Here is a 69,424-nt window from a genome sequence, read left to right on the forward strand (position 1 = left end):
TTTTACTCTAAGTCCCTCAGGGGCATATGGTGCTATACTATGATGGTCAGATCACCTCCAGGCCCCAGGGGAGTGCTTTTCTAGGGGCAAACAGTGCACTGATGATGGGGGATTATTTCATTTGGCTCATTTTGGTGTTTTTTCACATTTTAACCCATTTTCACCCCTTTTGCTCACAACTTCATACTACGGCCCGGAAAAACGACAGAGTCGCTCGGGTATAGTGTACTATTGCCGAAAAATGACAGAGTCTTTTCAGGTATAGTGTACTATTTCGGTTTTTACTCTAAGTCCCTCAGGGGCATATGGTGCTATACTATGATGGTCAGATCACCTCCAGGCCCCAGGGGAGTGCTTTTCTGGGGGCAAACAGTGCACTGATGATGGGGGATTATTTCATTTTGCTCATTTTGGTGTTTTTTCACATTTTAACCCATTTTCACCCCTTTTGCTCACAACTTCATACTACGGCCCGGAAAAACGACAGAGTCGCTCGGGTATAGTGTACTATTGCCAAAAAATGACAGAGTCCCTCGGGTATAGTGTACTATTGCCGAAAAACGACAGAGTCCCTCGGGTATAGTGTACTATTGCCGAAAAACGACAGAGTCCCTCGGGTATAGTGTACTATTGCCGAAAAACGACAGAGTCCCTCGGGTATAGTGTACTATTGGCTGGAAGCTCGTTTTTTTTTCTAAGTCCATCAGGGGTATATGGTACTATATTCTGGTGGTCAGATCACCTCCAGGCCCCAGGGGAGTGCTTTTCTGGGGGCAAACAGTGCACTGATGATGGGGGATTATTTCATTTTGCTCATTTTGGTGTTTTTTCACATTTTAACCCATTTTCACCCCTTTTGCTCACATCTTCAAACTCGGGCCCTGATTACAAGTTCTGACCAAATGATGACAAACACGGTATTTATTATGTATTTTTTTCATTTTTTTTATTTTTCCAACTTATACATCCATCATTGGTGCCAGGCAGGTTGTGGAGAAAGCAGTGAAGAAAGGAGAGAGCCATCACAGAAAAGATGTCCATCCAGGGTCAAGGTACCCTGCACTTTTACATATCCAAATGACAGCATTTAAAGTTTTTTAGCGTATGGTATCTCTCGTTGCATGGAACCGCACAAACGCCACACTGACGGCACCTGTACTTTGTTTGCCGCCTGCCTTTGGTACGAGAGCGGTCAGAGCACACGGCGCAGTCTGGACGTCCCTCTGCTTGACAAAGCCAATGACGCTCTGTGAGTCTCTGTGGCATTTCACCCTCCGGTCTTGAGCGCCTCTCTTGTTTTTTGGAGTGATCAGCCAGTAATGCATCAATAATGTTCTGAATGTAAACCTTTAAAGGTTTGTGTGGGCCTGGAGTGGATTTGGTGTATATGATGTGTGAGTTGACAATACTTATGCTTATAATGGCATTGAATATGCGATGATACCATTTCCGGGACCTGTGTGGAAAGAGGTATGTCTTCATCCTCTGGTCAGCAGTGTCCACTCCACCCATGTAGGCGTTGTACTGGTCGACACATACAGGTCTTTTGATGTCACGGAAGCCAGTGTCATCTGTCTTGGATCGGATCCTCCTCTGAACACAATCATTTCCATAGACTGTGGACAACATGGTGAGACGTTTAGTATCGTGCCAAGCACAAGCCAGGAGTTTTCCCTTTCTGCAAAAAACTGGGTCATCTCCTTTTTTCAGCTGTAAGACACTTTTACCAAGGCATTTTGGCATCCCCAACCTGGTAATCCTTACCGTCCCACACAGTCCAGTTTCCAAATCTGCTAATTCATTTGCAATTACAGGCGAGGTATAGTAACTGTCCATGTAAATCTCGTGTCCTTTGCCCGTAAAGGGAGAAACCAACTCACGGACAACTGCGTGTGTTGCACTGATGTTGCTTGCATTATTTTTGTACTGTCCAGTGTGCATTGACCAGCGCAAAACATACCCTGAACAGCTTTCACTCAGGGCATACACTCTATAGCCATATTTGTCAGGTTTATTCGGAGAGTAACATTTTAGTGAAGATCTCCCCTTGAAAGCTATTGTCATTTCATCTAAAGAAAGCTCCTTGATTGGACTGTAAACTGCTGCAAATTTGGGAATAATCAAATCTATTATTGGGCGGACTTTGAACAGTTTATCGTGCCCGGGCTCGCCTGTTCTCACATAATCATTATTGTTGACAAAATGAAAGAACGAAAGAATGATTTCAAATCTGTTTCTTGACATTACATTTCCAAATCCAGGCGTTTGTGTAAGCCAAAATGTTCCCCAGTAATCCTCGATTTCAGGTTTCTCAACAAGGCCCATGGAGAGATGCAAAGCGAAGAAAGCTTTCATTTCGGTGACTGATACATGATACCACTCAAGAAATCTTGAATGTGGCTTCAGAATCATAGGTGCCATACACGGATGTGCATATCTATTTGTCTCATCAGTAATGAAAGTCCAAAACTGATCGGTCAGAAAGAGTGACAGAATATCAAATGGATTAGCATCCGTCAGATCCATCTCTCCTGTGTAGCCAACTGGGTCTTCAAAAGGTTTGATCCATGCCTCAAATACCTCGACCTCTCTCAGCATGTCCCAGCTCTCATCCACCGGGCAAGTTTTACTGCAGCCACTGGTTCCACTGGTTCCTCGCCTCCGTCTGTCCTTTGCACCTGTCCGTTGTTTCGAAGTCCCTTCATCTCCACTTGGAAATCCATCGTCACTCTCGGGGAGATAATTTCCTTCAGAGTCAGAATCTGCTGTAAATTGCATGCCACGTGTACTTCCTCCGGCCATTTTTTTCCTTACCGGATCTGCCCTAGATCATACCTGGCTAATAAGAGGAAGTTGCACCGAACCGACCAATGACTGAAGTGATTCATTTTCTACTATTATTTCATAAATTTCCTTGTACGGTAAAGTCGCATTTCTGCGACTTTGGCGCTTAAAGGGTTTTAATTAAACCAACTTTTAATAACTCCTGCCGACTTGTTGACAGAATTTGGGGTGGAATGACGCAACAATCTTCACATTGTCCCCCTATGTAAAAAACACCCTTGAACGTGTGTTTTAAATCATATCAGATTGATAACCAACCCACAGCAAAGTTACCTAGAGAGATTGTGCACACGCATTTCCATTGGCATCCAGCAAATATCAAATGCTTGGGGTGTATAAGTAGGTTCCTGTTTAAGACATGAACCCACCAGCTGTCCTTACCAAAATAACTCATTTGGCAGAGCGATAGACTGAAGATCTAGAAGTCCCTGGTTCATCCCCAGATTTCTGCATGAGAACATAGAAAGCGCATTTCTTTAAACCTTGTTGAAAGAATTAGAGGACTGAATGAAAGATACAAGATGATAGGTACGCTGTAGCTATTGAACACAATATGAGCTCAACAGATGAAGCTTTTATTTCAGTATGCAAGAGGGGCACAGTAAAGTCATGGAGCTTTAAAGCACCAACAGCATGCTCAAAGTCAATGAGAGTTTGCATGAAACACACAGCTGGTTTCACTGGGGATCGAACCCAGGACCTTCTGCGTGTAAAGCAGATGTGATGACCTCTACACAATGAAACCACAGAGCATGTGCCTGCATCCTACATGGCTGCTCTCTTTGATTTGCCCTGTTGAGTAAATCTACTATTTGTTTTGCAAGTCTTTTGTGTAACTGTCTTTCACATAGCTCAAATTGGAGCTACATTATAAAGGTGCAGAACTACACGAACATTGATCAAGACTAGGTAATCAGGATCTACTTTTATTTATTAGCCAAAATATGAAAATCATAAGCCATTTTACAAATAATTGCACTATTAAATGCACACAGACATAGCACATGAGGGCAAGGGTAGACACGACTTGGATCAAAATGTTACCTTAGCAAAAAGTAGCTGTATAGAAATGAACTCTGGCAAAAATGATCAGAATGAAAAATACTCACACACAAAGAAAGTACCCATACAAAAATATTCAATTCAAGTGGGGGCGAAGCTAAAACTACAATCCAACTATGAAGCACTTTCTGTGAATTGCAGACAGACAGTGGCTCTGGTTGAGGTCTAATTGGAAATAAAACTTGGAACAAGAGTCATGATTGCTGCAGTACAATTCCTATTTTTGACAAGACAAACCAAATGAGGAACATGAAGAAGCACAAGTGGTGACAATAAAATGGTTCATTTATTTGCCTGCACTGACAACGCAATGGATCCTCTTCACGTGTCTTCATGGCTGCCTCTGGGCTGTTGTGCTGGCTAAGGTGAGTGAATGGCCAATGTATGTACTGTATGCCATTGCCATATGATGCGTCCATCAGTCGGTAGAGCATCAGACTTTTAATCTGAGGGTCCAGGGTTCAAGTCCCTGTTCAGGTGACTCTTCATGTGTGGTTGAAGAACTGTAAAATTTGATGTGGAAAAAAGGTCTTTCCAAGTTTCTTTACAAATGCTTATCTTGTATATCTCCCAAGATTTTTAGTCTCTTTACAGTTATTAAACCAACTTTTAATAACTCCTGCCGAATATTAACCCGCTTTGTCATTAGCAGGTCCAGAGTGTGCCCTTTGCCCTCTGTGGGGCCACTCAGGTGCTGAGTAAGACCAAAGCTTCTGAGGACAGCGCCAAACTCTTTAGAAGAAGACGAGGTTGAGCGGGGCGTGAAGGAAGGAAGGAACAGTCACACACGTACGGGAAACTCCTACCAAGCAGTGGCCAGCCTATAGCACACTGGGATTCTGTGGTAATTGAACCAAGTTTAGCAGTTCCTTTCATCAGTTAATAACACAAGCAGGCTTTCCTATTTACCAATGTAGATAACAGGGGTTAGAACAGTGACTCTGGTGGGTCTTGAACTCACAGCCTTTGAATGCCTTTGCAACTTTTGTCTGATTCCCCTTTTTCACGAAAGCAGAACAGTCATCCGAAAACGGTCTACATCAATCAATCAATCAATCAATCAATCATTCAATCAATCCTTACCATCAAACTGAGAAACAAGGAGTGAAAAGAATGCATTTACTCTGTTTATTCAGGGATACTTTTCAATCTCTAATTGCAAAATGTAAGAGCTCTTTCGGGTGATAAGGTTTTCTGTACATGTAAACAACTGATTTGCTTGAAAGGCTATCATTAACGCACTGCTGGGATTTGAACCCTGGATCTCCTGTTTACCAGACAGGCACTTTGACCATCTAAGCCACAGATCCTCTTAAATGCTACTTTAACCTGTTTCACCAAGATATTCAGTGACCAATGTTACCTCATAGATTTTGCCTGCGATAGCTCTTTCAATCTTCTCTGGGTGGGCTCGAACCACCAACCTCCAGGTTAACAGCAGAGCGCGCTGGCCAATTGCGCCACAGAGACAAACAGCCCGCCCAATTAAATATTTGCGACTCGACAAGCCGCAATATCTTTTTTTTTAAAGCGAGCCAGCAACATTCGAAAGTTCAGCCCCTGTCCAATCAACTGTGTTTAATGGAGAGCGAGGGCATCAATCTTTCTACCTTTGAGCTAAATCCCCTGTACCAATGTAGCTATAAAAAAACTGGAAGTCTTTCAATCAATCGACTCTCGCCAATTTATTGCGCACTCAATATACTGCAGTTGATCTGGATATTGAGGAAAAATTGCAAGATAATGTTATTTGACATAATGCCGATGTATTTGCTTACTTTTTCAAGCACCCTTGGCAATTGAACCTCGTTCAGCAGTGCCTTTCATCAGATAGTAAAGCGAGCAGATTTTCCATTGTAAAAAACTAATATGTTCTCTCACCATTAGCGACTCTGGTGGGACTCAAACCCACAACCTTTGAATGCCCTTGCAAATTATGCCTGGAAGTCCAATGCGCTATCCATTGCGCCACAGAGTCCATACTTCCTTCCATGGTGCGTTTCCACAAACGCAAAACACGTTTTTCATCCAAAATGAGTCCACATCAGTCATTCCTTGCCAACAAACTGAGAATCAAAAAGTGAAAAGAGTGCAGTTAATCTGTGTGTGCAGGGATACTTTTCCATCTTATTCCAATTTGTAACAGCAGCGCATTTTCTGTCGTTGTAAATAATTTGCATACTTGAATGGACAACTGAGTAGTAGTAGGTTTGAGATGGGCCGGTAATTATTTAGCACTGTGGCATCAAGACTGCTCTTCTTTAAGAGAGGCTTAATGACTGCAGTTTTAAGGATCTTGGGAAAATTCCAGATCCAAGCAACATGTTGACTTTTTGATTGATTGGAGCCAACAGACTGCTCACCATAGACTCTAAAAATCTAGTCGGCAATGCATAAAGACAGCATGTAGTGGAATTCAGACTTGTGGTGATCTCTTGGACACTTTTGTCAGCCACAAATGCAAAATGGGTTAACTCCAGTTGTCTAGCTGGCTGCGTGCTTGTTATCTGCAAATAATGGTATTTTCAATGTTCTGAACTGAGTCTTGCAAAGAAGACTGCAAACTCATTGCACCTGGAGAAATACAGAAACCATCAGACAAAGTAACATTTACCACACTGGAATTTGAAATATTAACCCGCTTTGTCATTAGCAGGTCCAGAGTGTGCCCTTTGCCCTTGGTGGGGCCACTCAGGTGCTGAGTAAGACCAAAGCTTCTGAGGACAGTGCCAAACTCTTTAGAAGGAGACGAGGTTGAGCGGGGCGTGAAGGAAGGAAGGAACAGTCACTCACGTACGGGAAACTCCTACCAAGCAGTGGCCAGCCTATAGCACACTGGGATTCTGTGGTAATTGAACCAAGTTTAGCAGTTCCTTTCATCAGTTAATAACACAAGCAGGCTTTCCTATTTACCAATGTAGATAACAGGGGTTACAACAGTAACTTTGGTGGGTCTCGAACTCACAGCCTTTGAATGCCTTTGCAACTTTTGTCTGATTCCCCTTTTTCACAAAAGCAAAACAGTCATCCGAAAACGGTCTACATCAATCAATCAATCAATCAATCAATCAATCATTCAATCAACCCTTACCATCAAACTGAGAAACAAGGAGTGAAAAGAGTGCATTTACTCTGTTTATTCAGGGATACTTTTCAATCTCTAATTGCAAAATGTAAGAGCTCTTTCGGGTGATAAGGTTTTCTGTACATGTAAACAACTGATTTGCTTGAAAGGCTATCATTAAGGCACTGCTGGGATTTGAACCCTGGATCTCCTGTTTACTAGACAGGCACTTTGACCATCTAAGCCACAGAGCCTCTTAAATGCTACTTTAACCTGTTTCACCAAGATATTCAGTGACCAATGTTACCTCATAGATTTTGCCTGCGATAGCTCTTTCAATCTTCCCTGGGTGGGCTCGAACCACCAACCTCCAGGTTAACAGCAGAGCGCGCTGGCCAATTGCGCCACAGAGACAAACAGCCCGCCCAATTAAATATTTGTGACTCGACAAGCCGCAATATCTTTTTTTTTAAAGCGAGCCAGCAACATTCGAAAGTTCAGCCCCTGTCCAATCAACTGTGTTTAATGGAGAACGAGGGCATCAATCTTTCTACCTTTGAGCTAAATCCCCTGTACCAATGTAGCTATAAAAAAACTGGAAGTCTTTCAATCAATCGACTCTCGCCAATTTATTGCGCACTCAATATACTGCAGTTAATCTGGATATTGAGGAAAAATTGCAAGATAATGTTATTTGACATAATGCCGATGTATTTGCTTACTTTTTCAAGCACCCTTGGCAATTGAACCTCGTTCAGCAGTGCCTTTCATCAGATAGTAAAGCGAGCAGATTTTCCATTGTAAAAAACTAATATGTTCTCTCACCATTAGCAACTCTGGTGGGACTCAAACCCACAACCTTTGAATGCCCTTGCAAATTATGCCTAGAAGTCCAATGCGCTATCCATTGCGCCACAGAGTCCATACATCCTTCCATGGTGCGTTTCCACAAACGCAAAACACGTTTTTCATCCAAAATGAGTCCACATCAGTCATTCCTTGCCAACAAACTGAGAATCAAAAAGTGAAAAGAGTGCAGTTAATCTGTGTGTGCAGGGATACTTTTCCATCTTATTCCAATTTGTAACAGCAGCGCATTTTCTGTCGTTGTAAATAATTTGCATACTTGAATGGACAACTGAGTAGTAGTAGGTTTGAGATGGGCCGGTAATTATTTAGCACTGTGGCATCAAGACTGCTCTTCTTTAAGAGAGGCTTAATGACTGCAGTTTTAAGGATCTTGGGAAAATTCCAGATCCAAGCAACATGTTGACTTTTTGATTGATTGGAGCCAACAGACTGCTCACCATAGACTCTAAAAATCTAGTCGGCAATGCATAAAGACAGCATGTAGTGGAATTCAGACTTGTGGTGATCTCTTGGACACTTTTGTCAGCCACAAATGCAAAATGGGTTAACTCCAGTTGTCTAGCTGGCTGCGTGCTTGTTTTCTGCAAATAATGGTATTTTCAATGTTCTGAACTGAGTCTTGCAAAGAAGACTGCAAACTCATTGCACCTGGAGAAATACAGAAACCATCAGAAAAAGTAACATTTACCACACTGGAATTTGAAATATTAACCCGCTTTGTCATTAGCAGGTCCAGAGTGTGTCCTTTGCCCTTGGTGGGGCCACTCAGGTGCTGAGTAAGACCAAAGCTTCTGAGGAAAGTGCCAAACTCTTTAGAAGAAGACGAGGTTGAGCGGGGCGTGAAGGAAGGAAGGAACAGTCACTCACGTACGGGAAACTCCTACCAAGCAGTGGCCAGCCTATAGCACACTGGGATTCTGTGGTAATTGAACCAAGTTTAGCAGTTCCTTTCATCAGTTAATAACACAAGCAGGCTTTCCTATTTACCAATGTAGATAACAGGGGTTACAACAGTAACTTTGGTGGGTCTCGAACTCACAGCCTTTGAATGCCTTTGCAACTTTTGTCTGATTCCCCTTTTTCACAAAAGCAAAACAGTCATCCGAAAACGGTCTACATCAATCAATCAATCAATCAATCAATCAATCATTCAATCAACCCTTACCATCAAACTGAGAAACAAGGAGTGAAAAGAGTGCATTTACTCTGTTTATTCAGGGATACTTTTCAATCTCTAATTGCAAAATGTAAGAGCTCTTTCGGGTGATAAGGTTTTCTGTACATGTAAACAACTGATTTGCTTGAAAGGCTATCATTAAGGCACTGCTGGGATTTGAACCCTGGATCTCCTGTTTACTAGACAGGCACTTTGACTATCTAAGCCACAGAGCCTCTTAAATGCTACTTTAACCTGTTTCACCAAGATATTCAGTGACCAATGTTACCTCATAGATTTTGCCTGCAATAGCTCTTTCAATCTTCCCTGGGTGGGCTCGAACCACCAACCTCCAGGTTAACAGCAGAGCGCGCTGGCCAATTGCGCCACAGAGACAAACAGCCCGCCCAATTAAATATTTGTGACTCGACAAGCCGCAATATCTTTTTTTTTAAAGCGAGCCAGCAACATTCGAAAGTTCAGCCCCTGTCCAATCAACTGTGTTTAATGGAGAACGAGGGCATCAATCTTTCTACCTTTGAGCTAAATCCCCTGTACCAATGTAGCTATAAAAAAACTGGAAGTCTTTCAATCAATCGACTCTCGCCAATTTATTGCGCACTCAATATACTGCAGTTAATCTGGATATTGAGGAAAAATTGCAAGATAATGTTATTTGACATAATGCCGATGTATTTGCTTACTTTTTCAAGCACCCTTGGCAATTGAACCTCGTTCAGCAGTGCCTTTCATCAGATAGTAAAGCGAGCAGATTTTCCATTGTAAAAAACTAATATGTTCTCTCACCATTAGCGACTCTGGTGGGACTCAAACCCACAACCTTTAAATGCCCTTGCAAATTATGCCTAGAAGTCCAATGCGCTATCCATTGCGCCACAGAGTCCATACATCCTTCCATGGTGCGTTTCCACAAACGCAAAACACGTTTTTCATCCAAAATGAGTCCACATCAGTCATTCCTTGCCAACAAACTGAGAATCAAAAAGTGAAAAGAGTGCAGTTAATCTGTGTGTGCAGGGATACTTTTCCATCTTATTCCAATTTGTAACAGCAGCGCATTTTCTGTCATTGTAAATAATTTGCATACTTGAATGGACAACTGAGTAGTAGTAGGTTTGAGATGGGCCGGTAATTATTTAGCACTGTGGCATCAAGACTGCTCTTCTTTAAGAGAGGCTTAATGACTGCAGTTTTAAGGATCTTGGGAAAATTCCAGATCCAAGCAACATGTTGACTTTTTGATTGATTGGAGCCAACAGACTGCTCACCATAGACTTTAAAAATCTAGTCGGCAATGCATAAAGACAGCATGTAGTGGAATTCAGACTTGTGGTGATCTCTTGGAAAGTTTTGTCAGCCACAAATGCAAAATGGGTTAACTCCAGTTGTCTAGCTGGCTGCGTGCTTGTTATCTGCAAATAATGGTATTTTTAATGTTCTGAACTGAGTCTTGCAAAGAAGACTGCAAACTCATTGCACCTGGAGAAATACAGAAACCATCAGACAAAGTAACATTTACCACACTGTAATTTGAAATATTAACCCGCTTTGTCATTAGCAGGTCCAGAGTGTGCCCTTTGCTCTTGGTGGGGCCACTCAGGTGCTGAGTAAGACCAAAGCTTCTGAGGACAGCGCCAAACTCTTTAGAAGAAGACGAGGTTGAGCGGGGCGTGAAGGAAGCAAGGAACAGTCACTCACGTACGGGAAACTCCTACCAAGCAGTGGCCAGCCTATAGCACACTGGGATTCTGTGGTAATTGAACCAAGTTTAGCAGTTCCTTTCATCAGTTAGGCGCCAGAGATTATGGATGAAATAAATGTATAAATAAAAAACTTCCTGAGATACAGAGAACTGAAGCCGGGGCACAGCTCTGGGTCGGCAGTGCCCCTGGAGGCCCGTAGAAGCTCCACACTCCAGTTGATTCTTGGATAAAAGGGCACCCAGCCGGTCTCGAACTCGCGTGAGGCGGAGCAGGGATCATCCACCCCGCACACGGCCAGACTTTGCCCGGCCAGGGAGCACCTTCTGCGGGTCGGAGGCTCCGGGTCGGAGCCCCTGGAGCCTGGAGCCCTCACCGGGCCCCGAACTCGGCTGCCGGAGGCAGTGCAGTGCCTCATGGATAAAAGGGCACCCAGCCGGTCTCGAACTCGCGTGAGGCGGAGCAGGGATCATCCACCCCGCACACGGCCAGACTTTGCCCGGCCAGGGAGCACCTTCTGCGGGTCGGAGGCTCCGGGTCGGAGCCCCTGGAGCCTGGAGCCCTCACCGGGCCCCGAACTCGGCTGCCGGAGGCAGTGCAGTGCCTCATGGATAAAAGGGCACCCAGCCGGTCTCGAACTCGCGTGAGGCGGAGCAGGGATCATCCACCCCGCACACGGCCAGACTTTGCCCGGCCAGGGAGCACCTTCTGCGGGTCGGAGGCTCCGGGTCGGAGCCCCTGGAGCCTGGAGCCCTCACCGGGCCCCGAACTCGGCTGCCGGAGGCAGTGCAGTGCCTCATGGATAAAAGGGCACCCAGCCGGTCTCGAACTCGCGTGAGGCGGAGCAGGGATCATCCACCCCGCACACGGCCAGACTTTGCCCGGCCAGGGAGCACCTTCTGCGGGTCGGAGGCTCCGGGTCGGAGCCCCTGGAGCCTGGAGCCCTCACCGGGCCCCGAACTCGGCTGCTGGAGGCAGTGCAGTGCCTAATGGATAAAAGGGCACCCAGCCGGTCTCGAACTCGCGTGAGGCGGAGCAGGGATCATCCACCCCGCACACGGCCAGACTTTGCCCGGCCAGGGAGCACCTTCTGCGGGTCGGAGGCTCCGGGTCGGAGCACCTGGAGCCTGGAGCCCTCACCGGGCCCCGAACTCGGCTGCCGGAGGCAGTGCAGTGCCTCATGGATAAAAGGGCACCCAGCCGGTCTCGAACTCGCGTGAGGCGGAGCAGGGATCATCCACCCCGCACACGGCCAGACTTTGCCCGGCCAGAGAGCACCTTCTGCGGGTCGGAGGCTCCGGGTCGGAGCCCCTGGAGCCTGGAGCCCTCACCGGGCCCCGAACTCGGCTGCCGGAGGCAGTGCAGTGCCTCATGGATAAAAGGGCACCCAGCCGGTCTCGAACTCGCGTGAGGCGGAGCAGGGATCATCCACCCCGCACACGGCCAGACTTTGCCCGGCCAGGGAGCACCTTCTGCGGGTCGGAGGCTCCGGGTCGGAGCCCCTGGAGTCTGGAGCCCTCACCGGGCCCCGAACTCGGCTGCCGGAGGCAGTGCAGTGCCTCATGGATAAAAGGGCACCCAGCCGGTCTCGAACTCGCGTGAGGCGGAGCAGGGATCATCCACCCCGCACACGGCCAGACTTTGCCCGGGGAAGGGCCACTCTGGCTGGGCATGGCCCCCACTGAGCACCCCCTGGAACCCTTGGAGCCCCCGGAGCACCTCCAGAGCCACCCCCCACTCCTCCAGACTCTGCCCGGGGAAGGGCCACTCTGGCTGGGCATGGCCTCCACTGAGCACCCCCTGGAGCCCCCGGAGCACCTCCAGAGCCACCCCCCACTCTCCCCAGACTATGCCCGGGGAAGGGCCACTCTGGCTGGGCATGGCCTCCGCCGAGCACCCCCTGGAACCCCTGGAGCTCCTCCAGAGCCACCCCCCACTCCTCCAGACTCACCCCGGGGAAGGGCCACTCTGGCTGGGCATGGCCTCCACTGAGCACCCCCTGGAGCCCCCGGAGCACCTCCAGAGCCACCCCCCACTCTCCCCAGATTCTGCCCGGGGAAGGGCCACTCTGGCTGGGCATGGCCTCCGCTGAGCACCCCCTGGAGCCCCCGGAGCACCTCCAGAGCCACCCCCCACTCTCCCCAGACTCACCCCGGGGAAGGGCCACTCTGGCTGGGCATGGCCTCCGCTGAGCACCCCCTGGAACCCCTGGAGCCCCCGGAGCACCTCCAGAGCCACCCCCCACTCCTCCAGACTCTGCCCGGGGAAGGGACACTCTGGCTGGGCATGGCCTCCACTGAGCACCCCCTGGAGCCCCCGGAGCACCTCCAGAGCCACCCCCCACTCTCCCCAGACTATGCCCGGGGAAGGGCCACTCTGGCTGGGCATGGCCTCCGCTGAGCACCCCCTGGAACCCCTGGAGCCCCCGGAGCACCTCCAGAGCCACCCCCCACTCCTCCAGACTCTGCCCGGGGAAGGGACACTCTGGCTGGGCATGGCCTCCACTGAGCACCCCCTGGAGCCCCCGGAGCACCTCCAGAGCCACCCCCCACTCTCCCCAGACTATGCCCGGGGAAGGGCCACTCTGGCTGGGCATGGCCTCCGCCGCGCACCCCCTGGAGCCCCCGGAGCACCTCCAGAGCCACCCCCCACTCCTCCAGACTCTGCCCGGGGAAGGGACACTCTGGCTGGGCATGGCCTCCACTGAGCACCCCCTGGAGCCCCCGGAACACCTCCAGAGCCACCCCCCACTCTCCCCAGACTATGCCCGGGGAAGGGCCACTCTGGCTGGGCATGGCCTCCGCCGAGCACCCCCTGGAACCCCTCCAGAGCCACCCCCCACTCCTCCAGACTCTGCCCGGGGAAGGGACACTCTGGCTGGGCATGGCCTCCACTGAGCACCCCCTGGAGCCCCCGGAGCACCTCCAGAGCCACCCCCCACTCTCCCCAGACTATGCCCGGGGAAGGGCCACTCTGGCTGGGCATGGCCTCCGCCGCGCACCCCCTGGAGCCCCCGGAGCACCTCCAGAGCCACCCCCCACTCCTCCAGACTCTGCCCGGGGAAGGGACACTCTGGCTGGGCATGGCCTCCACTGAGCACCCCCTGGAGCCCCCGGAGCACCTCCAGAGCCACCCCCCACTCTCCCCAGACTATGCCCGGGGAAGGGCCACTCTGGCTGGGCATGGCCTCCGCCGAGCACCCCCTGGAACCCCTCCAGAGCCACCCCCCACTCCTCCAGACTTTGCCCGGGGAAGGGCCACTCTGGCTGGGCATGGCCCCCACTGAGCACCCCCTGGAACCCCTGGAGCCCCCGGAGCACCTCCAGAGCCACCCCCCACTCCTCCAGACTCTGCCCGGGGAAGGGCCACTCTGGCTGGGCATGGCCTCCACTGAGCACCCCCTGGAGCCCCCGGAGCACCTCCAGAGCCACCCCCCACTCTCCCCAGACTATGCCCGGGGAAGGGCCACTCTGGCTGGGCATGGCCTCCACTGAGCACCCCCTGGAGCCCCCGGAGCACCTCCAGAGCCACCCCCCACTCTCCCCAGACTATGCCCGGGGAAGGGCCACTCTGGCTGTGCATGGCCTCCGCCGAGCACCCCCTGGAACCCCTGGAGCCCCTCCAGAGCCACCCCCCACTCCTCCAGACTCACCCCGGGGAAGGGCCACTCTGGCTGGGCATGGCCTCCGCCGAGCACCCCCTGGAACCCCTGGAGCTCCTCCAGAGCCACCCCCCACTCTCCCCAGACTCACCCCGGGGAAGGGCCACTCTGGCTGGGCATGGTCTCCACCAAGCACCCCCTGGAGCCCCCGGAGCACCTCCAGAGCCACCCCCCACTCCTCCAGACTCACCCCGGGGAAGGGACACTCTGGCTGGGCATGGCCTCCGCCGAGCACCCCCTGGAGCCCCCGGAGCACCCCCAGAGCCACCCCCCACTCTCCCCAGACTCACCCCGGGGAAGGGACACTCTGGCTGGGCATGGCCTCCACTGAGCACCCCCTGGAACCCCTGGAGCCCCGGGAGCACCTCCAGAGCCACCCCCCACTCTCCCCAGACTCTGCCCGGGGAAGGGCCACTCTGGCTGGGCATGGCCTCCGCCGAGCACCCCCTGGAACCCCCGGAGCACCTCCAGAGCCACCCCCCACTCCTCCAGACTCACCCCGGGGAAGGGCAACTCTGGCTGGGCATGGCCCCCACTGAGCACCCCCTGGAGCCCCCTGAGCACCTCCAGAGCCACCCCCCACTCTCCCCAGACTATGCCCGGGGAAGGGCCACTCTGGCTGGGCATGGCCTCCGCCGAGCACCCCCTGGAACCCCTGGAGCTCCTCCAGAGCCACCCCCCACTCCTCCAAACTCACCCCGGGGAAGGGCCACTCTGGCTGGGCATGGCCTCCACTGAGCACCCCCTGGAGCCCCCGGAGCACCTCCAGAGCCACCCCCCACTCTCCCCAGACTCACCCCGGGGAAGGGCCACTCTGGCTGGGCATGGCCTCCGCTGAGCACCCCCTGGAGCCCCTGGAGCCCCCGGAGACCCTCCAGAGCCACCCCCCACTCCTCCAGACTCACCCCGGGGAAGGGACACTCTGGCTGGGCATGGCCTCCGCCGAGCAGCCCCTGGAGCCCCCGGAGACCCTCCAGAGCCACCCCCCACTCTCCCCAGACTCACCCCGGGGAAGGTCCACTCTGGCTGGGCATGGCCTCCGCCGAGCACCCCCTGGAGCCCCCGGAGCACCCCCAGAGCCACCCCCCCACTCTCCCCAGACTCTGCCCGGGGAAGGGCCACTCTGGCTGGGCATGGCCTCCACCAAGCACCCCCTGGAGCCCCCCGGAGCACCTCCAGAGCCACCCCCCACTCCTCCAGACTCACCCCGGGGAAGGGACACTCTGGCTGGGCATGGCCTCCACTGAGCACCCCCTGGAGCCCCCGGAGCACCTCCAGAGCCACCCCCCACTCTCCCCAGACTATGCCCGGGGAAGGGCCACTCTGGCTGGGCATGGCCTCCGCCGAGCACCCCCTGGAGCCCCCGGAGCACCTCCACAGCCACCCCCCACTCCTCCAGACTCTGCCCGGGGAAGGGACACTCTGGCTGGGCATGGCCTCCACTGAGCACCCCCTGGAGCCCCCGGAGCACCTCCAAAGCCACCCCCCACTCTCCCCAGACTATGCCCGGGGAAGGGCCACTCTGGCTGGGCATGGCCTCCACTGAGCACCCCCTGGAGCCCCCGGAGCACCTCCAGAGCCACCCCCCACTCTCCCCAGACTATGCCCGGGGAAGGGCCACTCTGGCTGGGCATGGCCTCCGCCGAGCACCCCCTGGAACCCCTGGAGCTCCTCCAGAGCCACCCCCCACTCCTCCAGACTCACCCCGGGGAAGGGCCACTCTGGCTGGGCATGGCCTCCACTGAGCACCCCCTGGAGCCCCCGGAGCACCTCCAGAGCCACCCCCTTCACTCTCCCCAGACTATGCCCGGGGAAGGGCCACTCTGGCTGGGCATGGCCTCCGCCGAGCACCCCCTGGAACCCCTCCAGAGCCACCCCCAACTCCTCCAGACTTTGCCCGGGGAAGGGCCACTCTGGCTGGGCATGGCCCCCACTGAGCACCCCCTGGAACCCCTGGAGCCCCCGGAGCACCTCCAGAGCCACCCCCCACTCCTCCAGACTCTGCCCGGGGAAGGGCAACTCTGGCTGGGCATGGCCTCCACTGAGCACCCCCTGGAGCCCCCGGAGCACCTCCAGATTCACCCCCCACTCTCCCCAGACTATGCCCGGGGAAGGGCCACTCTGGCTGGGCATGGCCTCCACTGAGCACCCCCTGGAGCCCCCGGAGCACCTCCAGAGCCACCCCCCACTCTCCCCAGACTATGCCCGGGGAAGGGCCACTCTGGCTGGGCATGGCCTCCGCCGAGCACCCCCTGGAACCCCTGGAGCCCCTCCAAAGCCACCCCCCACTCCTCCAGACTCACCCCGGGGAAGGGCCACTCTGGCTGGGCATGGCCTCCACTGAGCACCCCCTGGAGCCCCCGGAGCACCTCCAGAGCCACCCCCCACTCTCCCCAGACTATGCCCGGGGAAGGGCCACTCTGGCTGTGCATGGCCTCCGCCGAGCACCCCCTGGAACCCCTGGAGCTCCTCCAGAGCCACCCCCCACTCTCCCCAGACTCACCCCGGGGAAGGGCCACTCTGGCTGGGCATGGTCTCCACCAAGCACCCCCTGGAGCCCCCGGAGCACCTCCAGAGCCACCCCCCACTCCTCCAGACTCACCGCGGGGAAGGGACACTCTGGCTGGGCATGGCCTCCGCCGAGCACCCCCTGGAGCCCCCGGAGCACCCCCAGAGCCACCCCCCACTCTCCCCAGACTCACCCCGGGGAAGGGACACTCTGGCTGGGCATGGCCTCCACTGAGCACCCCCTGGAACCCCTGGAGCCCCGGGAGCACCTCCAGAGCCACCCCCCACTCTCCCCAGACTCTGCCCGGGGAAGGGCCACTCTGGCTGGGCATGGCCTCCGCCGAGCACCCCCTGGAACCCCCGGAGCACCTCCAGAGCCACCCCCCACTCCTCCAGACTCACCCCGGGGAAGGGCAACTCTGGCTGGGCATGGCCCCCACTGAGCACCCCCTGGAACCCCTGGAGCCCCTGGAGCACCTCCAGGGCCACCCCCCCACTCCACCAGACTCAGCCCCGACCCGGGCACACTCTTCCCCGGGTCCTGGGCTCCGGGACTCCGGGGATGACCACCGGGGACCAGGCTCTCCCTCCGAACCCGGGGACCCACCCTTAAGCACCCCCTCGCGGGCTAAACCCCTTAGGGGCAGCCGCCTGGAAGCCCGTGCCCTTGGTACTCTGACATGGAAGCCCGTGCCCTTGGTACTCTTAACCACACTTTGAAATTTTTCGAGTATAGTGTACTATTTCGGTTTTTACTCTAAGTCCCTCAGGGGCATATGGTGCTATACTCTGAAGGTCAGATCACCTCCAGGCCCCAGGGGAGTGCTTTTCTGGGGTCAAACAGTGCACTGATGATGGGGGATTATTTCATTTAGCTCATTTTGGTGTTTTTTCACATTTTAACCCATTTTCACCCCTTTTGCTCACAACTTCGTACTACGGCCCGGAAAAACGACAGAGTCGATGGGTATAGTGTACTATTGCCGAAAAACGACAGAGTCCCTCGGGTATAGTGTACTATTGCCGAAAAACGACAGAGTCCCTCGGGTATAGTGTACTATTGCCGAAAAACGACAGAGTCCCTCGGGTATAGTGTACTATTGCCGAAAAACGACAGAGTCCCTCGGGTATAGTGTACTATTGGCTGGAAGCTCGGTTTTTTTTCTAAGTCCAGCAGGGGTATATGGTACTATATTCTGGTGGTCAGATCACCTCCAGGCCCCAGGGGAGTGCTTTTCTGGGGTCAAACAGTGCACTGATGATGGGGGATTATTTCATTTAGCTCATTTTGGTGTTTTTTCACATTTTAACCCATTTTCACCCCTTTTGCTCACAACTTCGTACTACGGCCCGGAAAAACGACAGAGTCGATGGGTATAGTGTACTATTGCCGAAAAACGACAGAGTCCCTCGGGTATAGTGTACTATTGCCGAAAAACGACAGAGTCCCTCGGGTATAGTGTACTATTGCCGAAAAACGACAGAGTCCCTCGGGTATAGTGTACTATTGGCTGGAAGCTCGGTTTTTTTTCTAAGTCCAGCAGGGGTATATGGTACTATATTCTGGTGGTCAGATCACCTCCAGGCCCCAGGGGAGTGCTTTTCTGGGGGCAAACTGTGCACTGATGATGGGGGATTATTTCATTTTGCTCATTTTGGTGTTTTTTCACATTTTAACCCATTTTCACCCCTTTTGCTCACATCTTCAAACTCGGGCCCTGATTACAAGTTCTGACCAAATGATGACAAACACGGTATTTATTATGTATTTTTTTCATTTTTTTTATTTTTCCAACTTATACATCCATCATTGGTGCCAGGCAGGTTGTGGAGAAAGCAGTGAAGAAAGGAGAGAGCCATCACAGAAAAGATGTCCATCCAGGGTCAAGGTACCCTGCACTTTTACATATCCAAATGACAGCATTTAAAGTTTTTTAGCGTATGGTATCTCTCGTTGCATGGAACCGCACAGAGGCCAACGCCACACTGACGGCACCTGTACTTTGTTTGCCGCCTGCCTTTGGTACGAGAGCGGTCAGAGCACACGGCGCAGTCTGGACGTCCCTCTGCTTGACAAAGCCAATGACGCTCTGTGAGTCTCTGTGGCATTTCACCCTCCGGTCTTGAGCGCCTTTCTTGTTTTTTGGAGTGATCAGCCAGTAATGCATCAATAATGTTCTGAATGTAAACCTTTAAAGGTTTGTGTGGGCCTGGAGTGGATTTGGTGTATATGATGTGTGAGTTGACAATACTTATGCTTATAATGGCATTGAATATGCGATGATACCATTTCCGGGACCTGTGTGGAAAGAGGTATGTCTTCATCCTCTGGTCAGCAGTGTCCACTCCACCCATGTAGGCGTTGTACTGGTCGACACATACAGGTCTTTTGATGTCACGGAAGCCAGTGTCATCTGTCTTGGATCGGATCCTCCTCTGAACACAATCATTTCCATGGACTGTGGACAACATGGTGAGACGTTTAGTATCGTGCCAAGCACAAGCCAGGAGTTTTCCCTTTCTGCAAAAAACTGGGTCATCTCCTTTTTTCAGCTGTAAGACACTTTTACCAAGGCATTTTGGCATCCCCAACCTGGTAATCCTTACCGTCCCACACAGTCCAGTTTCCAAATCTGCTAATTCATTTGCAATTACAGGCGAGGTATAGTAACTGTCCATGTAAATCTCGTGTCCTTTGCCCGTAAAGGGAGAAACCAACTCACGGACAACTGCGTGTGTTGCACTGATGTTGCTTGCATTATTTTTGTACTGTCCAGTGTGCATTGACCAGCGCAAAACATACCCTGAACAGCTTTCACTCAGGGCATACACTCTATAGCCATATTTGTCAGGTTTATTCGGAGAGTAACATTTTAGTGAAGATCTCCCCTTGAAAGCTATTGTCATTTCATCTAAAGAAAGCTCCTTGATTGGACTGTAAACTGCTGCAAATTTGGGAATAATCAAATCTATTATTGGGCGGACTTTGAACAGTTTATCGTGCCCGGGCTCGCCTGTTCTCACATAATCATTATTGTTGACAAAATGAAAGAACGAAAGAATGATTTCAAATCTGTTTCTTGACATTACATTTCCAAATCCAGGCGTTTGTGTAAGCCAAAATGTTCCCCAGTAATCCTCGATTTCAGGTTTCTCAACAAGGCCCATGGAGAGATGCAAAGCGAAGAAAGCTTTCATTTCGGTGACTGATACATCATACCACTCAAGAAATCTTGAATGTGGCTTCAGAATCATAGGTGCCATACACTGATGTGCATATCTATTTGTCTCATCAGTAATGAAAGTCCAAAACTGATCGGTCAGAAAGAGTGACAGAATATCAAATGGATTAGCATCCGTCAGATCCATCTCTCCTGTGTAGCCAACTGGGTCTTCAAAAGGTTTGATCCATGCCTCAAATACCTCGACCTCTCTCAGCATGTCCCAGCTCTCATCCACCGGGCAAGTTTTACTACAGCCACTGGTTCCACTGGTTCCTTGCCTCCGTCTGTCCTTTGCACCTGTCCGTTGTTTCGAAGTCCCTTCATCTCCACTTGGAAATCCATCGTCACTCTCGGGGAGATAATACCCTTCAGAGTCAGAATCTGCTGTAAATTGCATGCCACGTGTACTTCCTCCAGCCATTTTTTCCTTACCGGATCTGCCCTGGATCATACCTGGCTAATAAGAGGAAGTTGCACCGAACCGACCAATGACTGAAGTTATTCATTTTCTACTATTATTTCATAAATTTCCTTGTACGGTAAAGTCGCATTTCTGCGACTTTGGCGCTTAAAGGGTTAGTTTGTGTGAACTGTGAGTATACAGAATCAGATCCGTTATTACAGTAGCACAAATGACCGTACCTATACTTTGGTAAAAAAACACATCAAACTGCTGTCTCTTTTTAAAGGAGTTTGATGTGGTTGTTGTTACATCAAACTACTGCGTCCTTTAAAAGTCCACATCAAGCTAATGCTTTTTTTTAAAGTCTATTGCAATTGAGATGTCAGTCGAGAGCCGTAACAGCAGTAGTGCATCCAAGAAAGCTGTGTATTGAATGGATATAGAACCTTTAGTGAAGCAGGAGCCAACAGGCTATTCACATCCTTGTGTAGGGTCTCAAACTACAGGTATTCAGTTTACGATTAAGGAAGATTTCTTAGCAGAAACGAGACAAGACGGGGCACCAGGGTAAAACCCAAAAAGCTAAGATACGGTCCTTAATCACGCTCGTTAAAAGGTTTGAAGGGTGTTTCACGATTCAGGGACTTACGCATAGTCTAATCAAACAAACAATAGTCAATAACTCTTTCGTGTAGTTTATTTATCAAAAGGGCAATCAAAAAGGGCACCAGAGCAGAAATGCGCACAGGTAAATCACAGGTGATGTTATATCAGATTTAACAGCAGATTTCATGCAGATAATGTTAAACCAGGGTTTTGCCTTTGATAATCAAACGTGTCTATGCTAATCTATATCAAAAAGAGGGAAAGTGAGAAGCTAAGGGAGGAGGAACAGCTGAGTTCTACCCAAATCACGCCACAAAAGAACCGCACACTGAAGTCGGCTTACGATTTTGTAGAACTCGGTCCGGCTGGTCCTTGTCCGCGGACGAGATCCGTGGCGAGGCAGCGGCGTGGAGCGGTGTGGCGGGCGAAGGCAGTGGCGTGCCGCGATGTCCGTGACGCGGGGCGGCAGCGGTGGCGCGAGGTGGCGCGTGGCGATGTCCGGGAGTTCCTTAGCGGTAGAACGCTTTAGCTGCGTGTTAGCTCCTCACGCGGCCTTTACTCAGATGAGAACGTAGCGCTGATCCACGTAAACGGCGTAGATTACTTCAAAAATAGTAGAAGCGAAGTAGAAAAGAAAGTCTCTGTCCGGTTTAGCGCTTAAGCTTAGTTCCAGGTGTTTCCAGGTGTTTTCAGAGTTCAGGGGGGCGATGAGGCTGGCCTAGTCTTGTCGACCCACGTGGCGGACGCTTTGTTGAGACAAAGGAAAAATAAACAGGCTCGTCCGTGGAGACGGCTTCAAAGAGATAGACAAAGGCTTGAACAAAAAAAAAGGAAGAAGAGAGCAAGAAGAGAAGAGAGGAGAAGAGAGCGTTCCAAGCTCGGAGCGTCTTTTTGTCACCTAGCGCCGCAGGGCACGCTGGGAGCGAAAGGGGCGGGCGCTACTGCGACGACACGTTAAACACTTTTGGCAGTTTGTGCACATTATTCCTTGAGGTAGATACATTTTACATCTTCTTTCACCTGTGATGGGCACTCGAGTTAAAGCATTGGGAATATAAAACCTTAAACAGTGGAAAAATACGTAACACAAGGTGAAACATGAGGTGTACGGAGTTGATTCGGACAAACATTCATGGCATAATCACATAAAACATAGTTTTCATCAGGGCGTCCTCCTGTAAGACTGTGGGGGAGAAGGTCTGTTATCGCCAAAGTCACAGCGGCTCCCTGCGGTGAGGGAGAGAGGGAGAAAGAAAACCCCCCAATGTTCAAAGAGAGTTTTTCTGTTATCTGGCCGTGGAATGTCCATCTCCATTCCCCTACACTTGCAATGAGGTCAAATATAGGACAAACCCATTGTCAGGAGTGGGATTAGAACCCATTCCTCCACTTGTAGACCAAATTTGCTTACGCTTAGGTAGGAGTTTACCTTGACCCTGACACCTTGGACATTTCAGCGATGCTGACATTGAGCTCCCTTATCTCGAAGATAACGTTCCAAAAATCAGTACAAAGTAAATGCTTTGGCAACCTTACACTAGATGAAGTCTTTCCAATTATGTACAGTCCATATAAAGAGATGACTTTAACAGGTGATGAGAATTGAGTGAAATAGTTCAAATCTCATTGTTACAGAGGGTTTAATTCTTCTTCTTTCGGTTCCAACAGAAGAAAATTTATGACCAAGATTTCACGGGTTGTAATGGCAAGCAGTCCATAAAGCTTAAAATCAACTCCGCCCAACGTGGGGCTCGAACCCACGACCCTGAGATTAAGAGTCTCATGCTCTACCGACTGAGCTAGCCAGGCTGGCTGCCCAAAAGGCAAAAAAGGTCATAATGAAAACCCAGAATTTTTCAGTACTAAGTCTGGTAAATTAATCTGTCACTTTAATTTCTCAGTGAGTGGTCACAATTACAGTATAAGACATATGATACAGTTCACTCTGAATGTACTCAATGTTTTGACAGTACAGCATCTACGTAGTAGATTGGCCATCACATCACAATTCATCATTGGAAGTAACACTTCATTTGAAATCTTAAGCCAATACGACAATTTTTCATCCATTGTCACACATGTGCTTGTAAATTAGGGTGTAAAAATGGCTTCCTTTCCAAAGGAAATATTTTTTTTTTGTCAGGAGTGGGATTTGAACCCACACCTCCATTCAGAGACCAGAATCCCCTGTGGCGAGGAAGGAGTTTACCTTGAGTCTGGCGCCTTAGACCGCTCGGCCATCCTGACACTTTATTTATGTGAACTGTGAGTATACAGAATCAGATCCGTTATTACAGTAGCACAAATGACCGTACCTATACTTTGGTAAAAAAACACATCAAACTGCTGTCTCTTTTTAAAGGAGTTTGATGTGGTTGTTGTCACATCAAACTACTGCGTCCTTTAAAAGTCCACATCAAGCTAATGCTTCGTTTTAAAGTCTATTGCAATTGAGATGTCAGTCGAGAGCCGTAACAGCAGTAGTGCATCCAAGAAAGCTGTGTATTGAATGGATATAGAACCTTTAGTGAAGCAGGAGCCAACAGGCTATTCACATCCTTGTGTAGGGTCTCAAACTACAGGTATTCAGTTTACGATTAAGGAAGATTTCTTAGCAGAAACGAGACAAGACGGGGCACCAGGGTAAAACCCAAAAAGCTAAGATACGGTCCTTAATCGCGCTCGTTAAAAGGTCTGAAGGGTGTTTCACGATTCAGGGACTTACGCATAGTCTAATCAAACAAACAATAGTCAATAACTCTTTCGTGTAGTTTATTTATCAAAAGGGCAATCAAAAAGGGCACCGGAGCAGAAATGCGCACAGGTAAATCACAGGTGATGTTATATCAGATTTAACAGCAGATTTCATGCAGATAATGTTAAACCAGGGTTTTGCCTTTGATAATCAAACGTGTCTATGCTAATCTATATCAAAAAGAGGGAAAGTGAGAAGCTAAGGGAGGAGGAACAGCTGAGTTCTACCCAAATCACGCCACAAAAGAACCGCACACTGAAGTCGGCTTACGATTTTGTAGAACTCGGTCCGGCTGGTCCTTGTCCGCGGACGAGATCCGTGGCGAGGCAGCGGCGTGGAGCGGTGTGGCGGGCGAAGGCAGTGGCGTGCCGCGATATCCGTGACGCGGGGCGGCAGCGGTGGCGCGAGGCGGCGCGTGGAGCGGTGTGGCGGGCGAAGGCAGTGGCGTGCCGCGATGTCCGTGACGCGGGGCGGCAGCGGTGGCGCGAGGTGGCGCGTGGCGATGTCCGGGAGTTCCTTAGCGGTAGAACGCTTTAGCTGCGTGTTAGCTCCTCACGCGGCCTTTACTCAGATGAGAACGTAGCGCTGATCCACGTAAACGGCGTAGATTACTTCAAAAATAGTAGAAGCGAAGTAGAAAAGAAAGTCTCTGTCCGGTTTAGCGCTTAAGCTTAGTTCCAGGTGTTTCCAGGTGTTTTCAGAGTTCAGGGGGGCGATGAGGCTGGCCTAGTCTTGTCGACCCACGTGGCGGACGCTTTGTTGAGACAAAGGAAAAGTAAACAGGCTCGTCCGTGGAGACGGCTTCAAAGAGATAGACAAAGGCTTGAACAAAAAAAAAGGAAGAAGAGAGCAAGAAGAGAAGAGAGGAGAAGAGAGCGTTCCAAGCTCGGAGCGTCTTTTTGTCACCTAGCGCCGCAGGGCACGCTGGGAGCGAAAGGGGCGGGCGCTACTGCGACGACACGTTAAACACTTTTGGCAGTTTGTGCACATTATTCCTTGAGGTAGATACATTTTACATCTTCTTTCACCTGTGATGGGCACTCGAGTTAAAGCATTGGGAATATAAAACCTTAAACAGTGGAAAAATACGTAACACAAGGTGAAACATGAGGTGTACGGAGTTGATTCGGACAAACATTCATGGCATAATCACATAAAACATAGTTTTCATCGGGGCGTCCTCCTGTAAGACTGTGGGGGAGAAGGTCTGTTATCGCCAAAGTCACAGCGGCTCCCTGCGGTGAGGGAGAGAGGGAGAAAGAAAACCCCCCAATGTTCAAAGAGAGATTTTCTGTTATCTGGCCGTGGAATGTCCATCTCCATTCCCCTACACTTGCAATGAGGTCAAATATAGGACAAACCCATTGTCAGGAGTGGGATTAGAACCCATTCCTCCACTTGTAGACCAAATTTGCTTACGCTTAGGTAGGAGTTTACCTTGACCCTGACACCTTGGACATTTCAGCGATGCTGACATTGAGCTCCCTTATCTCGAAGATAACGTTCCAAAAATCAGTACAAAGTAAATGCTTTGGCAACCTTACACTAGATGAAGTCTTTCCATTTATGTAGAGTACATATAAAGAGATGACTTTAACAGGTGATGAGAATTGAGTGAAATAGTTGCAATCTCATTGTTACAGAGGGTTTAATTCTTCTTCTTTCGGTTCAAACAGAAGAAAATTTATGACCAAGATTTCAAGGGTTGTAATGGCAAGCAGTCCACTTTTTGATTCTCAGTTTGTTGGCAAGGAATGACTGATGTGGACCCATTTTGGATGAAAACCGTGTTTTGCGTTTGTGGAAATGAGCATCATGGAAGGATGTATGGGCTCTGTGGCGCAATGAGTCGCTAATGGTGAGAGAACATATTTGTTTTTTACAATGGAAAGTCTGCTCGCTTTACTATCTGATGAAAGGCACTGCTGAACGAGGTTCAATTGCCAAGTGTGCTTGAAAAAGTAAGCAAATACATCGGCATTATGTCAAATAACATTATCTTGCAATTTTTCCTCAATATCCAGATTAACTGCAGTATATTGAGTGCGCAATAAATTGGCGAGAGTCGATTGATTGAAAAACTTCCAGTTTTTTTATAGCTACATTGGTACAGGGGATTTAGCTTAAAGGTAGAAAGATTGATGCCCTCGCTCTCCATTAAACACAGTTGATTGGACAGGGGCTGAACTTTCGAATGTTGCTGGCTCGCTTTAAAAAAAAAAAAAGATATTGCGGCTTGTAGAGTCGCAATTATTATACCATGTGGGCTGTATGACTCTGTGGCGCAATTGGGCAGCGCGCTCTGCTGTTAACCGGGAGGTTGGTGGTTCGAGCCCACCCAGGGACGATTGGAAGAGCAATTGCAGGCAAAGTCTACGAGGTAAAATTGGTCAATGAATATCGACTAACAGGTTCGAGTAGCATTTTTGAAACGCAGGGTAAACTCCCAATGGATATGGAGTCCGTCGCCTTAACCGCTCGGCCACAACGATACGCTGATACACCGCCCCCTGTAAGTATTATCATTAGTAAGCCATGCCACCTCCCCGGCTTGACCTGCAGGTGTCGCAATTGCGCACGCGCCCGTTTTACTCTCTCTCTCTTTCTCTCTCTCTTTCTCTCTCTCTCTTTCTCTCTCTCTCTCTCTCTCTCTCTTTCTCTTTCTCTCTCTTTCACTCTACTTCTTCATCGTAAGGACATAATTTTTTTTTTTTTTTTTCATCCTTATTATTTAAAATAAAATAAAAATTGACACAATAGCATTTAAAAAAATATCTATATATTATTTTTCTCTTTTCGGCGTTGTCGCATTCTTTATTCAAAATAGTAGCGTGGCGGCGGCGGCGACCGACCGACCGACCGACACCCCTTTTACAAGCGAGCAACGCCATTATAGGCTTTCACCAGGATGGCCGAGCGGTTAAGGCTTCGGACTCAAGATCCGACGGGCGGTGGCCCTCGTGGGTTCGGATCCCATTCCTGGTATAAGCTTCTTGGACAAATATAAAAAATAAAAAAAACACAACACAGGAAATTTTTGGCGGCGGCAAGGCAACGGCGGCAACGGCAGCGATCGTAAGGTCGACAGATACTTAGGTCCGAGCGCAGCGCGGGCAGTAGCTGGGGGCGCACTCGCCACACACGTGTACGAGGCACCCTCGGTACACGTTCGTCGTTTTAGTGTCCTTGCTCCTGGGGCATATTCGGCACCACTTCCTCTTCGCGGGTACAGCAGCGGGTTCTCTTCCTCCTCCTCCTCCCCCGCTCTCTCCCCTCTCCTCTCCCCTCTCTTCTCCCCTCTCCCGAGATGTCCCCGATGACGCCAGGTCATCCCCCCCCCTCCCCCTCCCCCTCCCTTCCTCCTCCCTCCCGCGTATACGAGGCGCGACGAGCGCGCTCCCCAGCTGCTCCATGAACAGCCTGCGTCTGTGGCGTTTGCCGACCATCCACATCAGGTTCAGCTCCCGCCACAGGACGAAAGCATTGTACGCGGACACGTCGATCATGTTGTGGAACAGGACGAGGGCCCACCGGCAGGTTTTCCTCCTGCAGCTGTAGGTACCTGTCACCTTGTCCAGGTTGTCCACGCCTCCCTTGGTGCGATTGTAATGCAGCGCGGCCGCCGGTTTGCTCGGAGGAGGAGGCTCGCCGCCGCCGCGATTGCCGTCTCCGTAGGTGGCGCCGCACCGTGGTGAGGATCTGCAAGTTCTTGCTCTTCTTCGCCAGGTAGGAGACCAAGGCGACCGAGGGGACTCCGTTCGTTGCCGTAGCCGTTGGAAGAGGTCCCCGGCGCGGTCTCGCCCAACGTGAACACGAGACGGAAGACGCGATCGCCCTGCGCTTCGTGTCGACCAGTTCCCGCGGGAACTCGCTCCTGTTGGCGCGCAGCGTCCCCAGCAGGGTGAGGCCGTCCCTCTCGAAGAATAGCCTGCGGGCGAGCTCGTACGAGGTGAAGAAGTTGTCGCACGTGACGTTGCGCCCCCCCCGGCCCCCCTTCCCAGTCCCTCGGTGAGATCGAGCACGACCCGCGTGGCCAGGTTCTTCTCCGGAGGCGCGCGCTTATCGGATTTCCCGGTGTAGACCTGCATCTTCCAGGCGTAACTGGACAGCGAGTCGCACGCGACCCACAGCTTGATTCCGTACTTCGCCGGCTTTGAGGGAAGGGGCAGCGACCTGTCAAAGAAGAAAGAAGAACGAAGAAAGAAGAAGAAAGAAGAAGGAAGAAGAAGAAGAAGAAGAAGAAGAAGAAGAAGAAGAAGAAGAAGAAGAAGAAGAAGAAGAAGAAGAAGAAGAAGAAGAAGAAGAAGAAGAAGAAGAAGAAGAAGAAGAAGAAGAAGGGAAAAAAAATAAAAAAAAATAATGAAGGAAAAACAAGAACACAAGAACAACAAATATTATTTAATTTGAATTTACTTTTCATGATTTATTGATTTATTAATTTATTAATTTATTAATTTATTGATTTATTGATTTATTGATTTATTGATTATTATTATTTTCTCTTTTTTTTTCTCCATTTGTTTAAATAAAAAAAATCACCTCTAAACGAAACCAGCCTCTCGTCTACGGTGACCTTGGATCCCGGATTGTACATGAGCGGCAGTCGCTTGCACCACAAGTCCCACAGCTCCCTGATGGGCGCCAACTTGTCTACTCCTACTTCTCCTCCTCCTCGCCTTGCCTCTCAAGCGACGGCTTGGAGGTCCACGAGATTTCCCCGCGTTTAGAGAGCATAAGGTGTTCGTCGTCGCCGCCGCCGCCGCCGCCTTCTTCTTCTTCTTCTTCTTCTTCTTCTTCTTCTTCTTCTTCTTCTTCCCCTCGCAAGTTCTGATTGATTGGCTTCAACAAAGATTACTGTCAGAGGATTATAGTGGTCATTTCTTTGTTTCATTTCTTGCTTATAATAAGTCCTATAAAAGTCCTGTCTCTCCAAGTCAAAGGATTCCTTCAACACATCAATGCTTTTCATTTGAGTTTCTTTTGCAATGCGGTGAAACGTTTACGCCTTTTGTAATCCAGGCGTTGAATCATAAGCTTGGTCATAAGAAAACCAGCTCCAGATTTTAACAGCTTTGTTTAGTTTGTATGCTTTGGTTGGCTCCTTTCAGGGGGTAAGCACAGATTTTACCCAAAGATTCTTCATGTTTCTGCACTTTTTCAAAAGAGTAACGCTACTCTCGGGGCACTCAAGGTTCCACTGAGATTTGAACTCGGATCGCTGGATTCAAAGTGTGCTAACCATTACACCATGGAACCTCAAAATGCTCCCTGGACGGATAACGGTGATCCAAAGCTACAAGTCTTTACATCAATCATCCCTTGCCAAAAAAATGAGAAACAAGGAGTGCAAACAGTGCAAACAATCTTGATGTGCAGCAATACTTTTCCCTCTCTTAATGCAAAGTGTAGCAGCAGTAAACTTGAGGGAGAAAGGTATGGGTTTGAGGGCTCTTCTTGTGGGCTTTACTCTCCTTGTAAATATTTTTCATAGACAAAAGAGTAGGCATTTCCTGTTTACTAAACAGGCCCTTTGACCAAGGAAGCCCCAGCGCCGTAATGATTTCCTGGTTTCCTTACATAATTACATACAGTGGTTACTTCTGGGATTGTATTTCTTGCTTGCTCTGGCAAGGTGAGCAGTCGTCCCTGGGTGGGCTCGAACCACCAACTTTTCGCCTACCAGCAGAACGCACTAGCCGATTGCGCCACAGAGGCGAGAATCTTGACATACCCATAAAAGGTTTAACCCTCTAATTGCAATTAAAAATGAAGAAAAACTCTGGATTCAGAGCGCTAGCCGCTATACCGTTGAACCACACCTTTCTACAGGATGTCCTGTTTTGAAAATAAGTATGACATTTGATCATTGGGCTATATCAAAGAGAGCAGCATTGAAGTAGGCAAACTTCTGCTTCATAGTTTCATTGTGTGGTGGTCATCACATCTGCCCTACACGCAGAAGGTCTTGGGTACAACATTCAGCGAAACCAAACATGTTACCAAACATGTTCATGCTAACAATGTTCCAATGAAAGCTTGCTGTTTATGTTTTATAGATCCTTTCCATGCCATTTATGTCCTGATCTCGCAAAATATCCAATAGACCCAGCATTCCTATTCATTGTATTTTTGAGCAAAGACTAACTTTCAGGTACACATGCCCAAACCCGGGATTGAACCAGGGACCTTTAGATCTTCAGTCTAACGCTCTCCCAACTATTTCGGCTACTTTTTCAAAAATTTAGGCAAGGGAGCGAAACGTGTGGCATAACGTAGCGAGAAAATGAACTAGTTCTGTGTGTCCTTTTTTCTTTTCTTTTGATTAAAAATAAAAACAATACAGGACACGACCAGGGAGCAAAAATCGAAATAAAAAGAACATAAATAGCACTAAACATAAAATAAAAACAAAATCACATTTAAATGAAAATAGGGGTCCTACTTGGTCCAAAGTCGATCAAATTAGTGCTTATCCAAATTAAGCCTGAATGTCACTGTTTTCCATTCATCCAATGTCTAATGTCTGTTACTATGTCAGTCAAGTCTTTGATCGTTGGCGTGGTTGGTGTCGAGCATTTCTTTGTGATGGCCTTTTTCTCTACAGCCAAAAGTATGTTCCAAGGGTATCCATTTATTGTGTCCATGGCAGGAGTGTTGAGGCCCAAGTACATAGTTTTTAATTTGAGTGGGATGGAAAAGTCAAAAACAGTCTGCAGTGCCCTTTGAATTTCAGTCCATTATTTTTGAGCAACAGCACAGCCCCAAAACACCTGATAGTGGTTTGCCTGCTGGGTTCTCCAGCAGTTAGCATTTCCTTGTGAATAATGGACACTTTGACATGGTGTGGTGAAAAAAACATATTTTTCCCCTTCAGGCATGTGATTTTGTGGTCTTCCTCAGGGCTGTTCCTACATTTCCACACTCTTGGTCAGACAAAACCAGGTTAACTTCTCGTTCCCATTGGTTTAGAATATACTCAGCAGAACGTTGTCCAGATTACCAATGCATTGAGATCATTTAGAAATGATTCCCCTCGCAAGTTCTGATTGATTGGTTTCAACAAAGATTACTGTCAGAGGATTATAGTGGTCATTTCTTTGTTTCATTTCTTGCTTATAATAAGTCCTATAAAAGTCCTGTCTCTCCAAGTCAAAGGATTCCTTCAACACATCAATGCTTTTCATTTGATTTTCTTTTGCAATGCGGTGAAACGTTTACGCCTTTTGTAATCCAGGCGTTGAATCATAAGCTTGGTCATAAGAAAACCAGCTCCAGATTTTAACAGCTTTGTTTAGTTTGTATGCTTTGGTTGGCTCCTTTCAGGGGGTAAGCACAGATTTTACCCAAAGATTCTTCATGTTTCTGCACTTTTTCAAAAGAGTAACGCTACTCTCGGGGCACTCAAGGTTCCACTGAGATTTGAACTCGGATTGCTGGATTCAAAGTGCGCAAACCATTACACCATTGAACCGCAGAATGCTCCCTAGACGGATAACGGTGATCCAAAGCTACAAGTCTTAACATCAATCATCCCTTGCCACAAAAATGGGAAACAAGGATTGCAAACAGTGCAAACAATCTTGAAAAAAGCGAGCCAGCAACTTTCGAAAGTTCAGCCCCTGTCCAATCAACTGTGTTTAATGGAGAGCGAGGGCATCAATCGTTCTACCTTTGAGCTAAATCCCCTGTACCAATGTAGCTATAAAAAAACTGGAAGTCTCTCAATCAATCGACTCTCGCCAATTTATTGCGCACTCAATATACTGCAGTTGATCTGGATGTTGAGGAAAAATTGCAAGATAATGTTATTTGACATAATGCCGATGTATTTGCTTACTTTTTCAAGCACACTTGGCAATTGAACCTCGTTCAGCAGTGCCTTTCATCAGATAGTAAAGCGAGCAGACTTTCCATTGTAAAAAACAACCATGTACTCTCACCATTAGCGACCTTTGAATCCCCTTGCAAATTATGCCTAGAAGTCCAATGCGCTATCCATTGCGCCACAGAGCCCATACATCCTTCCATGATGCTCATTTCCACAAACGCAAAACACGGTATTCATCCAAAATGGGTCTACATCAGTCATTCCTTGCCAACAAACTGAGAATCAAAAAGTGAAAAGAGTGCAGTTAATCTGTGTGTGCAGGGATACTTTTCCATCTCTTATTCCAATTTGTAACAGCAGCGCATTTTCTGTCGTTGTAAATAATTTGCATGCTTGAATGGACAACTGAGTAGTAGTAGGTTTGAGATGGGCCGGTATTTATTTAGCACTGTGGCATCAAGACTGCTCTTCTTTAAGAGAGGCTTAATGACTGCAGTTTTAAGGCTCTTGGGAAAATTCCAGATCCAAGCAACATGTTGACTTTTTCATTGATTGGAGCCAACAGACTGCTCACCATAGACTTTAAAAATCTAGTAGGCAATGCATAAAGGCAGCATGTAGTGGAACTCAGACTTGTGGTGATCTCTTGGAAAGTTTTGTCAGCCACAAATGCAAAATGGGTTAACTCCAGTTGTCTAGTTGGCTGCGTGCTTGTTATCTGCAAATAATGGTATTATTAATGTTCTGAAATGAGTCTTGCAAAGAACACTGCAAACTCATTGCACCTGGAGAAATACAGAAACCATCAGACAAAGTAACATTTACCACACTGGAATTTGAAATATTAACCCGCTTTGTCATTAGCAGGTCCAGAGTGTGCCATTTGCCCTCTGTGGGGCCACTCAGGTGCTGAGTAAGACCAAAGCTTCTGATGACAGCGCCAAGCTCTTTAGAAGAAGACGAGGTTGAGCGGGACGTGAAGGAAGGAAGGAACAGTCACTCACGTACGGGAAACTCCTACCAAGCAGTGGCCAGCCTATAGCACACTGGGATTCTGTGGTAATTGAACCAAGTTTAGCAGTTCCTTTCATCAGTTAATAACACAAGCAGGCTTTCCTATTTACCAATGTAGATAACAGGGGTTACAACAGTGACTCTGGTGGGTCTCGAACTCACAGCCTTTGAATGCCTTTGCAACTTTTGTCTGATTCCCCTTTTTCACAAAAGCAAAACAGTCATCCGAAAACAGTCTACATCAATCAATCCTTACCATCAAACTGAGAAACAAGGAGTGAAAAGAGTGCATTTACTCTGTTTATTCAGGGATACTTTTCAATCTCTAATTGCAAAATGTAAAAGAGCTCTTTCGGGTGATAAGTTTTTCTGTACATGTAAACAACTGATTTGCTTGAAAGGCTATCATGAAGGCACTGCTGGGATTTGAACCCAGGATGTCCTGTTTACTAGACAGCCACAACGCCTCTTAAATGCTACTCCACCTGTTTCAGCTAGATATTCAGTGACCAATGTTAACTCGTAGATTTCGCCTTTTTGAGGTGCGTGCAATTTGTGGTGTGCTGCATGGTCTGGAGCTGGAGGTTTGGGAGTTTTTTGGAGTTTTTAATCGTTATTTTGATCATTTTCATTTACTTTTTTCAGTTTTTTTGTTTGTTCCCCTCCCAGTAAACTTACTGGGAGGTGGATTTTTTGTTTTTTTGTGAGCATGGCTCAAAGGACGGACAACACGGCATCGGACACTGGAATGGACACGACAAAGGCAAGACAAAGTTTGAAAGAATCAGTAAATAATAGAAAGAACAAAGAAAGAAGGATGAAATTTATGAAAGAACTCACTGTGGTATTGGAACTAACGGAGGGAGCACAAATCACGCCACTAGCTTTTTTGAAATCAACTCAGGAGGTGTGCGGCTCCATAGTAGCGTGCAGACTCATCTCAAAGGACAAATATGAAGTAACCGTCAGTACCACCAAAGCGAAGGAGCGGCTCCTGGATGGGTACTGCATTGGAGGAGTCAGGGTTCACGCCCGTGACATCTCGGTTGATGAGCTGGTCATGTCCTTCATGGGGCTGCCGGCTTATATCGAGGACGAGGAGATCCTGGCCAAGCTCTACGCCTGGGGGGTCTCTGCGGTCTCCGAGGTGAGGAGGAGAATGTGGCCGGGGACGAACATGGCGGACGGCACCAGGTTTGTACGGGTAAGGTTCACGGACACGGTGCAGTCCTTACCGTATTCTGTCAGGTTTGACACCGCGGGGGGCCCCGAGTACTTCAGGGTAATACACGACAGGCAGGTGCGGGTGTGTAGGGGGTGTCTCCAGCCTGGCCATATTCTGAGGGAGTGCCCTGACTTTCTGTGCCGCAACTGCGGGAGCCAGGGGCATTACGCGCGCGAGTGTGTCGCGCAGTGGGCCCCGAAGTGCAGAGAGTGCCGCATGTTCCGCCACTTATGTCCGTGTGGTGCGGGTGACAGAGAGGAGGACAGAGGGGAGGACAGAGGGGAGGACAGGGAGGACGCCATTGGAGGAGAGAGCAGTGACGTGGCCCAGAACGTGCCCGCAACTGCTCTCTCCGAAGTAGAGGAGGTTTTGGAGGAGGAGGCTGTGGAGGAGTCAGGGGAGCCAGAGGTGTTCGGCTCCTCTTGCTCCTCTGACTCCTCAGACGAGGAGGCGCCCGTCGCACTGGAGATGGTGCTCGGCTCAGCGCTGGCGTCTGGGAAGGTGGGAGCAGGACAAACTGCTCCTCCTGACCAGAGGGAAGGGACTCGTGAGGGTCCAACTCCTAAGCCCGTGGAGGCAGAGGCTGAACCCGGGAGGAGGATGGGTGCGGGACAGGCCCCGCATCTTACCTCCAAAGGGGGGGACATCACCACAGGGCTGGGTGATGATCCCAAGCTCCAGTCGGACGGTGGTAAGAGGGGACAGGTGGAGAAGAAGGAAAAGAAAGGGACAAGACGCAGGAAGCAGGTGGCAGGAGATGGAGAGGGCGCTGCTGCTCAGAGCGGCTCCACCTCCTCCGCCTCCTCCATTCCAGCCACATCAAAAGCGCCAGCAGAAAGCTCCATCAACCCACCATCCTCCACACGCAGCTCTGCCCCACGAGGTGAGCTTGAGACTGTTTTTAATGATGACTTCATGGATTTCTCCACCCGTGAAGTCAGAAAAAGAGTGTGGGAGTCAGATGCGACGGGCGCCAAAAAGAAGTCGAAATAAAAGATGGGTTGTATCCTCCAAAGTCTCCTCTTAATGGCGTTCTCCTTGTCCTCTTGGAACGCAGGCGGCCTGCGGAGCCCAGTGCGGATGCAGAGCGCGTTACACTTTTCCAAGTGGGACGTGCTCTGCATCCAAGAAACGCATTGGGATGTCAGCCACGCGCAACGAGTGCGGAACGTGGGAGTAGGCTCTGTATTTTGGGCCCTGGGCACGGCGTGCTCGCGCGATGTGGCCACGGTGGTGAGGCCTGGTGTCTTAGGCCAACCCACCCTGGTACACGCCGACCCAGAGGGCTCCTTCCTGGTCCTGGACTTCACGGACACAGTGAAGTTCAGACTAATTAATATCTACGCCCCGAACGATGATGGTCTGAGGAGGCAATTCTTCAAAAAAATATTTCGCTTTGCAAACGACAATACAATCATAATCGGTGACTTTAATACAACACTTTGCAAGACAGACATCGGCATTAACAACTCTTTTAAAAACAGCACTGCCAGGACAGCCCTGTTGGAAGAAGCCGCCAGCAGGAACCTGACGGAGGTGTGGCGGTTCGTCCACCCCTTCCTGAAGGATTTCTCCAGGTGGCAGGGCGTCCTGAAGCAGTCCCGCATTGACCTCTGTTTTGCCTCCTCAGACCTGGCACAGAGAGTCAGTGGTGCTTCCTACAAGTGGTCAGGCTTGAGTGATCACTCCACTTTAGATATTTATTTTGGGTTAGTTTCATCACCGAGGAATGGAGGACTGTGGGTCCTAAACAGCTCCATCCTCGGTGATGAAACTTTTTGTAGGAAAATGGACTTTTTGTTTGATGTATTTGACATGGAGCTGGAGCTGATCGACAGCGTGGTCGATTGGTGGCCGACGGCAAAAACACGCATTAAAAAGCTCTGTGTCAATTACAGCAAACACAAGGCGTGGCTGTCGACCAGGAGGGAGACCGCTCTCCGCCAGCGCCTGCAGGTCCTGGACCAGGGCGCAGCTTCCACCACTGGCCCTGTGGATCCAGAGTACCTGGTGGTGCGCGCTGAGCTGGAGCAGCTGGAGGTAAGTAGGTGTCAGGGTGCAATTTTGAGGGCAAAAGCCAGACACACAGTCGAAGGAGAACGCTCGACAGCGTTCTTCTTCGGCTGTGAGAAGGCTACACAGGGAAAGATGCACATAGATAAGTTGATAGAGAAGACAGGTAAGATTGTTTCCGAGGTAAGTGAGGTTTTAGAGACAGCGCAGGATTTCTATAGTAGGCTTTTTAGTTCAGACGGAGTGGCAGAGCAGGCTTTAGACCAGGCTGTAGGTGCTCTGGAGCGCAAACTGAGCAGGGAGGATAGGGAGCTGTGCGACGCGCCTCTGTCTCTCATGGAGATAGAGGCTGCAGTCAAGAGTTTAAATACAGGAAAAAGCCCCGGAGAGGACGGACTAACCTGTGAGTTTTTCAAGCGTTTCGCTTCCAGGTTAGCTCCGATCCTACTCCTATTATATCAGGATTTTGAGAGTGAGTGTAGAGTTGGCGATGGTTTTGCGATGAGTGTCGTCACTCTGCTTTTTAAGAAGGGCGACAGGAGCAGCCTCGCCAACTACAGGCCCATTAGCCTTTTGAACGTAGTCTATAAAATTTTAGCAAAGGTATTAGCAGGTAGGTTAAAGCGTGTGATTGGATCCATCATACACCCCTCGCAGGCCTACAGCGTCCCCGGGAGGGACATCTCAGACATAGTTTTGTCTCTGAGATATCTCCTTCGGCAGATGCACGCGACCGGTGGTATTCACGTTAGTGTAGACTTTAACAAGGCGTTCGACAGAGTTGAGCATTCGTTCCTCTGGACTGTATTAGGTAAGTTAGGTTTCGGCGAACGGTTTGTTAATTGGCTACAGCTCATCTATTCCTTTGCGGTCAGTAAGGTCAAAGTCAACGGGTTTCTAATTGACTCTTTCCCCTTAAAAAGATCAGTCAGGCAGGGCTGTCCCCTCTCGTCGCTCCTCTACAGCATCGCCGCTGAGCCTTTGGCGGCCATGTTGCGGGCGGACGCGGCGGTGAGGGGACTGACCACGCCTGCGGGTAGGGAAGTCAAAATTTTTCAGTACGCAGATGACACGAATCTGATCCTCCGAGACGTGGAGAGCCTGAACGCCTCTCTCCACGTGCTCAATGTTTATGGCCTCGCTTCAGGGGCCAAAATAAATTTCGATAAAACCACGGTTAAATTTTGCGGCAGCGTCACGCCTGTTCCTCTCCCTGTCCAGCTCCGGGAGGCCGGGGACTCCTACAAGGTCCTCGGCGTCCCCCTGGGCAGAGACGAGGAGGCGTGTCGTACTGCACTTTGGTCGCCTTTGTGCGAGAAAATTACAGCGCGCTTGAATTTTTGGAGACGTCGTAATCTGACATTAAAAGGTAAAGTCTTAGTTGTAAATTCTTTGTGCATGTCCATGTTGAACCATGCACTCTCCGTGTACGGCCTGCCGGGGGTCTATGCTAACAAATTAAGGTTAGTGATAAACCACTTTTTGTGGAATCGTGAGAGGGGCTTTATTGCACATAAGGTTATGATAGGTGAGTACGATCAGGGAGGTTTAAAGTTAGCAGATTTAGAGTTAAGGAAGAAGGCCTTCCGGCTGAAAACAATTCGGAAATTTCTAGACGTTGAGGTAGATGCTCCATGGAAGGATTATATAGGTGAGTTTGTTAATAGTCTAGGTAAGTTTGGTGTTTATAATTTGTGTTTGTTGCCCCCTGTTTCGGTCCTGGAAGGCCTCCCCCCCTTCGAGAGGGAACTCTTGGAGGCGTGGAGGACTTTCAGGCCCCTGACTGTGGCGGTTCCAGACAGCGGTGAGGGTCTCGCGCACATGCCCCTCCGTCATAACCCTGACTTGCTCTCCGCTCCCCCCGGGAAGCGTGAGTGCATGATCAGTGGGGCGATGGAGGAGGCTGGGCTGGAATATGTAGGTAAGGTATTTGACGTGAAAGGTAATTTTAGTGTAGATTATATAGGGAAGTGTTTTAGGTTAGCAGGTAAAGTGTTTAGGAAAAAGTATATTAGTGGTATGGTAAGTATTTTTAACAGGAATCTGGTCAGGCATTGGGGAAGCACTTTGGGCCAAATGGGGAGCACGACAGGTAAGTTGAATTTTAATGTATTTGTTAGCACGGGGAGGTTTAGGATTTTCACAGACCTACCCACCCGCATCCTGTATCAGTTGTTGTTGCCGGGAGTGCTCAGGCGTCCCGCCTCGGAACACAAATGGTCATTAACATTCCCCGCATTCACCATTGCAACCATCTGGGCCAACATCTATAATTGGTACACCCCACATAACGTAGGTCATTTTGACTTCAGATTTAGACACAGGATCGTCTTTACATCCGCAGCACTGCACGCATTTCTTCCCGACAGCTACGCTGCGGACTGCCCCGTGTGCCACGGACCCCCCGAGACCCTGGAGCACATGCTGTACACCTGCCCGGCCGTCCGCCCGTTCTGGTCCCGACTGCAGGACCTCCTCGCTCGGAGGCTGTCCTGGAGGCTCCCACTGCCGGCGGCCCTAGGAGGGGACGACCAGGAGCCCTGGCTCCTCCTCTTTGGTCCCGGACAGAGTCGCTCTGTAGCCAACACCCATCTCGCCCGACTAACCCTCTCCATAGCCGGTACACATTATATCTCAACAGGAACATCCATCTCCGTGACAATAAAACAGCAGAACCCTGGCCCATCTTCAAAGGACTCTTGGCCGCACACCTCCGACACCTCCACATGGCAGCAGAGCACCGGTTCATCACCCACCTCGTCCCCCACAACACCCTGATCCACCTCACACCCTCTGGAAACCTGGACATCATCTTCTGACCCCGGCATAACCCCCCCAATCACGGCATCAACCCCAACCACGGCATCACCCCCCATCACTGAAGAATGTTTGGAGAATGATTGTGTGTTTGATTTTCTGTAATTTTTTGTCTCGTCTCCCCCTGCCCTTGTGTATCCCATTCCCCTGCCCTTGTGTGTCATGTCTGTCTGTACATTCATGTAAATATATGTAAATACTTGTTTTGATGTTTTTGATAATAAAAGATTAAAAAAAAAAAAAAAAACAGTAAACATCCAGGGACGGGACATTGAGAGAATGGACTCATACAAGTACCTGGGTGTTGATCTGAACCACAAACTGGACTGGACTCATAACACAGACGCACTGTACAGGAAGAGACAGAGTCGGCTCTACCTCCTGAGGAGACTCAGGTCTTTTGGAGTGACAGGGCCACTCCTGAAGACCTTCTACGACTCTGTGGTGGCATCAGCCCTCCTGTACGGTGTGGCCTGCTGGAGCAGCAGCATCACAGAGAGGGAGAGGAAGAGGCTGGACAAAGTCATCAAGAAGTCCAGCTCCGTCCTGGGCTGTGCTCTGGACTCGGTGCAGGAGGTGGGGGACATGAGGGTCCTGGCTAGATTCACATCTATGCTGGACCATGAGTGTCATCCCCTGCAGGACACTATGTCCGCTCTGGAGAGCAGCTTCAGTGAGAGACTAATCCACCCTCGCTGTGTGAGGGAAAGGTTTCGTAGGTCTTTCCTTCCTGCTTCTGTCAGACTTTATAACAAACACTGTTAGTCCTGAACACTCGCAATACTGACCTAACCTAATACTGATGTGCAATTCCGTCATATGTGCAATTGCTGTTGGAATCCATGTGCAATTCATGTGCAATTACTGTGAAATTCATGTGCAATCTATGTGCCGTCATGACACATATTCATGTGCAATTACTGTTGTGATCACATGCAATGGTATTTATGTATTTATCTTATTATCTTATCTTATCTTATCTTATCTTATCTTATCTTCTTTACCATTAAATTAGCTCTTACCTTCTCAAATCATTCCCATATGGTCTAGCGGTTAGGATTCCTGGCTCTCATCCAGGTGGCCCGGGTTCAACTCCCGGCTTACATTATGTACAAGACTCACTGTGGTTACAATTACATTCAAGCTGGACGGAGGTGAAGAGAGGCATAGAAACATGGCATCAATTAGGGCGCAGCATGCGGAAGTTTGTAATTAACCTTTAGCTTTTCTATGCATCTATAGACTAGCAGGTTGGTTGGTGTTTCTTTTTGGAGCATTTCTAGACAAAGTGGGTCAGCGGTAGAGCGCATACTTTGCTTCATTTGGGATCAGTCATGTTTTCCAGCAATTCTTGACTGGACAAGCATATCTTGATTTTTTTATTGGTCTCAAGCTTTCACTGTAATTTTCCAAAGATGCAGTATTGTGGTGGCCAGGTGGTCAAGCTGATGGGCAAAAAATCCATTGGCATTGCTTCATATTTCTTAGAACCCTGCTGGAAACATACCTTTCTCTTCCCCCTGACCAGCAAAGGATGCCACCTGCTTAACAGTGCTTGATTTGTAAATATATAGGTACAGGAACACTTGTGGACTGGGTGATCAGGCCAAAAAAGTTACTGTAACACACAAAAAGTGACGCACATGTAAGTAAAGTAACAATGGGACAAACCTTTGTGTCACAACCAGTCAAATTGGAATAAACAAAAAAAAATGAAGAATTGAATTGCCTATCTGGTCACTGTTTCTGTTGATTCTATTCTATCTGTTCTGTTTTTGTCCATTCTATCATTTTAAGGCATTGATAAGGAAGGGGGTGTAGCTCAGTGGTAGAGCGAATGCTTAGCATGTACGAGGTCTTGGGTTCAATCCCCAGCATCTCCAGGTGACACTGTAGTCTTTGCTAATGGCCAGATTACACTGCAGTGAATTTTAGAGACCTTCACTTAAATATTTCAAATCAGCACATGTGGTGATTCAGTGCAAGCTCCCAGTCCCGCATTACCTTTGAACCTTGTAGCACTTATAAAATTCAAACAATATTATTTCATCCATCCACACTACCTGCAGGAAGGTGAGACAAAGTGGCCCATTCAGGTGGCCTGGGTTCAACTCCTGGCATGGGAACATTGTGGTCAGCCTTTTGGAAGACTTGAATCCACAGTATGAATAAGACACGCTGTGGGTTGTTAAGAGAGACATTGAAAAATCCCATCCATTTAGGATGCAGCGTGCAATATGCAGTAATCAACCTTTAGCTGTTCCATGCAACGTAGCAGCGGTTGTACTTGAAAGCATCCCTTCACAGGGACTGGAACTTAAATCTAGCTCCTTAGAGCACTCAGCCAGATTTTCTGGGGCGGGACAACACAAACTCAGAGCTGCTTGATAGTGCTTCCTACCCCATTAAAAAAAAACTGTATTAAAAATCAAGACCTGGCTCTATTTGGCTGAACCAAAAGAAAGATACAAATCCCGAGCTATGTGCTTCTCTCCATGACATGCAGAACCAAGCACATTTAGATATTAAAAATGCTTGCTTAAAAGCTGGTGACCCAACTATGCACTGTTCTTTAACCTCTCAAACATCAATGAGGCTTATGTTACAATTCAATCTGTTACACTTGATCTTTATATTTCTCATATGGTCTAGGGGTTAGAATTTCTAGTTCTCGCCGAGGCAGCCTGGGCAACATTCCCAACTTCCAGTATGGGTATGTCTCGCCAAACCTGAGCTTAGAATGTTTAGTAAAACATGCTGTCTCCATGAATTCATGGAGAGTTAAATCTGGTAATGTAATTGCGCTAGTTTCAGAAAATAATGTGGATAATTTCCACTTTCTTAAACACAGTTTTGATGTATATTGTTGTTGTGGCCGAGAGGTTAAGGCGATGGACTTGAAATCCATTGGGGTTTCCCCGCGCAGGTTCGAGTCCTGTCAGCAACGTGTGTTTAGCAGCACAGATTTTGAGGTTCTATTCTATAAACCAGCATGTTTGCTGATGTTTAATTTCGGAGCCTTTCTTTCAGAACGAGGGCATTTATGAAATCCTTGTTTCAATCCCCTGCATCTCCATTCAATATGTTGATGGCACAAAGTGAAAAGTGTTGACTCCAGGTCTCGCTTGGACAATAATCATGACAGACAAGAGATGGTTATGTAGCTCAGTGTTAGAGCACAGTCTTTCGTAGCAAGATCCCAGTTCCACATTCCTTTAAAATTAGATTTCATATTTTGAAGCGATTTGAGTCTATTAGACGTATACAGCCCCATGGGCATTACGCACTGGCCTCTTGAACCAGGGATTGTGGGTTTGAGTCCCATGATCATAACCATTCAGCAGAGTGGCGCAGCGGAAGCGTGCTGGGCCCATAACCCAGAGGTCGATGGATCGAAACCATCCTCTGCTAGAATGTTTTTTCTTGCATTATTGCCATTGTCAATCCAAATTAACCAAGCTAGTCAGTAATGTGTTGGATGATGGAAGCCGATCTTCAGCGCAAGCTCCCAGTTCCACATTTGCTTTGAATCTAGCAGCACATTTCTTTTATCCATCCTACATTGTTATTTCTTTTTTGGGGAAAAGGATAGCTGAGTAGTGAAAGAAGATGTAGGTCAAAAAAGACCCATGATTAGACATTTTGAAGCAATTTGAGTCTATTATGGGTACATAACCCCATAAGCAATATGCACAGGATACTAGCCTCCAAAATCCGGGATTGTGGATTTCAGGTCCATGGTCTAATAGGCTGAGCCACAAGGAAAATACTAATCACTAGACTTGTTGCACGTGGAATGGGCTTATATCTATTACATACAGAACTGTTCCTTAACTCTCAAGCATCAATGAGGCCTTCTTTATACGCCATAAGGCGCTGGTACAGCTAGCAGCCCGGTGTAAACGCTCTCTCTTTTTTCTCACACTTATTGTGCTTCATCTCCTATATTTTGTAAATATAGTTAGTACATTTTTTCTATTTTACTGTACGATAGGGACACGCGCTGGAATCGTTTTTAATTCAACTGTTTTTGACTTTTTTCAGCTGGATTTGAGCGTTTTTCGTCGTGTTGTTGTGATGTGAGCTAGCTCCGAGCTAGCCCCCCCGCGCCCTCCGGCCGCCGCCAAAGTACGGCGTGTTGTCGGTACACGCTTATATACACGTTTATATGAAAGAGGAACTTCATGAACGATCGGGACACGCACTGGAATCGCTTTAAAATAACTTGTTTTGACTTTATTCGGCTGGATTGAGTGTTTTCGTCGTGTCTTGGCTCTGAGTCCCCCGGCTCCGGCCCCGCCCCCCGGCCGGCGCCGTACCGCGTTTACACAAAGGAGGAACTAATGAAACTGCGGAGAACAGTCGTCTTACCCGGAGATCGTCACGTTATCCCGGCGGACATCCTAAGGAAAACGCAACGAAGCAGACAGGCTGGACGTAAACTCAGAGAGAAGAGAGGGACAAACAGGAAGTCGGTTCCCGCCGTAGTCATGGGTAACGTGAGGTCCCTTCAAAATAAAATGACGGAAATAGCGAGCCTCATGCGGTCCCAGAGGATTTACAGTTTGTGAGAGCACGGGATTGTGTGTCTGACACTCGGACCTGCAGTGTGGGGGCGCCCCAGGGCACTGTCCTCGCGCCCTTTCTCTTCACCCTTTACACTGCAGACTTCAGACATGACACGGACAGCTGTGTCCTGCAGAAGTTCTCTGATGACTCTGCCATCATCGGACTCATCACGGACGAAGATGACGCAGAGTACAGAGGACTGGCGCAGGACTTTGAGGACTGGTCTCAGCGGAACCACCTCATCAAAGCGGGGAAGACCAAGGAAATGGTGGTGGATTTCCGCAGACGCCACCCCACTGCCCCCTTACCAGTGAACATCCAGGGACGGGACATTGAGAGAATGGACTCATACAAGTACCTGGGTGTTGATCTGAACCACAAACTGGACTGGACTCATAACACAGACGCACTGTACAGGAAGAGACAGAGTCGGCTCTACCTCCTGAGGAGACTCAGGTCTTTTGGAGTGACAGGGCCACTCCTGAAGACCTTCTACGACTCTGTGGTGGCATCAGCCCTCCTGTACGGTGTGGCCTGCTGGAGCAGCAGCATCACAGAGAGGGAGAGGAAGAGGCTGGACAAAGTCATCGAGAAGTCCAGCTCCGTCCTGGGCTGTGCTCTGGACTCGGTGCAGGAGGTGGGGGACATGAGGGTCCTGGCTAGATTCACATCTATGCTGGACCATGAGTGTCATCCCCTGCAGGACACTATGTCCGCTCTGGAGAGCAGCTTCAGTGAGAGACTAATCCACCCTCGCTGTGTGAGGGAAAGGTTTCGTAGGTCTTTCCTTCCTGCTGCTGTCAGACTTTATAACAAACACTGTTAGTCCTGAACACTCGCAATACTGACCTAACCTAATACTGATGTGCAATTCCGTCATATGTGCAATTGCTGTTGGAATCCATGTGCAATTCATGTGCAATTACTGTGAAATTCATGTGCAATCTATGTGCCTTCATGACACATATTCATGTGCAATTACTGTTGTGATCACATGCAATGGTATTTATGTATTTATCTTATTATCTTATCTCATCTCATCTTATCTTATCTTATCTTTTTTACCATTAAATTAGCTCTTACCTTCTCAAATCCTTCCCATATGGTCTAGCGGTTAGGATTCCTGGCTCTCATTCAGGTGGCCCGGGTTCAACTCCAGGTATGGGAATATCTGGTCTGTCCTTCTGGAATACTTGTAGCCACATTATGTACAAGACTCACCGTGGTTACGAGTACATTCAAGCTAGACGGAGGTGAAGAGAGGCATAGAAACTTGGCATCAATTTGGGCGCAGCATGCGGAAGTTTGTAATCAACCTTCAGCTTTTCTATGCATCTATAGACTAGCAGGTTGGTTGGTGTCCCTCTAATTGCAATAAGAAATGAAGAAAAACTCTGGATTCAGAGCGCTAACCGCTATACCGTTGAACCACACCTTTCTACAGGATGTCCTGTTTTGAAAATAAGTATGACATTTGATCATTGGGCTATATCAAAGAGAGCAGCATTGAAGTAGGCAAACTTCTGCTTCATGGTTTCATTGTGTGGTGGTCATCACATCTGCCCTACACGCAGAAGGTCTTGGGTACAACATTCAGCGAAACCAAACATGTTACCAAACATGTTCATGCGAACAATGTTCCAACGAAAGCTTGCTGTTTATGTTTTATAGATCCTTTCCAGGCCATTTATGTCCTGATCTCGCAAAATATCCAATCGACCCAGCATTCCTATTCATTGTATTTTTGAGCAAAGACTAACATTCAGGTACACATGCCGAAACCCGGGATTGAACCAGGAATAACGTAGCGAGAAAATGAACTAGTTCTGTGTGTCCTTTTTTCTTTTCTTTTGATTAAACATAAAACAATACAGGACACGACCAGGGAGCAAAAATCGTAATTAAAAGAACTTAATAGTTACATAAAACATATCATAACATGACATAACATAAAAACAAAATCACATTTAAATGAAAATAGGGGGCCTACTTGGTCCAAGTCAATCAAATTAGTGCTTATCCAAATTAAGCCTGAATGTCACTGTTTTCCATTCATCCAATGTCTAATGTCTGTTACTATGTCAGTCAAGTCTTTGATCGTTGGCGTGGTTGGTGTCGAGCATTTCTTTGTGATGGCCTTTTTCTCTACAGCCAAAAGTATGTTCCAAGGGTATCCATTTATTGTGTCCATGGCAGGAGTGTTGAGGCCCAAGTACATAGTTTTAAATTTGAGTGGGATGGCAAAGTGTGATAAAATGTGAATATATGATTGTATTTCTGTGATGTATTTTATCTGCATAATAGTGATATATTATCTGCATCATTAGTCTAAGAGAAGAACGGGTGTGTGAGAAACTGGATTTGTGAAGGGGTCGTAAAGATGGCCAAAGGATGTTTACCCGAGGGGGGGTGATAACCCAGAGGAGTCTGGGTAATGTTTACCCAAGGCTTGATCTCTACGGAAAAATACCAAGTGCCTTGATGTGAGGCTGACCAATGAGAAATGTGACCCGCCTATTCCAGAATATCTAATAAAACCAACCAGCATGGGAAATAACAGGGTGAGACGCGGGGGTGAGACACAGGAGGATCACGTAAGCTGCTTACAACAGCTTGCGTGATCAGTCCCCGCGTTTTCTCCCATGCATGCCATACAAATGTCTGATCTTTCTGTGTCGTTTCATATTCTAAGTTGAATTGTGTTCTCTATGTGTTAAGGAATAGCATCGGGTGTATGTCTCATTTCTTGACATTTTCTGGTCCTATCGAGCCGGATGACAAGCAGCCCCTTCGCGGAGATTGACGGGTGAATCGGTGAAGTCTGTGCACAGCTGAAAGAAGTCCACTTTTCCCGTGGCCGCCCATCGCACCTCATTCTCCGCCAGGAGAGCGCGTCGTTTCGAAGCAGCAGGAGAACACAGGCGACAAAGAAGGTCAGACAAAATTTTGTGTGTGAAAAAGAGTTAGCCATAAAACGTTTTTATGCATTAGTTTGATATTTACTGGAAAAATATTGTAGGCTTATGGACGAGATAAGTTTCTCACATAAAGCAAGGCAGTTAGGTATTACTGAGGAAATACCCAGTTTCAAATTACTGAGGAAATACGCAGTTTAGGTATTACTGAGGAAATACCCAGTTTAATATTACTGAGGAAATATGTGTGAATGTAAGCGCTGTGCACGAGCGAAGTAAGTAAGAGAGAAGTGTGAATGTGTGAATGAGGATTAATAAGTGATTAACTAACGAGTGTGAGAATCACAATTAATCAAGGGTCACAAGGCGTTATTCTGAGAGATCTAAAATTTGCAGTCACGGGTGAATCTTAAACACCACGTTTATGTCCGGAGGAATCTAATAAGGAATTTTCTCTAGAAGCTTGACATTAACCGTGACTGTAAAGCAAGTAGCATTTCTCTCAGACGACCGAGACCACATAATGCCAGAATTATCACCCCAAACTGTAAAAAGACAAAGGAAAAGTTATAGAGGATTTTGGAGGGAGACTTCCAGCGTGCTCAGATGACGTGGCAGAGAGGGGGAGATAAGGGGGGTCAACAAGACAGGAGAATGGGGAGAAAGCACTCAGAGGACGCTCTGAATGAATGAATTAGGAACTAAACTCAGCTGTTTTAAATTTTAGTCTGTAGAACAAATTTAAGGGTTTTGTTTGATTGACAACAATCAATTATAAAGATTTCATTAAACTTGATAAGAGATGAAGATGAATTCAGATTTTTATAGATGGCCAATATTTTGGGGAATGTGATCACAGACAGGACACTTCCTGTCCCCGACATAGATGACAAAAGTTGTGTTTTTACGGTATCGTGTTTTTTTGAGTGCACAGAACAAACCTACGTTTTGTTTTGTTTTATTTTTGGATTTGACAAAAAATATTTTTTGGACTTAATGCATGACTAGATCAAAGTACAGGACGAAAAGACAGAAGTGTTTTTAAATTTAGAATCAAATGCAGGCACAGGCCTGGTGTGATAATGTGGGTAAATTAATGACTACTGATGTTTTTGGACAGTAGAATGGGCAGTAAGTAAAGTGAAAAGTTATATCAGTAACTTATTTATTTGTATTATCATGAGGAAACCTCGTATTGCGATGTAGACGTAAGTGAGGGAATAAGTTAAATAGTGACGTGCCAATGTCCTCCTTGGAAAGACATGAATGGGTCATTAACTAAAGACAACAGGACACCAAGTCATAAAGATAGTCAGAGATAAGGGGCTATTGACTGGCAAAGAATCTGGAGAGGACTCAGGATGGAGCAGATGTCGTTATCTTTACGTATCACAGTGACAATTAACAGCAACTCCACCTCAGGGGGGGTTGACGTGATGGGTAATAGGAAAAGTTAAAATTAACAGGGAAAGAATTTGACATTCTAAAGTAAATACCTGAAGGATTGTTGAGATTCAATCAAGAATTGAATAGATTTAAATAAGACAATATCATCTAAATTTAGACGCTATAGAAGTTATGAAAACCAGTGATAATAGGACTTAAACATTATAGGACTCAGGACGGAGGCAAGAGATGGTTAGACTGATAAAATGACGTGCCTTATGGATAAGGGGAAGGTTTAGAATCATTTTGATTGTTAATACACATATAGACTTGCTAGAACAAACTAATACACAATGTTTGTAAAGCACCACATGAGCAGGTGTGAGAGATTGAGTTTGAATCTCACCTGAAGCACATATAAAAGATTAGCACATATTACATTAGATGTGTGACTTTATGCAGGCCACACAAACAGAGGAGATGTGAAATTATTAATTATGTGAAGAATTCTAAGTTGTGAACTGACCCTTATGGCCAGCTCAACGGGGGAATTATTGAGATAATTATTATTGTTTGATGTATTTGTAGTTGTATTGCACATACACACACACATACATACATACGCGCGCACACGTGGACAACCAAACATTTAGAGTTTGAAACCTTTAGAGTTTGAAACAAATGGTGGTAAAACAGATTTACAAGTTACAGATCGCAGAGGCAGTGTCGGATTACAGACACACAGGGTGGGGGCCCAGCGCCGTGGAAGGGGGGCTCAGCCAGGGATGTGACCACTGAACTGTGAAAAGTCAAGAGGTGACATTGCGGAGTGGAGTGACAGACGCAATTCCATCTCTTCCTTGATTACATCCTGGATTAGTGAACGTTGTAAACTATCTGGATTATTGAATTTTGGTTAAATGTAGAAGTTTGAGAAATGGGCAAAGCCATATCTCAAAAAGGAGGGCTATTGTACGTGTAAACAAATATTCCGAATCAAAAATTACTAAAAAAAAAATTGTAAACAAGAAAACTGAAATACACTGAATTGTCGAAAAGACTTTATCACCGCAGAGAACGTGTTGGAGATGTGGTGTTTACAGAAACGAGCCAAGTGGACGAGCAAGGTGGACGGAGCCACATCGTGTCGTCCTCACACCGACCATTGGAGGGACGAGAACATGGGTGCTCTCATGGGAAAGTGAGAGAAATGTCTGGACAACACAGCGGCAGATCCTTAACATCGCAGACGCAGGACTTTGTTTGTATTCTTCGTTTCTGTATGCAGAGACGACAGACAGATTCGTGTAGGCAAAGTACTATACTCTGCTACGATGAACGAGAGCCAGAGGCTACGGTGCGCAGAGTACCATACTCTGTGAAAAAGAATCAACGAGTTATCATCATCAAGTGATGACGGTAATATGGGTGCTGAACACCTGTATTATGCACCGGACAATCGGGACAATCGGGACAATCGATCAACATACACAACTGTGTATACCGGGAAATGAAACATACACAGACCTGGAATAGAGGGAAGCAAATAAGTGATCAACTTGAAAGGTTATGAAATGCATGATGTGTAATAATGTACAATGTATAATTGACATGACAGAGGCTGAAGAAACACAATGGCATATTATACAGCCACTGTTGTTTGCACGAACAGAGTGTATTTTTTATCTGCTACAACATAACTACATGTAATGTTAATGAGATTATGAATTGAGATGGGAAATGTACCAGTTCATATGTGTCATAGGTGTGACCGAAGCGAGCAGCGGGAGGAGGTCTCTTAAGAAACCAAGCAAGGACGTATGGTGATGTGGGGACACTTGTGGGACGTTGTGCCTATGTATCGCTTTTGTGATCAGCATCACCCAGAACCATACCGCAGGGTCAAGGGCGAGAGGTTAGTGGACAATCTGGTCCCAGTAGCACCTGATACTACGTATTTGATTCTATTGGGGTGTCCAGAGAGGTCCCTGACGAGTCAAAGTGACTGACCAGAGAGCAGCGGGTTTAAGGGCTTTCCGCTTGTACTTCTATATTTCCCATCACACCGCACAAAATATAGACAAGATAAATTGTCTGTTTGTCAAATTACAGAGATTGACCAATCTGACTCAAAATTTAGGACAGTAATGCTGTAGAAATGTTGTGGGCCGAGAGAAAAGAAGTGTGTTCAATGTTGAGAAATGTGCATAGACTTTTTGAGTGTAAAAGTGTCATTTTAACACCTATATGAAAGACATGTTGAAAACTGAAAAGAGTAATGTGTTTGGCATATGAGACAGTAGACTAATGCTTTGATAAACAGGAGGGAAATGTGATAAAATGTGAATATATGATTATATTTCTGTGATGTATTTTATCTGCATAATAGTGATATATTATCTGCATCATTAGTCTAAGAGAAGAACGGGTGTGTGACAAACTGGATTTGTGAAGGGGTCGTAAAGATGGCCAAAGGATGTTTACCAGAGGGGGGGTGATAACCCAGAGGAGTCTGGGTAATGTTTACCCAAGGCTTGATCTCTACGGAAAAATACCAAGTGCCTTGATGTGAAGCTGACCAATGAGAAATGTGACCCGCCTATTCCAGAATATCTAATAAAACCAACCAGCATGGGAAATAACAGGGTGAGACGCGGGGGTGAGACGCAGGAGGATCACGTAAGCTGCTTACAACAGCTTGCGTGATCAGTCCCCGCGTTTTCTCCCATGCATGCCATACAAATGTCTGATCTTTCTGTGTCGTTTCATATTCTAAGTTGAATTGTGTTCTCTATGTGTTAAGGAATAGCATCGGGTGTATGTCTCATTTCTTGACACAAAGTCAAAAACAGTCTGCAGTGCCCTGTGAATTTCAGTCCATTATTTTTGAGCAACAGCACAGCCCCAAAACACCTGATAGTGGTTTGCCTGCTGGGTTCTCCAGCAGTTAGCATTTCCTTGTGAATAATGGGCACTTTGACATGGTGTGGTGAAAAAACATATTTTTCCCCTTCAGGCATGTGATTTTGTGGTCTTCCTTAGGGCTGTTCCTACATTTCCACACTCTTGGTCAGACAAAACCAGGTTAACTTCTCGTTCCCATTGGTTTAGAATATACTTAGCAGAACGTTGTCCAGATTACCAATGCATTGAGATCATTTAGAAATGATTCCCCTCGCAAGTTCTGATTGATTGGTTTCAACAAAGATTACTGTCAGAGGATTATAGTGGTCATTTCTTTGTTTCATTTCTTGCTTATAATAAGTCCTATAAAAGTCCTGTCTCTCCAAGTCAAAGGATTCCTTCAACACATCAATGCTTTTCATTTGAGTTTCTTTTGCAATGCGGTGAAACGTTTACGCCTTTTGTAATCCAGGCGTTGAATCATAAGCTTGGTCATAAGAAAACCAACACCAGATTTTAACAGCTTTGTTTAGTTTGTATGCTTTGGTTGGCTCCTTTCAGGGGGTAAGCACAGATTTTACCCAAAGATTCTTCTTGTTTCTGCACTTTTTCAAAAGAGTAACGCTGCTCTCGGGGCACTCAAGGTTCCACCGAGATTTGAACTCGGATCGCTGGATTCAGAGTCCAGAGTGCTAACCATTACACCATGGAACCGCAGACTGGTCATTGGAAGGATAACTTTCATCCAAATCTATAAGTCTTTACATCAATCATCCCTTGCCAAAAAAATGAGAAACAAGGAGTGCAAACAGTGCAAATAATCTTGATGTGCAGCAATACTTTTCCCTCTCTTAATGCAAAGTGTAGCAGCAGTAAACTTGAGGGGGAAAGGTATGGGTTTGAGGGCTCTTCTTGTGGGCTTTTCTGTCCTTGTAAATATTTTTCAGAGTAGGCATTTCCTGTTTACTAAACAGGCCCTTTGACCAAGGAAGCCGCAGCGCCATAATGATTTCCTGGTTTCCTTACATAATTAGATAAAGTGGTTACTTCTGGGATTGTATTTCTTGCTTGCTCTGGCAAGGTGCGCAGTCGTCCCTGGGTGGGCTCCAACCACCAACCTTTCGGTTAACAGCCGAACGCGCTAGCCGATTGCGCCACAGAGATGCATATCCATAAAAGACTTGTCCCTCTAATTGCAATAAGAAATGAAGAAAAACTCTGGATTCAGAGCGCTAACCGCTATACCGTTGAACCACACCTTTCTACAGGATATCCTGTTTTGAAAATAAGTATGACATTTGATCATTGGGCTATATCAAAGAGAGCAGCATTGAAGTAGGCAAACTTCTGCTTCATGGTTTCATTGTGTGGTGGTCATCACATCTGCCCTACACGCAGAAGGTCTTGGGTACAACATTCAGCAAAACCAAACATGTTACCAAACATGTTCATGCTAACAATGTTCCAACGAAAGCATGCTGTTTATGTTTTATAGATCCTTTCCAGGCCATTTATGTCCTGATCTCGCAAAATATCCAATAGACCCAGCATTCCTATTCATTGTATTTTTGAGCAAAGACTAACATTCAGGTACACCTGCCGAAACCCCGGATTGAACCAGGGACCTTTAGATATTCAGTCTAACGCTCTCCCAACTGAGCTATTTCGGCTACTTTATCGAATAAATTAGGCAAGGGAGGGAAACGTGTGGCATAACGTAGCGAGAAAATGAACTATTTCTGTGTGTCCTTTTTTCTTTTCTTTTGATTAAACATAAAACAATACAGGACACGACCAGGGAGCAAAAATTGTAATTAAAAGAACTTAATAGTTACATAAAACATAACATAACATAACATAACATAACATAACATAAAATAAAAACAAAATCACCTTTAAATGAAAATAGGGGCCCACTTGGTCCAAGTCAATAAAATTAGTGCTTATCCAAATTAAGCCTGAATGTCACTGTTTTCCATTCATCCAATGTCTAATGTCTGTTACTATGTCAGTCAAGTCTTTGATCGTTGGCGTGGTTGGTGTCGAGCATTTCTTTGTGATGGCCTTTTTCTCTACAGCCAAAAGTATGTTCCAAGGGTATCCATTTATTGTGTCCATGGCAGGAGTGTTGAGGCCCAAGTACATAGTTTTAAATTTGAGTGGGATGGCAAAGTCAAAAACAGTCTGCAGTGCCCTGTGAATTTCAGTCCATTATTTTTGAGCAACAGCACAGCCCCAAAACACCTGATAGTGGTTTGCCTGCTGGGTTCTCCAGCAGTTAGCATTTCCTTGTGAATAATGGGCACTTTGACATGGTTTGGTGAAAAAAACATATTTTTCCCCTTCAGGCATGTGATTTTGTGGTCTTCCTCAGGGCTGTTCCTACATTTCCACACTCTTGGTCAGACAAAACCAGGTTAACCCTTTAGGCGCCAGAGATTATGGATGAAATAAATGTATAAATAAAAAACTTCCTGAGATACAGAGAACTGAAGCCGGGGCACAGCTCTGGGTCGGCAGTGCCCCTGGAGGCCCGTAGAAGCTCCACACTCCAGTTGATTCTTGGATAAAAGTGCACCCAGCCGGTCTCGAACTCGCGTGAGGCGGAGCAGGGTTCACACACCCCGCACACGGCCAGACTTTGCCCGGCCAGGGAGCACCTTCTGCAGGTCGGAGGCTCCGGGTCGGAGCCCCTGGAGCCTGGAGCCCTCACTGGGCCCCGAACTCGGCTGCCGGAGGCAGTGCAGTGCCTCATGGATAAAGGTGCACCCAGCCGGTCTCGAACTCGCGTGAGGCGGAGCAGGGTTCACCCACCCCGCACACGGCCAGACTTTGCCCGGCCAGGGAGCACCTTCTGCGGGTCGGAGGCTCCGGGTCGGAGCCCCTGGAGCCTGGAGCCCTCACTGGGCCCCGAACTCGGCTGCCGGAGGCAGTGCAGTGCCTCATGGATAAAGGTGCACCCAGCCGGTCTCGAACTCGCGTGAGGCGGAGCAGGGTTCACCCACCCCGCACACGGCCAGACTTTGCCCGGCCAGGGAGCACCTTCTGCGGGTCGGAGGCTCCGGGTCGGAGCCCCTGGAGCCTGGAGCCCTCACTGGGCCCCGAACTCGGCTGCCGGAGGCAGTGCAGTGCCTCATGGATAAAGGTGCACCCAGCCGGTCTCGAACGGAACGGCCCAGCACTCACCACAGAGGCTCGCGCCGGCCCCGGCCCACCTTTCGTCCCCGGGTACCCACACTTAAGCACCCCCACACGAGCTACACACCCTTGGTGCAGCCCCCTGGAAGTCCGTGCCCTTGGTACTCTGAGCCACTTTAAAAGATAAAAAGCACCAGGACCCCAAGGCCCTGGCTCCCCTGTCCCCTACACCACACTTGGAGGCAGGGCCCTTGCCCTCCACTGGCTGCCCCCGCGCCCAATGTACTCCATAACCGAAGAAGAGAGGGGGGACCCGGAGGCCGGCCTACTAGGGTAACAGGTTTAATTTAGAGCCGGGGCTCTGGACCACAAATGCCTACAACCCCGCAGTGCGCAGGAGCCTTCGAAGCTGGATGAAACCAGAACGGGGCCCTACGATGGCGGTGACCAGCCACAGTTGATAGCAAAGTGAGCCCTGGACAGGCGCTGCATTTGACAAACTCAGAGACGAGGAAGGGACCGGAGTCGGACCAAATATATCATCTGGCGCTGTGTCCAGCGTGAGGGTGAGCCAGCGCAAATCAGGACCACAAATGCCTACAACCCCGCAGTGCGCAGGAGCCTTCGAAGCTGGATGAAACCAGAACGGGGCCCTACGATGGCGGTGACCAGCCACAGTTGATAGCAAAGTGAGCCCTGGACAGGCGCTGCATTTGACAAACTCAGAGACGAGGAAGGGACCGGAGTCGGACCAAATATATCATCTGGCGCTGTGTCCAGCGTGAGGGTGAGCCAGCGCAAATCAGGACCACAAATGCCTACAACCCCGCAGTGCGCAGGAGCCTTCGAAGCTGGATGAAACCAGAACGGGGCCCTACGATGGCGGTGACCAGCCACAGTTGATAGCAAAGTGAGCCCTGGACAGGCGCTGCATTTGACAAACTCAGAGACGAGGAAGGGACCGGAGTCGGACCAAAAGTATGCGCCGGCCCTGCCCCCCGCCCCGCGCAGAGCCATCGGACACGTTGAGGCTGAAGGGGACTGGCGCAGAGCCCTTGGGCCCAGGGGCAAAGCGCAGCCATCATCCTTCAAGCCGCGCCTCCTGCTGCGCGGGGGTGAGTGACAATGGGCCCGGACTGTGTTCCAACCGGACGCGTTGAGGCTGAAGGGGACTGGCTCAGAGCACCTGGCACAGGGGCTAAGCACAGCCATCATCCTTCAAGCCGCGCGTCCTTCAGTGCGGGGGTGAGTGACGGTCCCATCTCCGGAGACAAGGGGCCAGGCGCGGGGGAAGCCAGTCAGACTGACGCCCCGCGCCTGGTGGGACCTCTGTCTCGGCCTCGCTTCCAACGTGTCCGGCGTGAGGTTAGCCGGAGCAAACCACAGCCGCAAAATGTAAACAAAACCGCAGTGCGCAGGAGCCTTCGAAGCTGGATAAAACCAGAATGGGGCCCTACGATGGCGGGTCATGTGTGCCCGTCGACCAAGCTCCTTGTCTGGTATACATAGAACCATGATTTGTACCATTTTCATGGTTGATTCATGCTCACGCGAGTTCGAGACCGGCTGGGTGCACTTTTATCCATGAGGCACTGCACTGCCTCCGGCAGCCGAGTTCGGGGCCCGGTGAGGGCTCCAGGCTCCAGGGGCTCCGACCCGGAGCCTCCGACCCGCAGAAGGTGCTCCCTGGCCGGGCAAAGTCTGGCCGTGTGCGGGGTGGATGGCCCTGGGTCTGGGCGAAGCTAAGATCACGGAGCGGGTCACCTCCGCGTACAGCCCGTGGTCAGCGTGACACTGTGCTCTGCCCCGAGCAATCAGAGCAAACAGCAAGCTTCTGGAAGTGCCCGCGAGTCTGGTAAAATCAAGCCGAAAATAGACCCTCTCATGCCCGGTCTGAGCGGCGCTTAGAGTGCGGAGGAGCGCGGAGCGCGGGGCTCCATTCAGAGGCTCCGTGATCCGCCTTACAACCAGCTCTCACCTCCACGTACAGCCCGTGGTCAGCGTGACACTGTGCTCTGCCCCGAGCAATCAGAGCAAACAGCAAGCTTCTGGAAGTGCCCGCGAGTCTGGTAAAATCAAGCCGAAAATAGACCCTCTCATGCCCGGTCTGAGCGGCGCTTAGAGCGCGGAGGAGCGCGGAGCGCGGGGCTCCATTCAGAGGCTCCGTGATCCGACGCTCACCTCCGCACCTCCGAACCATGACTTGAGATTACGGCTGTGAAGGAGCCTTGGAAGCTGGATAAAACCAGAACGGGGCCCATCGATCGCGGTTCTCGTGTGTCCGTCAAACGAGCTCCTCCCCCGGTAGCCGCACAACCAGGAAATGTACCTGTTTCGATTGCGAAAAACGTCATTCTCAAAAACCGCCCGCCCGTCCCTCCCAGCATTACCATTTTGCACATCCCGCGTGAGAGCAGCGTAGGAATTTCTCGGGAGCAGCGTGATTTAGCCCGGGACTCTTGAGCTGAACGCTTATTTCCACGAGCCCAAAAAATGACTAAGTCCAACGGTATATAGTGTACTATTGCCGAAAAACGACAGAGTCGCTCGGGTATAGTGTACTATTGCCGAAAAATGACAGAGTCTTTTCAGGTATAGTGTACTATTTCGGTTTTTACTCTAAGTCCCTCAGGGGCATATGGTGCTATACTATGATGGTCAGATCACCTCCAGGCCCCAGGGGAGTGCTTTTCTGGGGGCAAACAGTGCACTGATGATGGGGGATTATTTCATTTTGCTCATTTTGGTGTTTTTTCACATTTTAACCCATTTTCACCCCTTTTGCTCACAACTTCATACTACGGCCCGGAAAAACGACAGAGTCCCTCGGGTATAGTGTACTATTGCCGAAAAACGACAGAGTCTTTTCAGGCATAGTGTACTATTTCGGTTTTTACTCTAAGTCCCTCAGGGGCATATGGTGCTATACTCTGATGGTCAGATCACCTCCAGGCCCCAGGGGAGTGCTTTTCTGGGGGCAAACAGTGCACTGATGATGGGGGATTATTTCATTTTGCTCATTTTGGTGTTTTTTCACATTTTAACCCATTTTCACCCCTTTTGCTCACAACTTCATACTACGGCCCGGAAAAACGACAGAGTCGCTTGGGTATAGTGTACTATTGCCGAAAAATGACAGAGTCTTTTCAGGTATAGTGTACTATTTCGGTTTTTACTCTAAGTCCCTCAGGGGCATATGGTGCTATACTCTGAGGGTCAGATCACCTCCAGGCCCCAGGGGAGTGCTTTTCTGGGGGCAAACAGTGCACTGATGATGGGGGATTATTTCATTTTGCTCATTTTGGTGTTTTTTCACATTTTAACCCATTTTCACCCCTTTTGCTCACAACTTCATACTACGGCCCGGAAAAACGACAGTCGCTCGGGTATAGTGTACTATTGCCGAAAAATGACAGAGTCTTTTCAGGTATAGTGTACTATTTCGGTTTTTACTCTAAGTCCCTCAGGGGCATATGGTGCTATACTATGATGGTCAGATCACCTCCAGGCCCCAGGGGAGTGCTTTTCTGGGGGCAAACAGTGCACTGATGATGGGGGATTATTTCATTTTGCTCATTTTGGTGTTTTTTCACATTTTAACCCATTTTCACCCCTTTTGCTCACAACTTCATACTACGGCCCGGAAAAACGACAGAGTCCCTCGGGTATAGTGTACTATTGCCGAAAAACGACAGAGTCCCTCAGGTATAGTGTACTATTGCCGAAAAACGACAGAGTCCCTCGGGTATAGTGTACTATTGCCGAAAAACGACAGAGTCCCTCGGGTATAGTGTACTATTGCCGAAAAACGACAGAGTCCCTCGGGTATAGTGTACTATTGCCGAAAAACGACAGAGTCCCTCGGGTATAGTGTACTATTGCCGAAAAACGACAGAGTCCCTCGGGTATAGTGTACTATTGGCTGGAAGCTCGTTTTTTTTTCTAAGTCCAGCAGGGGTATATGGTACTATATTCTGGTGGTCAGATCACCTCCAGGCCCCAGGGGAGTGCTTTTCTGGGGGCAAACTGTGCACTGATGATGGGGGATTATTTCATTTTGCTCATTTTGGTGTTTTTTCACATTTTAACCCATTTTCACCCCTTTTGCTCACATCTTCAAACTCGGGCCCTGATTACAAGTTCTGACCAAATGATGACAAACACGGTATTTATTATGTATTTTTTTCATTTTTTTTATTTTTCCAACTTATACATCCATCATTGGTGCCAGGCAGGTTGTGGAGAAAGCAGTGAAGAAAGGAGAGAGCCATCACAGAAAAGATGTCCATCCAGGGTCAAGGTACCCTGCACTTTTACATATCCAAATGACAGCATTTAAAGTTTTTTAGCGTATGGTATCTCTCGTTGCATGGAACCGCACAGAGGCCAACGCCACACAGACGGCACCTGTACTTTGTTTGCCGCCTGCCTTTGGTACGAGAGCGGTCAGAGCACACGGCGCAGTCTGGACGTCCCTCTGCTTGACAAAGCCAATGACGCTCTGTGAGTCTCTGTGGCATTTCACCCTCCGGTCTTGAGCGCCTTTCTTGTTTTTTGGAGTGATCAGCCAGTAATGCATCAATAATGTTCTGAATGTAAACCTTTAAAGGTTTGTGTGGGCCTGGAGTGGATTTGGTGTATATGATGTGTGAGTTGACAATACTTATGCTTATAATGGCATTGAATATGCGATGATACCATTTCCGGGACCTGTGTGGAAAGAGGTATGTCTTCATCCTCTGGTCAGCAGTGTCCACTCCACCCATGTAGGCGTTGTACTGGTCGACACATACAGGTCTTTTGATGTCACGGAAGCCAGTGTCATCTGTCTTGGATCGGATCCTCCTCTGAACACAATCATTTCCATGGACTGTGGACAACATGGTGAGACGTTTAGTATCGTGCCAAGCACAAGCCAGGAGTTTTCCCTTTCTGCAAAAAACTGGGTCATCTCCTTTTTTCAGCTGTAAGACACTTTTACCAAGGCATTTTGGCATCCCCAACCTGGTAATCCTTACCGTCCCACACAGTCCAGTTTCCAAATCTGCTAATTCATTTGCAATTACAGGCGAGGTATAGTAACTGTCCATGTAAATCTCGTGTCCTTTGCCCGTAAAGGGAGAAACCAACTCACGGACAACTGCGTGTGTTGCACTGATGTTGCTTGCATTATTTTTGTACTGTCCAGTGTGCATTGACCAGCGCAAAACATACCCTGAACAGCTTTCACTCAGGGCATACACTCTATAGCCATATTTGTCAGGTTTATTCGGAGAGTAACATTTTAGTGAAGATCTCCCCTTGAAAGCTATTGTCATTTCATCTAAAGAAAGCTCCTTGATTGGACTGTAAACTGCTGCAAATTTGGGAATAATCAAATCTATTATTGGGCGGACTTTGAACAGTTTATCGTGCCCGGGCTCGCCTGTTCTCACATAATCATTATTGTTGACAAAATGAAAGAACGAAAGAATGATTTCAAATCTGTTTCTTGACATTACATTTCCAAATCCAGGCGTTTGTGTAAGCCAAAATGTTCCCCAGTAATCCTCGATTTCAGGTTTCTCAACAAGGCCCATGGAGAGATGCAAAGCGAAGAAAGCTTTCATTTCGGTGACTGATACATGATACCACTCAAGAAATCTTGAATGTGGCTTCAGAATCATAGGTGCCATACACGGATGTGCATATCTATTTGTCTCATCAGTAATGAAAGTCCAAAACTGATCGGTCAGAAAGAGTGACAGAATATCAAATGGATTAGCATCCGTCAGATCCATCTCTCCTGTGTAGCCAACTGGGTCTTCAAAAGGTTTGATCCATGCCTCAAATACCTCGACCTCTCTCAGCATGTCCCAGCTCTCATCCACCGGGCAAGTTTTACTGCAGCCACTGGTTCCACTGGTTCCTCGCCTCCGTCTGTCCTTTGCACCTGTCCGTTGTTTCGAAGTCCCTTCATCTCCACTTGGAAATCCATCGTCACTCTCGGGGAGATAATTTCCTTCAGAGTCAGAATCTGCTGTAAATTGCATGCCACGTGTACTTCCTCCGGCCATTTTTTTCCTTACCGGATCTGCCCTAGATCATACCTGGCTAATAAGAGGAAGTTGCACCGAACCGACCAATGACTGAAGTGATTCATTTTCTACTATTATTTCATAAATTTCCTTGTACGGTAAAGTCGCATTTCTGCGACTTTGGCGCTTAAAGGGTTTTAATTAAACCAACTTTTAATAACTCCTGCCGACTTGTTGACAGAATTTGGGGTGGAATGACGCAACAATCTTCACATTGTCCCCCTATGTAAAAAACACCCTTGAACGTGTGTTTTAAATCATATCAGATTGATAACCAACCCACAGCAAAGTTACCTAGAGAGATTGTGCACACGCATTTCCATTGGCATCCAGCAAATATCAAATGCTTGGGGTGTATAAGTAGGTTCCTGTTTAAGACATGAACCCACCAGCTGTCCTTACCAAAATAACTCATTTGGCAGAGCGATAGACTGAAGATCTAGAAGTCCCTGGTTCATCCCCAGATTTCTGCATGAGAACATAGAAAGCGCATTTCTTTAAACCTTGTTGAAAGAATTAGAGGACTGAATGAAAGATACAAGATGATAGGTACGCTGTAGCTATTGAACACAATATGAGCTCAACAGATGAAGCTTTTATTTCAGTATGCAAGAGGGGCACAGTAAAGTCATGGAGCTTTAAAGCACCAACAGCATGCTCAAAGTCAATGAGAGTTTGCATGAAACACACAGCTGGTTTCACTGGGGATCGAACCCAGGACCTTCTGCGTGTAAAGCAGATGTGATGACCTCTACACAATGAAACCACAGAGCATGTGCCTGCATCCTACATGGCTGCTCTCTTTGATTTGCCCTGTTGAGTAAATCTACTATTTGTTTTGCAAGTCTTTTGTGTAACTGTCTTTCACATAGCTCAAATTGGAGCTACATTATAAAGGTGCAGAACTACACGAACATTGATCAAGACTAGGTAATCAGGATCTACTTTTATTTATTAGCCAAAATATGAAAATCATAAGCCATTTTACAAATAATTGCACTATTAAATGCACACAGACATAGCACATGAGGGCAAGGGTAGACACGACTTGGATCAAAATGTTACCTTAGCAAAAAGTAGCTGTATAGAAATGAACTCTGGCAAAAATGATCAGAATGAAAAATACTCACACACAAAGAAAGTACCCATACAAAAATATTCAATTCAAGTGGGGGCGAAGCTAAAACTACAATCCAACTATGAAGCACTTTCTGTGAATTGCAGACAGACAGTGGCTCTGGTTGAGGTCTAATTGGAAATAAAACTTGGAACAAGAGTCATGATTGCTGCAGTACAATTCCTATTTTTGACAAGACAAACCAAATGAGGAACATGAAGAAGCACAAGTGGTGACAATAAAATGGTTCATTTATTTGCCTGCACTGACAACGCAATGGATCCTCTTCACGTGTCTTCATGGCTGCCTCTGGGCTGTTGTGCTGGCTAAGGTGAGAGAATGGCCAATGTATGTACTGTATGCCATTGCCATATGATGCGTCCATCAGTCGGTAGAGCATCAGACTTTTAATCTGAGGGTCCAGGGTTCAAGTCCCTGTTCAGGTGACTCTTCATGTGTGGTTGAAGAACTGTAAAATTTGATGTGGAAAAAAGGTCTTTCCAAGTTTCTTTACAAATGCTTATCTTGTATATCTCCCAAGATTTTTAGTCTCTTTACAGTTATTAAACCAACTTTTAATAACTCCTGCCGAATATTAACCCGCTTTGTCATTAGCAGGTCCAGAGTGTGCCCTTTGCCCTCTGTGGGGCCACTCAGGTGCTGAGTAAGACCAAAGCTTCTGAGGACAGCGCCAAACTCTTTAGAAGAAGACGAGGTTGAGCGGGGCGTGAAGGAAGGAAGGAACAGTCACACACGTACGGGAAACTCCTACCAAGCAGTGGCCAGCCTATAGCACACTGGGATTCTGTGGTAATTGAACCAAGTTTAGCAGTTCCTTTCATCAGTTAATAACACAAGCAGGCTTTCCTATTTACCAATGTAGATAACAGGGGTTAGAACAGTGACTCTGGTGGGTCTTGAACTCACAGCCTTTGAATGCCTTTGCAACTTTTGTCTGATTCCCCTTTTTCACGAAAGCAGAACAGTCATCCGAAAACGGTCTACATCAATCAATCAATCAATCAATCAATCATTCAATCAATCCTTACCATCAAACTGAGAAACAAGGAGTGAAAAGAATGCATTTACTCTGTTTATTCAGGGATACTTTTCAATCTCTAATTGCAAAATGTAAGAGCTCTTTCGGGTGATAAGGTTTTCTGTACATGTAAACAACTGATTTGCTTGAAAGGCTATCATTAACGCACTGCTGGGATTTGAACCCTGGATCTCCTGTTTACCAGACAGGCACTTTGACCATCTAAGCCACAGATCCTCTTAAATGCTACTTTAACCTGTTTCACCAAGATATTCAGTGACCAATGTTACCTCATAGATTTTGCCTGCGATAGCTCTTTCAATCTTCTCTGGGTGGGCTCGAACCACCAACCTCCAGGTTAACAGCAGAGCGCGCTGGCCAATTGCGCCACAGAGACAAACAGCCCGCCCAATTAAATATTTGCGACTCGACAAGCCGCAATATCTTTTTTTTTAAAGCGAGCCAGCAACATTCGAAAGTTCAGCCCCTGTCCAATCAACTGTGTTTAATGGAGAGCGAGGGCATCAATCTTTCTACCTTTGAGCTAAATCCCCTGTACCAATGTAGCTATAAAAAAACTGGAAGTCTTTCAATCAATCGACTCTCGCCAATTTATTGCGCACTCAATATACTGCAGTTGATCTGGATATTGAGGAAAAATTGCAAGATAATGTTATTTGACATAATGCCGATGTATTTGTTTACTTTTTCAAGCACCCTTGGCAATTGAACCTCGTTCAGCAGTGCCTTTCATCAGATAGTAAAGCGAGCAGATTTTCCATTGTAAAAAACTAATATGTTCTCTCACCATTAGCGACTCTGGTGGGACTCAAACCCACAACCTTTGAATGCCCTTGCAAATTATGCCTGGAAGTCCAATGCGCTATCCATTGCGCCACAGAGTCCATACTTCCTTCCATGGTGCGTTTCCACAAACGCAAAACACGTTTTTCATCCAAAATGAGTCCACATCAGTCATTCCTTGCCAACAAACTGAGAATCAAAAAGTGAAAAGAGTGCAGTTAATCTGTGTGTGCAGGGATACTTTTCCATCTTATTCCAATTTGTAACAGCAGCGCATTTTCTGTCGTTGTAAATAATTTGCATACTTGAATGGACAACTGAGTAGTAGTAGGTTTGAGATGGGCCGGTAATTATTTAGCACTGTGGCATCAAGACTGCTCTTCTTTAAGAGAGGCTTAATGACTGCAGTTTTAAGGATCTTGGGAAAATTCCAGATCCAAGCAACATGTTGACTTTTTGATTGATTGGAGCCAACAGACTGCTCACCATAGACTCTAAAAATCTAGTCGGCAATGCATAAAGACAGCATGTAGTGGAATTCAGACTTGTGGTGATCTCTTGGACACTTTTGTCAGCCACAAATGCAAAATGGGTTAACTCCAGTTGTCTAGCTGGCTGCGTGCTTGTTATCTGCAAATAATGGTATTTTCAATGTTCTGAACTGAGTCTTGCAAAGAAGACTGCAAACTCATTGCACCTGGAGAAATACAGAAACCATCAGACAAAGTAACATTTACCACACTGTAATTTGAAATATTAACCCGCTTTGTCATTAGCAGGTCCAGAGTGTGCCCTTTGCCCTCTGTGGGGCCACTCAGGTGCTGAGTAAGACCAAAGCTTCTGAGGACAGTGCCAAACTCTTTAGAAGGAGACGAGGTTGAGCGGGGCGTGAAGGAAGGAAGGAACAGTCACTCACGTACGGGAAACTCCTACCAAGCAGTGGCCAGCCTATAGCACACTGGGATTCTGTGGTAATTGAACCAAGTTTAGCAGTTCCTTTCATCAGTTAACCCTTTAGGCGCCAGAGATTATGGATGAAATAAATGTATAAATAAAAAACTTCCTGAGATACAGAGAACTGAAGCCGGGGCACAGCTCTGGGTCGGCAGTGCCCCTGGAGGCCCGTAGAAGCTCCACACTCCAGTTGATTCTTGGATAAAAGGGCACCCAGCCGGTCTCGAACTCGCGTGAGGCGGAGCAGGGATCATCCACCCCGCACACGGCCAGACTTTGCCCGGCCAGGGAGCACCTTCTGCGGGTCGGAGGCTCCGGGTCGGAGCCCCTGGAGCCTGGAGCCCTCACCGGGCCCCGAACTCGGCTGCCGGAGGCAGTGCAGTGCCTCATGGATAAAAGGGCACCCAGCCGGTCTCGAACTCGCGTGAGGCGGAGCAGGGATCATCCACCCCGCACACGGCCAGACTTTGCCCGGCCAGGGAGCACCTTCTGCGGGTCGGAGGCTCCGGGTCGGAGCCCCTGGAGCCTGGAGCCCTCACCGGGCCCCGAACTCGGCTGCCGGAGGCAGTGCAGTGCCTCATGGATAAAAGGGCACCCAGCCGGTCTCGAACTCGCGTGAGGCGGAGCAGGGATCATCCACCCCGCACACGGCCAGACTTTGCCCGGCCAGGGAGCACCTTCTGCGGGTCGGAGGCTCCGGGTCGGAGCCCCTGGAGCCTGGAGCCCTCACCGGGCCCCGAACTCGGCTGCCGGAGGCAGTGCAGTGCCTAATGGATAAAAGGGCACCCAGCCGGTCTCGAACTCGCGTGAGGCGGAGCAGGGATCATCCACCCCGCACACGGCCAGACTTTGCCCGGCCAGGGAGCACCTTCTGCGGGTCGGAGGCTCCGGGTCGGAGCACCTGGAGCCTGGAGCCCTCACCGGGCCCCGAACTCGGCTGCCGGAGGCAGTGCAGTGCCTCATGGATAAAAGGGCACCCAGCCGGTCTCGAACTCGCGTGAGGCGGAGCAGGGATCATCCACCCCGCACACGGCCAGACTTTGCCCGGCCAGAGAGCACCTTCTGCGGGTCGGAGGCTCCGGGTCGGAGCCCCTGGAGCCTGGAGCCCTCACCGGGCCCCGAACTCGGCTGCCGGAGGCAGTGCAGTGCCTCATGGATAAAAGGGCACCCAGCCGGTCTCGAACTCGCGTGAGGCGGAGCAGGGATCATCCACCCCGCACACGGCCAGACTTTGCCCGGCCAGGGAGCACCTTCTGCGGGTCGGAGGCTCCGGGTCGGAGCCCCTGGAGTCTGGAGCCCTCACCGGGCCCCGAACTCGGCTGCCGGAGGCAGTGCAGTGCCTCATGGATAAAAGGGCACCCAGCCGGTCTCGAACTCGCGTGAGGCGGAGCAGGGATCATCCACCCCGCACACGGCCAGACTTTGCCCGGGGAAGGGCCACTCTGGCTGGGCATGGCCCCCACTGAGCACCCCCTGGAACCCTTGGAGCCCCCGGAGCACCTCCAGAGCCACCCCCCACTCCTCCAGACTCTGCCCGGGGAAGGGCCACTCTGGCTGGGCATGGCCTCCACTGAGCACCCCCTGGAGCCCCCGGAGCACCTCCAGAGCCACCCCCCACTCTCCCCAGACTATGCCCGGGGAAGGGCCACTCTGGCTGGGCATGGCCTCCGCCGAGCACCCCCTGGAACCCCTGGAGCTCCTCCAGAGCCACCCCCCACTCCTCCAGACTCACCCCGGGGAAGGGCCACTCTGGCTGGGCATGGCCTCCACTGAGCACCCCCTGGAGCCCCCGGAGCACCTCCAGAGCCACCCCCCACTCTCCCCAGATTCTGCCCGGGGAAGGGCCACTCTGGCTGGGCATGGCCTCCGCTGAGCACCCCCTGGAGCCCCCGGAGCACCTCCAGAGCCACCCCCCACTCTCCCCAGACTCACCCCGGGGAAGGGCCACTCTGGCTGGGCATGGCCTCCGCTGAGCACCCCCTGGAACCCCTGGAGCCCCTGGAGCCCCCGGAGCACCTCCAGAGCCACCCCCCACTCCTCCAGACTCTGCCCGGGGAAGGGACACTCTGGCTGGGCATGGCCTCCACTGAGCACCCCCTGGAGCCCCCGGAGCACCTCCAGAGCCACCCCCCACTCTCCCCAGACTATGCCCGGGGAAGGGCCACTCTGGCTGGGCATGGCCTCCGCCGCGCACCCCCTGGAGCCCCCGGAGCACCTCCAGAGCCACCCCCCACTCCTCCAGACTCTGCCCGGGGAAGGGACACTCTGGCTGGGCATGGCCTCCACTGAGCACCCCCTGGAGCCCCCGGAGCACCTCCAGAGCCACCCCCCACTCTCCCCAGACTATGCCCGGGGAAGGGCCACTCTGGCTGGGCATGGCCTCCGCCGAGCACCCCCTGGAACCCCTGGAGCTCCTCCAGAGCCACCCCCCACTCTCCCCAGACTCACCCCGGGGAAGGGCCACTCTGGCTGGGCATGGTCTCCACCAAGCACCCCCTGGAGCCCCCGGAGCACCTCCAGAGCCACCCCCCACTCCTCCAGACTCACCCCGGGGAAGGGACACTCTGGCTGGGCATGGCCTCCGCCGAGCACCCCCTGGAGCCCCCGGAGCACCCCCAGAGCCACCCCCCACTCTCCCCAGACTCACCCCGGGGAAGGGACACTCTGGCTGGGCATGGCCTCCACTGAGCACCCCCTGGAACCCCTGGAGCCCCGGGAGCACCTCCAGAGCCACCCCCCACTCTCCCCAGACTCTGCCCGGGGAAGGGCCACTCTGGCTGGGCATGGCCTCCGCCGAGCACCCCCTGGAACCCCCGGAGCACCTCCAGAGCCACCCCCCACTCCTCCAGACTCACCCCGGGGAAGGGCAACTCTGGCTGGGCATGGCCCCCACTGAGCACCCCCTGGAGCCCCCTGAGCACCTCCAGAGCCACCCCCCACTCTCCCCAGACTATGCCCGGGGAAGGGCCACTCTGGCTGGGCATGGCCTCCGCTGAGCACCCCCTGGAACCCCTGGAGCTCCTCCAGAGCCACCCCCCACTCCTCCAAACTCACCCCGGGGAAGGGCCACTCTGGCTGGGCATGCCCTCCACTGAGCACCCCCTGGAGCCCCCGGAGCACCTCCAGAGCCACCCCCCACTCTCCCCAGACTCACCCCGGGGAAGGGCCACTCTGGCTGGGCATGGCCTCCGCTGAGCACCCCCTGGAGCCCCTGGAGCCCCCGGAGACCCTCCAGAGCCACCCCCCACTCCTCCAGACTCACCCCGGGGAAGGGACACTCTGGCTGGGCATGGCCTCCGCCGAGCAGCCCCTGGAGCCCCCGGAGACCCTCCAGAGCCACCCCCCACTCTCCCCAGACTCACCCCGGGGAAGGTCCACTCTGGCTGGGCATGGACTCCGCCGAGCACCCCCTGGAGCCCCCGGAGCACCCCCAGAGCCACCCCCCCACTCTCCCCAGACTCTGCCCGGGGAAGGGCCACTCTGGCTGGGCATGGCCTCCACCAAGCACCCCCTGGAGCCCCCCGGAGCACCTCCAGAGCCACCCCCCACTCCTCCAGACTCACCCCGGGGAAGGGACACTCTGGCTGGGCATGGCCTCCACTGAGCACCCCCTGGAGCCCCCGGAGCACCTCCAGAGCCACCCCCCACTCTCCCCAGACTATGCCCGGGGAAGGGCCACTCTGGCTGGGCATGGCCTCCGCCGAGCACCCCCTGGAGCCCCCGGAGCACCTCCACAGCCACCCCCCACTCCTCCAGACTCTGCCCGGGGAAGGGACACTCTGGCTGGGCATGGCCTCCACTGAGCACCCCCTGGAGCCCCCGGAGCACCTCCAAAGCCACCCCCCACTCTCCCCAGACTATGCCCGGGGAAGGGCCACTCTGGCTGGGCATGGCCTCCACTGAGCACCCCCTGGAGCCCCCGGAGCACCTCCAGAGCCACCCCCCACTCTCCCCAGACTATGCCCGGGGAAGGGCCACTCTGGCTGGGCATGGCCTCCGCCGAGCACCCCCTGGAACCCCTGGAGCTCCTCCAGAGCCACCCCCCACTCCTCCAGACTCACCCCGGGGAAGGGCCACTCTGGCTGGGCATGGCCTCCACTGAGCACCCCCTGGAGCCCCCGGAGCACCTCCAGAGCCACCCCCTTCACTCTCCCCAGACTATGCCCGGGGAAGGGCCACTCTGGCTGGGCATGGCCTCCGCCGAGCACCCCCTGGATCCCCTCCAGAGCCACCCCCCACTCCTCCAGACTTTGCCCGGGGAAGGGCCACTCTGGCTGGGCATGGCCCCCACTGAGCACCCCCTGGAACCCCTGGAGCCCCCGGAGCACCTCCAGAGCCACCCCCCACTCCTCCAGACTCTGCCCGGGGAAGGGCAACTCTGGCTGGGCATGGCCTCCACTGAGCACCCCCTGGAGCCCCCGGAGCACCTCCAGAGCCACCCCCCACTCTCCCCAGACTATGCCCGGGGAAGGGCCACTCTGGCTGGGCATGGCCTCCACTGAGCACCCCCTGGAGCCCCCGGAGCACCTCCAGAGCCACCCCCCACTCTCCCCAGACTATGCCCGGGGAAGGGCCACTCTGGCTGGGCATGGCCTCCGCCGAGCACCCCCTGGAACCCCTGGAGCCCCTCCAAAGCCACCCCCCACTCCTCCAGACTCACCCCGGGGAAGGGCCACTCTGGCTGGGCATGGCCTCCACTGAGCACCCCCTGGAGCCCCCGGAGCACCTCCAGAGCCACCCCCCACTCTCCCCAGACTATGCCCGGGGAAGGGCCACTCTGGCTGTGCATGGCCTCCGCCGAGCACCCCCTGGAACCCCTGGAGCTCCTCCAGAGCCACCCCCCACTCTCCCCAGACTCACCCCGGGGAAGGGCCACTCTGGCTGGGCATGGTCTCCACCAAGCACCCCCTGGAGCCCCCGGAGCACCTCCAGAGCCACCCCCCACTCCTCCAGACTCACCGCGGGGAAGGGACACTCTGGCTGGGCATGGCCTCCGCCGAGCACCCCCTGGAGCCCCCGGAGCACCCCCAGAGCCACCCCCCACTCTCCCCAGACTCACCCCGGGGAAGGGACACTCTGGCTTGGCATGGCCTCCACTGAGCACCCCCTGGAACCCCTGGAGCCCCGGGAGCACCTCCAGAGCCACCCCCCACTCTCCCCAGACTCTGCACGGGGAAGGGCCACTCTGGCTGGGCATGGCCTCCGCCGAGCACCCCCTGGAACCCCCGGAGCACCTCCAGAGCCACCCCCCACTCCTCCAGACTCACCCCGGGGAAGGGCAACTCTGGCTGGGCATGGCCCCCACTGAGCACCCCCTGGAACCCCTGGAGCCCCTGGAGCACCTCCAGGGCCACCCCCCCACTCCACCAGACTCAGCCCCGACCCGGGCACACTCTTCCCCGGGTCCTGGGCTCCGGGACTCCGGGGATGACCACCGGGGACCAGGCTCTCCCTCCGAACCCGGGGACCCACCCTTAAGCACCCCCTCGCGGGCTAAACCCCTTAGGGGCAGCCGCCTGGAAGCCCGTGCCCTTGGTACTCTGACATGGAAGCCCGTGCCCTTGGTACTCTTAACCACACTTTGAAATTTTTCGAGTATAGTGTACTATTTCGGTTTTTACTCTAAGTCCCTCAGGGGCATAGTGTACTATACTATGATGGTCAGATCACCTCCAGGCCCCAGGGGAGTGCTTTTCTGGGGTCAAACAGTGCACTGATGATGGGGGATTATTTCATTTTGCTCATTTTGG

The 69,424-nt window shown here is 49.7% G+C and overlaps 14 non-coding genes and 1 pseudogene across 14 annotated transcripts; 4 read left to right on the top strand and 11 right to left on the bottom strand.

The window, feature by feature from the left end:
• Nucleotides 1-3,516: 3,516 nt before the first annotated feature.
• trnav-uac (transfer RNA valine (anticodon UAC)) lies at nucleotides 3,517-3,589 on the bottom strand. Its single transcript has one exon. It is a non-coding gene; the product is annotated as a tRNA-Val (tRNA).
• A 2,204-nt stretch (nucleotides 3,590-5,793) lies between these two features.
• Nucleotides 5,794-5,884, bottom strand: trnag-ucc (transfer RNA glycine (anticodon UCC)). Its single transcript is given in 2 exon segments — nucleotides 5,794-5,829; nucleotides 5,848-5,884. It is a non-coding gene; the product is annotated as a tRNA-Gly (tRNA).
• A 1,917-nt stretch (nucleotides 5,885-7,801) lies between these two features.
• Nucleotides 7,802-7,892, bottom strand: trnar-ucu (transfer RNA arginine (anticodon UCU)). Its single transcript is given in 2 exon segments — nucleotides 7,802-7,837; nucleotides 7,856-7,892. It is a non-coding gene; the product is annotated as a tRNA-Arg (tRNA).
• A 1,917-nt stretch (nucleotides 7,893-9,809) lies between these two features.
• trnar-ucu (transfer RNA arginine (anticodon UCU)) lies at nucleotides 9,810-9,900 on the bottom strand. The gene is given in 2 exon segments: nucleotides 9,810-9,845; nucleotides 9,864-9,900. It is a non-coding gene; the product is annotated as a tRNA-Arg (tRNA).
• Nucleotides 9,901-22,855: 12,955 nt separating this feature from the next.
• On the bottom strand, nucleotides 22,856-22,928 carry trnak-cuu (transfer RNA lysine (anticodon CUU)). The gene has a single exon. It is a non-coding gene; the product is annotated as a tRNA-Lys (tRNA).
• A 328-nt stretch (nucleotides 22,929-23,256) lies between these two features.
• trnal-caa (transfer RNA leucine (anticodon CAA)) lies at nucleotides 23,257-23,366 on the bottom strand. The gene is made up of 2 exons: nucleotides 23,329-23,366; nucleotides 23,257-23,302 (listed from the first exon to the last, which is right to left on the bottom strand). It is a non-coding gene; the product is annotated as a tRNA-Leu (tRNA).
• A 3,410-nt stretch (nucleotides 23,367-26,776) lies between these two features.
• Nucleotides 26,777-26,859, top strand: trnal-caa (transfer RNA leucine (anticodon CAA)). The gene has a single exon. It is a non-coding gene; the product is annotated as a tRNA-Leu (tRNA).
• Nucleotides 26,860-27,247: 388 nt separating this feature from the next.
• LOC140352316 (piggyBac transposable element-derived protein 4-like) lies at nucleotides 27,248-38,221 on the bottom strand (annotated as a pseudogene).
• Nucleotides 38,222-40,582: 2,361 nt separating this feature from the next.
• trnaa-agc (transfer RNA alanine (anticodon AGC)) lies at nucleotides 40,583-40,654 on the top strand. The gene has a single exon. It is a non-coding gene; the product is annotated as a tRNA-Ala (tRNA).
• A 982-nt stretch (nucleotides 40,655-41,636) lies between these two features.
• On the top strand, nucleotides 41,637-41,718 carry trnas-uga (transfer RNA serine (anticodon UGA)). The gene has a single exon. It is a non-coding gene; the product is annotated as a tRNA-Ser (tRNA).
• Nucleotides 41,719-44,436: 2,718 nt separating this feature from the next.
• On the top strand, nucleotides 44,437-44,508 carry trnae-cuc (transfer RNA glutamic acid (anticodon CUC)). The gene has a single exon. It is a non-coding gene; the product is annotated as a tRNA-Glu (tRNA).
• A 6,679-nt stretch (nucleotides 44,509-51,187) lies between these two features.
• Nucleotides 51,188-51,259, bottom strand: trnaq-cug (transfer RNA glutamine (anticodon CUG)). Its single transcript has one exon. It is a non-coding gene; the product is annotated as a tRNA-Gln (tRNA).
• An 883-nt stretch (nucleotides 51,260-52,142) lies between these two features.
• trnaf-gaa (transfer RNA phenylalanine (anticodon GAA)) lies at nucleotides 52,143-52,215 on the bottom strand. Its single transcript has one exon. It is a non-coding gene; the product is annotated as a tRNA-Phe (tRNA).
• An 8,238-nt stretch (nucleotides 52,216-60,453) lies between these two features.
• trnav-uac (transfer RNA valine (anticodon UAC)) lies at nucleotides 60,454-60,526 on the bottom strand. The gene has a single exon. It is a non-coding gene; the product is annotated as a tRNA-Val (tRNA).
• A 2,204-nt stretch (nucleotides 60,527-62,730) lies between these two features.
• On the bottom strand, nucleotides 62,731-62,821 carry trnag-ucc (transfer RNA glycine (anticodon UCC)). The gene is given in 2 exon segments: nucleotides 62,731-62,766; nucleotides 62,785-62,821. It is a non-coding gene; the product is annotated as a tRNA-Gly (tRNA).
• Nucleotides 62,822-69,424: the final 6,603 nt, after the last annotated feature.

The sequence above is a fragment of the Eucyclogobius newberryi genome, unplaced genomic scaffold (genome assembly GCF_026437365.1).
Source record: "Eucyclogobius newberryi isolate DKJ021-1_F unplaced genomic scaffold, fEucNew1.0.hap1 SCAF_83, whole genome shotgun sequence".
In the NCBI taxonomy this organism is placed as follows: Eukaryota; Metazoa; Chordata; class Actinopteri; order Gobiiformes; family Gobiidae; genus Eucyclogobius; species Eucyclogobius newberryi.